At 46.6% G+C, this 72,089-nt stretch overlaps 1 long non-coding RNA gene across 2 annotated transcripts; it reads right to left on the minus strand.

Annotated features, from left to right (window-relative positions):
- Positions 1 to 43,505: 43,505 nt before the first annotated feature.
- Positions 43,506 to 48,286, minus strand: LOC119331389. 2 transcript variants are annotated; one of them, XR_005160494.1, is made up of 3 exons: positions 47,795 to 48,286; positions 44,061 to 47,691; positions 43,506 to 43,926 (listed from the first exon to the last, which is right to left on the minus strand). It is a non-coding gene; the product is annotated as an uncharacterized LOC119331389 (long non-coding RNA). The 2 variants fall into 2 exon arrangements; XR_005160493.1 differs by having other exon boundaries at positions 43,506 to 44,421; positions 45,536 to 47,691; positions 47,795 to 48,285.
- Positions 48,287 to 72,089: the final 23,803 nt, after the last annotated feature.

Genomic DNA, 72,089 nt, shown 5'->3' on the forward strand with positions numbered 1-72,089 from the left:
GAGAAAGCTTCTCCACCATCTCCATGCTAGCCAAGTTGTTGCAACTCCCTCCATCTATGATGACGCGCACAGAACGTTCCTTCACAACTCCCTTGGTATGGAACAAATTGTGCCTCTGATTTTGCTCAGCTTGTGTGACCTGCACACTCAAAACACGTTGAGCAACTAAACATTCATACCTGTCAGCGTCTTCAGGAGCCATGTATTGCGTCTCATGATCAGAATCATCTCCACCATGTTCTTCACGTGTAATAAGAGCCAATGTCTCCTCATCATAGTCACTAGCGGACTCATATCCACCATCCGCGGTAGCAATCATCACACGCGGAGATTTGCATTCCCTCGCATAATGACCTCCTCCCTTACAACGACGACAAATAATATCACTTGTGTGCCCTGTTGATGCCATGGAAGAAGAAGAACGCTGTGCAGGCCCCGCAGGTGCGCTCTTGGCAGATAATGGTGGTTGTGCCTGTTTTCTTGTATCACGGTTGGAGGTGGCACCGGATGGAGGTGCTGGTGCAGTTGAAGTAGAAGATGCACGTGGTGTCCATGATGAAGGTCGGCCTGCAGAAAAGTTAGTTCGCCCCAATGCTTGTCGATCCTACACTTCACGTTCAACTTTACAAGCAAGATGGAATAAACGAGTGATATTAGTATACTCCTTATAGTCTAGAATGGTCTGAATCTCTCTATTTAATCCACCCAGAAAATGTGCAAGCCTAGCTTCATTCTCCTCAACAATACCACATCTAATCATGCCAGTTTGTAATTCCTGATAATATTCTTCTACAGAATTTTTCCCTTGTCTTAAACGCTGCAATTTTTGAAGCAATTCACGTTGATAATATGGTGGAACCCAACGCGTACGCATAGCAGTTTTCAAAGCAGCCCAAGTAGTTGGAATAGGATATAATCTACAATGTTCAGACCACCATACACATGCAAAACTAGTGAAAGCACAAACAGCAGCAGCAACTCGTCTCTCCTCAGGATATTGTAAACATGTAAATCGTTGTTCAGTTTCTAACTCCCAAGTAAGATATATATCAGGAACATATCTACCCTCAAATGGTGGAATATTCAATTTCAGTTTAGGAATATGGACATCATCGCGTACCTGAGGTGGTGGTGCAGGCCTACCATTACGAATATATACCTGAGGTCGACCTGCTGGTGGTGGTGCTGGTGGATGCTCGTAGATCTGATTTTGATCAACCTCATCCTCATAATCGCCCGCATACTCATCATCCTCCTGGGTACCAGCAGCAGCAGTAGCAGGAGCCAAAGAAGCACCAACAGCAGTAGCAGCGGCACCAGAATTTTGTCCTGGCTCAATAGGAACACGCTGTGCTCGTCCATACTGATTCGGAAGGGGGCGTAGTTGTTGTTGTTGCAGAGGTGCGACAGGTGCAGCCGATGGTGGAAGACGCGCAAGCAGTTCATTAAATCTGTTATCGAGCTTTGTTTCGAACGTCTTCTCAAGGCCAGTGATCTTCTCCATGGCCTCTTCAAAATTGTTCAGCACATCTTGTACCTGTTCAGTCATCATTTGCTGAAACTTATCATGAAGCTCCTTGTTCGATAAGTTCTCCCAGTCAATCTCGTCGGCTTGTGATCCTGGCATGGTTAGCAGCAATAGAAACACACAAGAATATGATCCTACAGACTACTAAGAAGTGGTGGTGGTGTATCACAAATCCGTCAAGCAAATCTCAAATTCTTACCAGTTCTTACCCAGCAGCAGGCGGTGATCGGCAACCGTTGTAGTCAAAAACTCTCAAAGCTTGGATAGAGCGATTACCAGGGAGAGTCAAACACACGACGTAGATGTATGTGGAGCTGGGAAGGCTTATAGTATGGTAGCAAAAAAGGTCAGCAATAATCAATTCAGAGATGCAAAGTTGAATAAACGCTCAACGACGGTACTGTGCTGGTCCTAGGCTAGACTGTGCTAGAGACGCGAGCCGAGAACACCAACAAAATCACGGCGCGGCACGTAAACAAGGGAAAAGCACACTCTGATTTTTTTTTGCGCTCTTTTTTTTTTGCGCTCTTTTTTTTTGCGCTCTTTTTTTTTGCGAAAAATCACTATAATGGCGAGTGTCTCAAAACTCTTCCTAGCTCAAACTGACAGGATGGGCACGAAATTTTTTCGACCAATTTTTTTGTTTTTCGACTGCCCGGACCCAAAAACTGGAAACGGGTCAAAAAAACTTCCTATAATGGCACCTGTCTCAAAACACTCAGAAACACCTAAAAATAGGATAGCCAGAAATTTTTTCGAAAAATGCGTTTTCGATTTTTTTTTTTCCGAAACCTACTCCGGCAAGGAAACACGAATCGGAAACTAGATGGATCTCGAAAACAAACCTAATAAGCAAGGAAATCGGATTGGTGGTGGATATATGGTGGTGGTATATGGCAGCGGTGGTGGTAGCGGTGGTAGTATATGGATATGGATCGGTGGTGGTATATGGACACGGATTGTTGGTGGTATATGGATACGGATTCGGAGCAGTGGTGGTAGATGGCAGGGGCGATGATGATGGTGCGGCGGCGGCGTGACAACTTATGACCAGAACTCGAAACTCTAAAAGACTAGACTCTAAGACCAGCAACTAGAAACGACGATGCAACCGCAAATTCAACAAAGCAAAACCCTAAAAAGATTATGCAAAGGCTCAGATTGGTTCGGATATGATGAACCAACCCTAATTTTTTTTGTGGCTTTTTCGTGGACTATAGGTATGAAGACAGACTCGATCTAAACTACAAAAAACTGTAAAATATCACCGAGCAACCTGGAAATCTGATACCACTTGATAGAGGCAAAGGTGTCCCGTCTTTCGATGAGATGATGGATATCGCTTTGGTGGAAGTCGACTTTGACGATCCGACTACGAACGTGCGAGGACGTCGCGCCTTAGCAATCGCTAAACCAACTCCGAGAGGTTATTGACCACGCCGGAGCACGATCAACCTGACCACGAGGGTCTGTTTCCTGCGAGCAAACGAAGAACAAGCAAGAAACTAAGATTGCAATCTGGATATTGCGAATATAAGATGAAAGCTTTATTGATCAAGGTGGGGTCCTGTGACGCCTTTGTCTGGTCGTTGAACACAAACGAAGTACGCGAAGTTGCAGCTATGGCGAACTTTTAATCTAAACAAAACCCAAAGTCTAAACGATGCCCTAAGGGCTGTATATATGGAGGAAGAGGGGGGAATTTCGTGGCCCTTGGTGGAGGGGTCCGAAATCAACCCTATCTCTTGTTTCCCCACACATACGGACTCTAAAAATAGCCTATACTTATGTATTTCGAAATTACATGGGCCTGGCCCAATAATAAGGTGACGCAGCACCTAAAATAGCCTCGGGACGAAATTTATGAAGTGGCATCTTGTATATTTCGTCCAGGCTTCATGCACCCATTATGGTGGCTTCAAAGTCCTGAAATCATCACTTGTAACTCCGTTCTTGTTTCCCTTGCGCATGCCATCATCTCCATGCTTGTTCTTGCTCCAATGTTCATCCTTCTCCAAGCTAGGCCCTTCATTTGTAAGCAAAACAAATGTATCCAATTTAGGCAGCATCATATTCTCATGAACATTAGAATCATTACCAAGAAACGAAAGTACCTGGTAATTTAGTTGGCGTGCACGAGCTCTAGTAATTGGTCCAGTATGTATAGCAGCAGGGGCTGTGGGTGTAACAATTGTATTGATGTCCTCATCATTTTGGCTCAAGGTCACTAAGGGACTTTTGTTACGATCTTTGAGTAGCTCCATGACATGCTTTACTTTTCTATGTTCAGGTCTTGTAGCATGTAGTTTTGTTGCTCCAAAGAGTGCTACCTAATCTGAAATTCCACACAAGTGTTAATTTCACTAAGTCTGAGGTCTGTTTGCCATATGCATTTTTGCCATGCTTTTTTGAACCTGTTAATGGATGAATTGGCCGTAGCTCAGTGCTAGACTTTTGTTAAGCATCTTGAATGCATCCCTGCCATGTATTTTGTTGTCATGTTTGAGTGCTGTAGCATGTTAATCGCATTGCATTTAGAAGGCTACTTGCTGTAAATCGCAGACCAGTGTCATTTTTGAATCGCTTGCCATTTTCAAACCGTAACTCCGATTCCGGCGTTCTTTATATCGTTTTCAAGCGTTTTCATCTCATATTTCCAGTGGCACTCTTGGATTTCCAAGTTGAGGCCAGGTTCATGCATCCCTTGTCAAATCTTGCATATGCATCCCACATCGCATCCCGCATAGCATATCATCATTGCATCATATTGTTTGAGTCTTGCACGTGGTTGATTGTGTCCTTGTTGCTTGTTTGTCTTGTTTGGGTAGAGCCGGGAGACGAGTTCCCTAACGAGGAGCCCGTTGAGTTTGCTTTCGAGGATCCAGTCAACTCTGACAACTGTGCAGGCAAGATGATCATACCCTCGAAATCACTACTATATTTGCTATGCTAGTTTGCTCGCTCTTTTGCTATGCCAATGCTACAATGCCTACCATTTGCTTTCAAGCCTCCCAAATTGCAATGTCAAACCTCTAACCCACCATGTCCTAGCAAATCGTTGATTGGCTATGTAACCGCTTTGCTCAGCCCCTCTTATAGTGTTGCTAGTTGCAGGTGAAGATTGGAGGCCGTTCCTTGTTGGAACATTTATTTTACTTGTTGGGATATCATTATATTGCCATGTTATCTTTATGCATCTATACACTTGGTAAAGGGTGGAAGGCTCGGCCTCTCCCCTAGTGTTTTGTTCCACTCTTGTCGCTCTAGTTTCCGTCATATCGGTGTTATGTTCCCGGATTTTGCGTTCCTTACGCGGTTGGGTTATAATGGGAACCCCTTGACAGTCCGTTTTGAATAAAACTCCTCCAGCAATGCCCAACCTTGGTTTTACCATTTGCCACCTAGCCTTTTCTCTTGGGTTTCGCGGACTCAAGGGTCATCTTATTTTAAACCCCCCATGGGCCAGTGCTCCTCTGAGTGTTGGTCCAACCTAGAGCACCGTGCGGGGCCGTCCCTTGGCAACTTGGGTTACGTTGGTTCCCGTACACTTAGCTTATCCGGTGTGCCCTGAGAACGAGATATGTGCAGCTCCTATCGGGATTTGTCGGCACAGCGGGTGGTGTTGCTGGACTTGTTTTACCATTGTCGGAGTTGTCTTGAAGTACCGAGATATCGAGTCTGATCGGAACTTCTTGGGAGGAGGTCTATTCCTTCGTTGACCGTGAGAGCTTGTCATGGGCTAAGTTGGGACTCCCCTGCAGGGTTTTGAACTTTCGAAAGTCGTGCCCGCGGTTATGGGCAGATGGGAATTTGTTAATGTCCGGTTGTAGATAACTTGAACCTTAATTTAATTAAAATGAATCAACTGAGTGTGTTACCGTGATGGCCTCTTCTCGGCGGAGTCCGGGAAGTGGACACGGTGTTGGAGTAATGTTTGCGCAGGTTGTCCTCTAGTTTCTTGCTCGCGCTTTGCCTCCTCTTCTCGCTCTCTTTTGCATTCAGAATAGCCACCATATTTGCTAGTCGCTTGCTGCAGCTCCCCATATACTTTTACCTTGCCTTACCTATAAGCTTAAATAGTCTTGATCGCGAGGGTGCGAGATTGCTGAGTCCCTGTGGCTCATAGATTACTATTACACCAGATGCAGGGCCTGATGATTCCGCTCCAGGTGACGCGCTTGAGCTCAAGTGGGAGTTCGACGAAGACTCTCAACGTTACTATGTCTCCTTTCCTGATGATCAGTAGTGGTGCCCAGTTCCTGATGATCAGTAGTGGTGCCCAGTTGGGGGTGATCGGGACCGTGTCGCATGTTGGGTTCTCTTTTATTTTGGCGCCGTAGTCGGGCCATGAGTGTTTGGATGATGTTATGTTAATTATGTACTTGATTGACATGGCGAGTGTAAGCCAACTATGTTATCTCCCCTTTTATTACATCTATATTACATGGGATGTTGTGAAGATTGTCTAACTTGCGACATATGCCTTCAATGCGATTATGCCTCTAAGTCATGCCTCGACACGTGGGAGATATAGTCGCATCGAGGGTGTTACAAGTTGGTATCAGAGCCTTCCCCGACCTTAGGAGCCCCATTGTTTGATCGTTTTTAACAGCCGAGTTGTGTCTAGAAAAATGTTTTGAGTCATTTAGGAATTATATATCGGAGAGTTTAGGAATTCTTTTTACTTCCCAGTCTCCTCATCGCTCTGGTAAGGCATCCTGACGTAGAGTTTTGACTCTTCTCTTCTCAAATTTCACTAAATTTTTTTTAGGATCACGCGGGTATCTTGGAATCGTTCCGATGGTTTTATAATGAGAACATTGTCTTGGTGCCTCCTGTCAGGGGTTTTGTGGAAGTGTCCCGGGGAGTTGAGCTCTGAGGTGTTGTCATCATAATTTTATCGATGCAGTTCTGGAATACCTGAGTTTAGTACGCCGGCATCAAAAATCTCTTTTATGCAGTTCGTTGGTGAGATAACCTCGACGCCACCCAGTACTGGGGCGGGAGTTCGGGAGTATCACCATAACTTGTATAACAGATGCTTTTCGAAGGTTGAGGTAGATGGTTTCTGAAGGTTTCTTGGTTATGTGTTGAAGGATGGATACAGCTGGATGTAGGATTCGCTAGATTTGGGTGAGATATTATGCTTCCCCTGTATCCCCAACACCTGATTGCATAACCGGAAAGGTTCGGGAGTTTCATAGGTGGGAATGCTAGTAGCTCTAGTTCTTCTTCCACGGATATTGGTTTGAGATTGGGATTTCTTACCGATTATTCGTTCTTGATCCGTACCTTGTTGATTTATTTCTTTACCTTAATTCTAAGTGGCTTCTCAATTTATGGATATGTGACCATTTCAAGAGGAATGCATTCGTTCATTTTGTTCGGATGTGAAGACTATATGTCGCAATTTTCATTTCGTTCGTCTATCAATGTGCTAATGGATGTCAACCTCTTCAGGATGGCTCCTCCAATACGCACGACTCCGAATCCTGATCCGCCACCACCTCCACCTCCTCCGGAGGCATGGCAAGCTGTGATGGCCGCAACCAATGCAAACACACAGTTGATCATGCAAATTCTTCAAGAGCGCAATCAAGGCACCCAAGGGAACCAAGGCAACAATCATAATCACTTTACTACACTCAACCAGTTCCTTGCTAACGGGCCGAAGACTTTCAGCAATTGTGTTGAGGCAACCGATGCTGACGATTGGCTTGTGGATCTGTGCAAGCATTTCGAGTGCAGTAACGTCAGGCCTGAGGACTTTGTCAAGTTCGCTTCCTTCCAACTCAAAGATCAAGTTGCAGAATGGTTCCAGCAGTACAAGGACTCCAGAGGTCGACGTGTTATCACTTGGGATGAATTCCGTCAAGATTTCCAAGCTCATCATAACCCTCAAAGCGTGGTTGAAAGCAAGCGTGAGGAATTCTGCAACCTGAAGCAAGGCTCTTTGTATGTCTATGACTACAACAAGTTTTTCCAGAAGCTCGCCCGCTTTGCTAAGCAGGACGTACCTGATGAGAAGAGCATGATATATCAGTTCAGGGGTGGTCTCAGAGAAGAAATTCAGCTCGCTCTTGTTCTCTTCGAGCCCTTGAGGTACGATGAGTTCTACAACATGGCATTGAAGCAAGAAGCTGCTCAATTGAGGTGTGATGCTTCCAAGAAGCGAGTCAGAGATGTTACTCCTTCTTCCTCTACTCAAGTGGCCAAGTAGCAGAAGTATTGGCTTCCTCCTCCTCCGTTCCGTCAGCCGTATCAGCAGAAGAGCAAAGGTGGCAGTGGATCTTCCCACCCACCCAACCCTGGCTTTCAGAACAAGACTTCATCTCAACCTCCAAGATCAAGTGCTCTGTACCACCATCCGCTTTCAGAGGTCACGTGCAACAAGTGCCAACAGAAGGGTCACTATGCCAACAAGTGTTTCAACCAGAGGCGTCTTCCTCCTCCTCCTCCTCCTGTTAGATCGGCAAGTACAGTTGTGGTCAAGCATAACCCCAAGCATGCCAAGGTCAACTTGATGAATGCTGCTCAGGCAGAGGATTCATCAGATGTCATCATGGGTAACTTTCCAGTTAACTCTATTCCCGCAAGAGTTCTTTTTGACACTGGTGCATCGCATTGTTTCATGTCAAGATCATTTGTTTCCAAGCATGACTTCGTTTCACAAATGTTGGGTAAACCTATGGGAGTGGTTTCTCCGGCTAAGTCTTTGAGGGCTACTTCAATAGTTCCGGATATTTCTATCATGATGGGTGATTTCAAGTTTTTGGCTTCTCCAATGGTTCTTGGTAACTCGGATATTGATCTTATTCTCGGGATGGATTGGCTTTCTAAGCACAAGGCTCAGCTCGATTGTGCAGCCAGGCAGATTCAATTGACTCATTCGTCTGAGGATGTAATTGTCTTTGCTGCGAATGACGATACCATCCGTCTGTTTTCTCTCAATGAGAAGGGTGAACTCGATGCCATCTTGCAAATTCCAATCATTTGCGAATATCAAGACGTCTTTCTAGAAGAGCTTCCAGGAATGCCTCCGCACCGGCCAGTTGAATTCGTTATTGATCTTGAGCCTGACACGGAACCTGTGTGCAAGCGTCCTTACAAGCTCGGACCTGAGTTGAAGGAGCTGAAGAAGCAACTCGATATTCAAGAGAAAATGGGTCTCATCCAGCATAGTTCTTCTCCGTGGGGTTGTGGTGTTCTTTTTGTGAAGAAGAAGGATGGAACGGACCGACTTTGTGTTGATTACCGTCCATTGAACAAGAAGACCATCAAGAACAAATACCCACTTCCCAACATCAACGAGCTGTTCGAACAACTCAAAGGTGCCCAAGTATTCTCCAAGCTTGATCTCCGTATGGGTTATCATCAGATTCGTATTCGTGAGCAAGATATTCCCAAGATGGCTTTCAGGACAAGCTATGGTTCATATGAATACACTGTCATGTCTTTTGGCCTCGTCAACGCTCCTCCGACTTTCTCTCGCATGATGAACTTCATCTTCAACGCCTACACCAATGACTTCGTTTTGGTCTATCTCGACGACATTCTGGTTTTTTCGAAGAACAAGGAACATCATGCCAAGCACTTGCGTTTGGTTCTTGATAAGCTCAGGGAACACCAGTTCTACGCCAAGTTCTCCAAGTGTGAATTTTGGCTCGATGAGGTTCTTTATCTTGGTCATATCATCTCTGCCAAGGGCATTGCGGTGAATCCTGAGAAGGTGTCTGCAATTGTAAATTTGGAACCTCCTCAGAACGTGAAGCAACTCCGCAGCTTCCTCGGTCTCGCAAGCTATTGCCGAAGATTCATTAAAAACTTTTCTAAGATCGCGAAGCCTCTCTCAAATCTTCTCCAGAAGCACGTCAAGTACGTTTGGTCTCCGGAGTGTGACATTGCTTTCAACACTTTGAAAGAGAAATTGATCACTGCTCCAGTTCTGACTCCGCCTGATGAATCCAAGCCGTACGAGGTCTTTTGTGATGCCTCTCTCCAAGGTCTTGGCACAGTATTGATGCAAGAGAATCAAGTTGTTGCTTATACCTCTCGCCAGTTGAAGCCCAATGAGAAGAACTACCCCACTCATGATCTCGAGTTGGCGGCAGTTGTGCATGCTCTTTTGACTTGGAGACATCTTCTATTGGGAAGAAAAGTGGACATTTTCACTGATCACAAGAGTCTCAAGTACATCTTCACTCAGCCTAATCTCAACCTCAGGCAAACTCGATGGGTCGAAATGATTCAAGAGTATAATCCGAGTATTGAGTATACTCCAGGCAAGGCCAATGTGATTGCTGACGCATTGAGCAGAAAGGCTTACTGCAACAGTCTTATTCTCAAGCCTTATCAACCCGAGCTTTGTGAAGCTTTCCGCAAACTTAATCTGCAAGTTGTTCCTCAAGGTTTCCTCGCCAACCTTCAAGTCTCTCCTACCTTGGAAGACCAAATTCGCCAAGCCCAGCTTCTTGATGCTATGGTGAAAAAGGTGAAGATTGGGATTGCCAAGAGTCAACCCAAGTACAAGTGCTACCGCCTTGATGACAAGGACACTCTCTTCTTCGAGGATCGTATTGTTGTACCCAAAGGTGACCTCCGTAAAGTGATCATGAACGACGCTCACAATTCTCTCCTCTCCATCCACCCTGGGAGCACGAAGATGTATCAGGACCTCATGCAGGCTTATTGGTGGACTCGAATGAAGCGCGAGATTGCTCAATTCGTGAATGAATGTGATGTCTGCAGAAGAGTGAAGGCAGAACACCAAAGGCCAGCTGGTCTCCGCCAACCTCTTCCCATTCCATAATGGAAGTTTGACCACATTGAAATGCACTCCGTGACTGGGTTTCCAAAGTCCAAGCGTGGCAATGATGCTATATTCGTTGTCATCGACAAACTCACCAAAGTGGCTCATTTTCTGCCTATCAAAGAGTCGATCACTGCAGCTCAATTGGCTGAACTCTATACCTCTCGGATTGTCTCTCTGCACGGTATTCCACAAGTGATCTCTTCAGACCGTGGCAGCATCTTTACATCCAAGTTTTGGGATTCTTTTCAGAAGTCCATGGGCACCAACATCCACTTCAGCACAGCTTTCCATCCCCAAACTAGCGGTCAAGTCGAGCGTGTCAACCAGATTCTTGAAGATATTCTCAGGGCTTGTGTGATCTCCTTCGGCATGAAGTGGGAGGATTGTCTTCCTTATGCTGAATTCTCCTACAACAACAGTTTTCAAGCAAGTTCGGGCAAGGCCCCATTTGAAATTCTGTATGGCAGGAAGTGTCGTACCCCTCTCAACTGGTCTGAAACCAGTGAACGTCAGCTTTTGGGAAATGACTTAACCACAGAGGCAGAGGAGATGTGCAAAGTCATTCGAGATAATCTCAAAGCAGCCCAATCCCGCCAGAAGAGCTACTATGACAGTAAGCACCGTGATTTGGCTTTCGAGATCAGAGATCATGTTTATCTCCGCATCTCTCCTATGAAAGGTACTCGTCGCTTCGGTATCAAAGGGAAGCTTGCCCCCAGATATGTGGGACCTTTCAAGATTGTCAGCAAGAGAGGCGACCTCGCCTATCAACTCGAGCTTCCTTCAAACTTTGCAAATGTTCATGACCGCACCGTCAACTTCGAGGACATTGAACTCCAAGAAGATCTCTCTTATCGTGAGCACCCAGTTGCTATTCTTGAAGAGACTGAATGCAAGACTCGCAACAAGTCAATCAAATTTCTCAAAGTCAAGTGGTCACACCATTCCGACCGTGAAGCTACCTGGGAACGCGAGGATCACCTCCGTTCTGAGTACCCGGCGTTCTTTCAGTCCTAGATCTCAGGACGAGATCCTTTCGTAGTGGTGGAGTGTTGTAACACCCCGGATGTAACTTTCCCAATTTGTACTCCAACTCTTGTCCGTTTCTGGCGTTAAGTTATTTTATTTCCTCGGGTTCGGGTTTTTGCCTCCGTGTGTTGTTATCGTTGTCATGCATCTCATATCCTGTCATCATGTGCATTGCATTTGCATACGTGTTCATATCATGCATTCGAGCATTTTCCCCGTTGTCCGTTTTGCATTCCGGCGCTTCGTTCTCCTCCGGTGGTCATTTCTACCTTTTCTTTCGTGTGTGGGGATTAAACATTTCCGGATTGGACCGAGACTTGCCAAGCGGCCTTGGTTTACTACCGGTAGACCGCCTATCAAGTTTTGTACCATTTGGACTTCGTTTGATACTCCAACGGTTAACCGAGGGACCGAAAAGGCCTCGTGTGTGTTGCATCCCAACACCCCTCCAATTTGGCCCAAAACCCACCTAAACCCTCTCCATCATCTAGAGCGTTCGATCACAATCGCGTGGCCTAAAACCACACCTCATTTGGACTCTCCTAGCTCCCTCTACCTATAAATATAGCCTCCTCCCCAAAAATTTTGGATCAAGTCGACCCTAACCCTAGCTCCCCGCTCCTCTCCGCGCGCCAGACGTGTCTGACGGCGCCGAACAACGTCCGCCGCCGCCCGCGCCCTCTCAGCGATCGCCACGTGGCAGCTCCACCGCCTCCCACCGCGCCGGCCCGCGGGGCCCGACCGCGGCCCTCCCGGCCTGAGTCTTCGCCGCCGCTTCGCCCGCCTCCCCGCCGCCACCGCGCGCCCTCGCAGCCACCACCACGTGCCCTCGCCAGCGCCGCCGCATCCGCGCGTTGCCCGAGCTCGTCGCCGGCCGCCGTGGCTCCACCGCCCCGCCGACGCCGCCCTCCGCCGCCGCCTCGCCGTCCCCTCCCTCCTCCGGCTAGATCCGGTCGAGGAGCGACCGGATCCGGTGACCTCGACCTCGCCGGCCGCCGTCTTTGAACTCTGGCGAGCAGCCCCGCCGCCTCGTTTTGCGTGCCCGGGTCAAACCCTAGATCCGGAGGTGTTTTTTTTCTTCTAAGTCCCTGTTTCCACAGATCCATATGCTCCTGTTCATGGCCTCGTAACTTTGCATCTGTAGCTCCGTTTTGGGCATATATATCAAAATGTTCATCTCAGAGAGTACATCATTTCATTCCATTGCATCATTTTCATTTGAGTTAATCTTGATGCCCGAAATGCTGTTAGAAGAGGGCTACTTGAGATAATTGTCAGATCTGTTACTTCATTTAGCTTTCTGTCATTTCTGCCATGATTATTGTGTGCATGCTATGCCCATGAGTTCTACATATGTTTTGTTAAGGGTCTTGTCATCTTTCCAGAGGTGCAATCCATGTATTTTTGTGATGTGTGTGGTGTCTAGTACAAGCTTGCAAAGTGGTGCACTTGTTAATTCTGATTTCAGGGACTTAGCATTTCCACTAAGTCCTTGAGCTGTTTATCTCATGATGCCATATATTCATGTTGATTCCTAGTGATCCGTGCCTATTTTGAGGATGATCAGTAAGGATGTTTTGTTAATCTTGTAGTGATCTATCCATCCATGTCTTTGGTTGCAATTATGGAGCACCCTAGCTTGAGTCAATCGAGCTCTACTTTTGCTACTTTGTGAATCTGGGCAGATTGTCAACTTGTTTGCAATTTTGCCGATGATGTTGTTGTTGATCCGTGCATGCTATGTTATTGTTCTTGCCATGTCTAGCTTGAATTTTGTGTGTTCTTGATGTGTGTATTCTTAGTTGGTCATGACTTGCTCCGTGTTGAGTGCATCGAGCTCGTAAACATGCCTACTTGAGTTATGTTTCAGCATGTGCCAGTTTTCAGTAAGTCTGAAAACTGATTATGTTTTTGCCATGTTCACATGCTTTCAATTGTATTTTATGGTCCTTTCTGGCTCAAGGTCACTAAGGGACTTTCGTTAAGATCTTTGAGTAGCTCCATGCCAGGCTTTACTTTGCCATATTCAGGTCCTGTAGCATGTAGTTTTGTTGCTCCAAAGAGTGCTACCTGATCTGAAATTCCAGACAAGTGTTAATTTCACTAAGTCTGAGATCTGTTTGCCATTTGCATTTTTTCCATGCTTGTTTGAACCTGTTAAAGGATGAATTGGCCGTAGCTCAGTGCTAGACTTTTGTTAAGAATCTGGAATGCATCCCTGCCATGTATTTTGTTGTCATGTTTGAGTGCTGTAGCATGGTAATCTCATTGCATTTAGAAGGCTACTTGCTGTAAATCGCAGACCGGTGTCATTTTTGAATCGCTTGCCATTTTCAAACCGTAACTCCGATTCCGGCGTTCTTTATATCATTTTCAAGCGTTTTCATCTCATCTTTCCAGTGGAACCCTTGGATTTCCAAGTTGAGGCAAGGTTCATGCATCCCTTGTCAAATCTTGCATATGCATCCTGCATCGCATCCCGCATAGCATACCATCATTGCATCATATTGTTTGAGTCTTGCACGTGGTTGATTGTGTCCTTTGTTGCTTGTTTGTCTTGTTTGGGTAGAGCCGGGAGACGAGTTCGCTAACGAGGAGCCCGTTGAGTTTTCTTTCGAGGATCCAGTCAACTCTGACAACTGTGCAGGCAAGATGATCATACCCTCGAAATCACTACTATCTTTGCTATGCTAGTTTGCTCGCTCTTTTGCTATGCCAATGCTACGATGCCTACCATTTGCTTTCAAGCCTCCCAAATTGCCATGTCAAACCTCTAACCCACCATGTACTAGCAAACCATTGATTGGCTATGTTACCGCTTTGCTCAGCCCCTCTTATAGCGTTGCTAGTTGCAGGTGAAGATTGGAGGCCGTTCCTTGTTGGAACATTTATTTTACTTGTTGGGATATCATTATATTGCCATGTTATCTTTATGCATCTATACACTTGGTAAAGGGTGGAAGGCTCGGCCTCTCGCCTAGTGTTTTGTTCCACTCTTGCCGCCCTAGTTTCCGTCATATCGGTGTTATGTTCCCGGATTTTGCGTTCCTTATGCGGTTGGGTTATAATGGGAACCCCTTGACAGTCCGTTTTGAATAAAACTCCTCCAGCAATGCCCAACCTTGGTTTTACCATTTGCCACCTAGCCTTTTCCCTTGGGTTTCGCAGACTCAAGGGTCATCTTATTTTAAACCCCCCATGGTCCAGTGCTCCTCTGAGTGTTGGTCCAACCTAGAGCACCGTGCAGGGCCGTCCCTTGGCAACTTGGATTACGTTGGTTCCCGTACGCTTAGCTTATCCGGTGTGCCCTGAGAACGAGATATGTGCAGCTCCTATCGGGATTTGTCGGCACAGCGGGTGGTGTTGCTGGACTTGTTTTACCATTGTCGGAGTTGTCTTGAAGTACCGAGATACCGAGTCTGATCGGAACGTCTTGGGAGGAGGTCTATTCCTTCGTTGACCGTGAGAGCCTGTCATGGGCTAAGTTGGGACTCCCCTACAGGGTTTTGAACTTTTGAAAGCCGTGCCCGCAGTTATGGGCAGATGGGAATTTGTTAATGTCCGGTTGTAGATAACTTGAACCTTAATTTAATTAAAATGAATCAACTGAGTGTGTTACCGTGATGGCCTCTTCTCGGCGGAGTCCGGGAAGTGGACACCGTGTTTGAGTAATGTTTGCGCAGGTTGTCCTCTAGTTTCTTGCTCGCGCTTTGCCTCCTCTTCTCGCTCTCTTTTGCGTTCAGAATAGCCACCATATTTGCTAGTCGCTTGCTGTAGCTCCCCATATACTTTTACCTTGCCTTACCTATAAGCTTAAATAGTCTTGATCGCGAGGGTGCGAGATTGCTGAGTCCTTGTGGCTCACAGATTACTATTACACCAGATGCAGGGCCTGATGATTCCACTCCAGGTGACGCGCTTGAGCTCTAGTGGGAGTTCGGTGAAGACTCTCAATGTTACTATGTCTCCTTTCCTGATGATCAGTAGTGGTGCCCAGTTGGGGGTGATCGGGACCGTGTCGCATGTTGGGTTCTCTTTTATTTTGGCACCATAGTCGGGCCATGAGTGTTTGGATGATGTAATGTTAATTATGTACTTGATTGACGTGGCGAGTGTAAGCCAACTATGTTATCTCCCCTTTTATTACATCTATATTACATGGGATGTTGTGAAGATTGTCTAACTTGCGACATATGCCTTCAATGCGATTATGCCTCTAAGTCGTGCCTCGACACGTGGGAGATATAGTCGCATCGAGGGTGTTACGGCCCCACACGCTGCAGGCCCGGCTGAACACGCCTCCTCGCCAAGTGCAACCGGCTTTAGACTGCCCCGCCTGCCTTCATTGAATCCATGCGTGTGCTGGCAACACGTCCTTCCGCGAGCCTGCCGGCATTTTAGAACACCAAAAATGACCAAAATATAATTAATTATGCATGGTATTGACTTGTTGCGCTCGCGCTGATAGAAGGAACTAGAGCTTTTTCTTTATTCACTACTCTCCTCAATTTTTTTGTCTTTGAAGTGAATCATGGTTGTGGACATTATGTATGAATGTGCAGATATCTCTGAACATGAGTTTGATGTGGAAGTTGAACTTGGAATGTCGGGATTGCGTATGAACTATACCATGTCCAATGCTTCGTCTGTTATTGTTTGGAAAGTAATTGCTGTTATTACATGACCCGGAATAAAAAATGTGCCACATTAGTAGATGCACGGACATCACAACAGGCATACTGACTGGATAAACATTTGAACCTAGCTACTATGAAGGAAATTTTGTATTGACAAGAGTTTTGGATAGCAGGAGACACCTAGCCTGCTCTGCCTCTTCTAGCTTATTTCTGGCTTCTTCCATCTCTTCTTTGGCTTGGGTGAAGAGAGCATCTGATTGCTCTTTTCACTTCTTCAGGAACTCACATACATTCTCAAGGGATGTTGCATGATTTCTTTCAGCCTTTACTAGAGCCACGAGGACACGAACAGCTGACGACTCCACCTGGCTTGTGTGTAATCCAGCATCATCTGGGAATTTGCACCTTGTGTCTAATCCAGCATTATTAGGGAACTAGCACCTTGTGCATAATCCAGCCTCATTTTGGAAACATGATCTCAAGGTTGACCATACTTACCTCCTCGCAGGAACTGCATCCTAACATGAAGTTACTTCTTTTTTAGATCAATACTAGCAACCCAGATCCATTTAGTAGAAGCCAGATAAACAGAACTGGGAGAAGTGAATTCAAAAGGAAAAAAATATTAAAACAGACTACAAGGTGAGAACACCCACTTCCTACATCAAGCTAAAAACGAAAGCATTAGGACGATTAAGACTCTTCTTATTACACATCGAAGAACACGAGGCTTAAGAGAAACAAAAACTACAACATATACACATCGAAGAACACGAGGCTAAACGAAAGTAATTGAAAGGGTGTTACTTACCAAAGCTCGTTTTACAGGTTCGGTGCAACTCCTCTTTAACTTGCCACGCTCCTTGAAGATGTCCCCAATATCCTGTGTTTGGTCTTCACTGCTCCTCGGCATGTTCGCACTCGTGGTTTTAAAATCTCAACATGGCAAGAAAAATATACTACTAGTAAAACTCGCGCATCTTGTGGGCAACATTGAAGCACTCGTTTGCCATGTTAGAGCATCTCCAACATAATCGCAACACGTGATGCTTTAAAAAGCGTTTACAGTGCTGAGGTAGAGAAGTAGAGATAGAGAGTAGAGACTAGAGAGTAGAGGATAGTTCTTAGCATAGATAGATAAAAAAATAGATTATTCAACTACTCCTCGTCGTCCGACTCCTCCTCGGTGATGTCCTCCTCTGACGTCTGACTGTAGGCGTGCAGATACCGATCGTCATCGGATTCCCAGGGCGACGCTGCTCCTAGCCTCATGTTGAATTGCGCGTCCGCTTTTCGCCTACACTTGTCCTCGCGATAGGCGGATCGCTTCGCCCTCCTCTTATCCCTCTCCGCCCTCCTTTGCGCGTAGAACTTGCGCTCGTTGATGATGTCCTACGGGAAGCATTGGCGCCATAGCGCCATGGCTTCCTCATCCATCTCGGCAATGCCGAGACGGTGCTCCTGCCTACGGTTATTGCGACGATCCTTGTCGGTGATAAGCCACAGCAGAGGCGCGAGCTCCTGTGCCCGCTCCCGTGTCGGCACGTTGGGGAAGTTCAATGTTCCATGAGGCCACCAGAGGCGCCACACCGCCGTGTCGTACGCACGGGCGGTGTCGTTGGTGGTGTCAAAATTGCCGAGGCTGAGGCGCATCCCGCAGAACTGGATCTCGGCAGAGAAGCTGCCCGAGGGGCGTGCGCGGACACCGCGGTATCCCCAAGTTTCCTGGCAACACGGCAGCATGGTGGCGCGATGGCGGTGAGGCGAGAAAGAGCAGGGAGAGAGCGGCGGCGAGGCATTAAGCAGGGAGAGAGCGGTGGCAAGGCACAGAGCGGTGGGAGGGCTTTGTATTTTACAAAGCGCGTCGGACGCCGCGCGCCAAGACTAGCGCACGCCCGGCCGCTTTTTCCCACGCACGCGCAATCCTTTCCGGACGTCTCTACTATCTCTACTCTCTTCTCTACTGTTATATTTATTTTATATTTAATATTTATCTCTACTTCTCTACTCTCTTCTTTTTTTCTTATAAAAAACAGAGTTGGTGATGATGGTGTGCCTGCCATCCTGCAATATAGGACGTCCGATTTATATCTGACAGATAGGAAGGAAACAATGGCAATTTTGCAAAAAGATACCCACACCCCTCTCCAAATTTGCAAATAAGGCCTTCCCTCGTTCATCCTTTTCTCCCACAAGATAAACTACTCATACAAATTCATCTTGATGCGTGCAACGCATGGGCATCTTGCTAGTTCTAAAAAACTTTCCATCATTTGCCACACTACTGGTTGCAGATGAAAAACCTACCCAAGCACAGCGCGATACAGGAGCGCCGCACAATTACAAGCTGATATTCTATTGGACAATGGAGGCTATAACCAATAACTTTTACGGGAACAATAGCACCCAGGAAATTTGAAGGGTAGGTATGAACAAAATATGAACTGCACATGTACATCTAAGTGATTCAATACACACATTACCAATCAAGGAGGAGAACGATGGTCGCGGCGGGCTCTGTGAGTCACGGTAGGCAACGGGAGTCAGTTCATTGTCCACGATGGTGGTGCTTCTGCGCTTGGCGTCGGCTTCCGGGAAGCAGATCCGAGACCGTGGAAGACGATGCCGGGGAAGAGGCTCCGTGTACGACGACGACGGTGGACCAGCTCCAGTGCGGCGTACGAGGTCGTCGACGAGGCAGATGCGCTATGGTGGATGAGTGCGCCGATGTAGAAGGGGAGGACCACAAAGGCTGCGGTGCCGTGGAGAAGTCTATTTTGCGGTGGGGATAGAAAATGGGGAGTATTCAGGTGTACTACTCTGGGTGCCGGGGTGGGGTTGGCTGGGTAGGGTGAACCTGAAGTTACAAAAATAGCCCCCTACCAATCGTCATCCTTAGGCCTGTTCCGAAGGCTATGATGGTAACTTCCCACTGCTCGAATTAGGGTCGCGGGAGATTTTCCCGCCGACCTCAAAATTTTGTGACACTAAACTCCCCGTGTGGCGTGTTGGGTGATTCGGCTAAGCAACTACCGAGTAGTACTAGTAAACTCTCCATATTAGGTTTGACCAAAGTCAAACTTCCTAAAGTTTGACCAAGTTTATAGAAAAAAATAAAAATTTACCATAACATATATGTATGATGTGAAAGTACATTCAATAATGAATCTGATGGTATTTATTTGTTATTGTAGATGTTAATATTTTTTGTTATAAACTTTCTGAGGGTTTACAAAACTTAACTTTGACCAATGGTAATACGCGGACTTAAACAAAAACGGAGGGTGTACAGATTTGTTTTCTTAGTATGTAATGAATTAATCATTTGTTGAAATTGTGAAATAAATATATTAGGCTACTGAATTCGAATGTAATGGTCTATACAATTCAATAGTTACAATCATTTTTGAATTCCAAGATGTATACGAGGTCTATAGTACTTCACAACATGCTCAAACTCACATAATCCCAGTCAAATGACAACCAAAATGCATTTCATAGTTATTACTTTGTAGGATGCAACAAAACCAACAATAACTCTACACCATCCATTATAAAAGCAACATTGTGAACATATCCCAATGTGTGAATGAAACGTGCAGAGAGAGCTTGCGAAGATGGAGCAGATAGGGCGGGAAAGATTGTAAGTATGTGGACGAGAGAGTCGGAGACAAATCTAACGAAACAGAGAGAGAGAGAGAGAGAGAGAGAGAGAGAGAGAGAGAGAGAAAGGGAGAGGAAGAAGTTAGGTCTGTGAGAAAGATGGAGACATGTAATATACGTGAGATGCATGTGCATCCGGATTCTGTACACGTGGAAGGAGAAGAGACAACAGGTTTGATGAGAGAGCTGGAAAAACATGGATGAGAGGGGAAGGATCTCGTGGGTTGAGCGATTGATAAATTTGTGCGGGGGGGAGGGATTGGTAATTTTGTGCGAGAGAGAGAGGGTGGGGGAGGAGTCAGTCAGCCGTCGTCACATCATCCTGCTTCCAAATGGCCCCGCATTCTCTAGTGTAGTGTGGTCGCCGTCTTCGATCTCCTCGATACCCTCTTTGAAGATTGAGGTGTTGTGCCTGCTGGGGTGCAGAGAAGCACAAGCGAGAGTGATTGCCATATAACCTTGGATGGGGATGAATTGTATGCTCGGGGGAGGGGGTGTGTGTGTGTTGTGTGCGATGTGTGTGTGTCAGATATTGAGAGAAAACAAACCTAAGGAGAGAAATGTGTGTGTATGTGACGGAAAGCTACATGCTAAACATGGTATTCACGAAGAGATTATGCGTGCGAGATAGAGAGCGATGTGCGGGCCTTGAGGTGGGCAGGGGCCGGGTGAGGGTGTCAAAATGTGCGCGTTGAGGCATGTGTTACATGCGATCGTGCAAGGGACGGACGAATCGAGAGAGATGGTTGTTGTGTTACGGATTCTCCTCTATCTCTCTCTCTCACACACACAAGTAAAACAGAAGACCGTTCTCTCATGTATACACAACGTATCAGGATCTGTCTATATCTCACTCATGCATGATTGTTTGCACATTCACACCTCTCTATGTCTCTATCACATGCACACCATCTCCACATTGCCCTTCCGCCACAACACACATATGGACACATACACACATTCTCTCTCAGTCACACACACAAAATCAGTATTAAAAAAACTAGGGTGCACCTAAAACGTCCAAATCCAAATAAACACGAACTGGAGCTAAATTCAAATATATGGAAATATTGTAGCGTCAAGAACTTTTCCAGGGAAAAAAGTTGAGTAATATTCGGGGATTGTTTTCACACACACACACAAAAAGGTTCGGTGGATGTCCTTCGAGCGCGACACGGTAACGCACCGTACGATCGACCGCGCGGCCGCGGTTCACGCGCTTGCACATGATTCTGTATCATAGCTGTGGTAACTAATAAAAGTGCTGTCTAAGTCTAATGTTTACGTGTACTAGTACGGTTTTCTTTTAAGTTTGACCAACCCTATATAAAACTAAACTAAGCTCCCATACGCGCACTCATCAATATGCCATCGCCGTTGCGCATGTCGGCACCCGCCTGCTCCGGACAACAATTTCTCGCACATCACCACCGTGTCGCTGCCATCCCTATGCCATGAAGCCGAAGGCTCGCCCTCTCGCGTCATCTACAGTCCCTCCTCGCGATGCCGCCGCGCTGCCAAGCACGCGAGCAGCTGGTGGAGCCGCGTCTATGCACGCATCGTATGAAGAGGAGGATGAGTGCATGCTCCAGCGCGCCGACGAGGAGGAACTAGCGTGTCATTGTTGTCTCCGCCTGCGCGGAGGAGGCGCGCATGGTGGCTGTCGCAGCGGAAGCCGGTCGCGCGCGCGTCGAGCCCACAAACCGGGTGCGGACGCGTAATCTACCTTCGAGACCTTGAATGCCATGTTGATCCTGCAATATGAAGGAGCAATTTGGGTCAGTCGACTCTTGTGAGCCGTTTGATGCAACATGGATGGCTAGAAGGGCTTCTTCAACCTCCGAAGTTGATGCACGGGTCATCTTCTTAGCCCGCCACACGCCTAACCGCCTGCCGCCGCCACCGCGTCCTCCCCTGAACCGCCTGTCACCGCCATGCTCCCCCCACCCCTGCCATCTGTTTAACCCCGGGCATGATCCATTTTTTTCTAGCGAACTGCATTCCACACCCAACACTCATAAGATAGATCATGGGCACCCTGCCACCCTAACGTAAACATAGTTCTGCTGGGGCCTCAACACAACATACCGTTGAAAATAAACTAAGCATCTAGTCCGCTTGACACTGCAGTAGAACCAGCATGAGCGACGACACTGCCACCTACTCAGAGTCCGAGTCCACGTCCTCGAATTCGTCCTCGTCCCTCTTCATCTTCCTCTTCGCCGACGCTTCTTTGCTTGAACTGGACATTGGGCTCTGCTTCTTCATCCAACCCTTGTAGATATTTAAACAAAGGTAGGCATCCATTGCTGCGTACAGGATGTGATCTTCATCTAATGTCTTCGACACCCATGCATGATGAAACTCGTGGTGAGGTTTCTTCAGTTTAGCGTACGAAGGATCAATCATGGCTGCTGCCAGGGTCAGCATTGAAGGCTGAGAGGAGGACACCAGGCTTGCCTTCTGGAGATCGAAGGGCTGGCCTACAATGAGGCCTATCTGACCCAGGACATCCCTATCGTTCCTAAAGTCTATAGTAATGAATTTCACTCTTTCGTCCTTGTGGAAGTTCTTAAAATCTTGGCACTCAACGTCGGCATGGCATATGTGGTAGACCAAGCACACATTATGTACGCAAACCTGGATCATGGCGGGCTTCTTCTTCTCTGCCTCCTTTAGAATCTTCTCTCTTTGCGGGACTGTGGTGTACTCAACATCTAGCCCAGCGACCCACTCATCCGTTGAACTGTTGAACATGCGTAGGAAGCGAGCAAGGCATGCTTTCACCATCGTGGATCCACGTGTGTAGATGACGATGAACTCATCGCCGGTGATGGCTCTAACCTGGTACTCAGCGGCGACCACGGAGATTTGGGAGGCCATGGATTTTGGAGGAGGGTTAGGAGAAGTTGAACTGGTGTAATGTGAAAGGACGGGACGACTGGGAGCGAACTGTTGTAAGGTACTATACTAGTAGAAGACAGGGATGAGTAGGGCATGCGAACAGCGTGGGGTTGCTGGCTTGCCTGGTGGATAAACGGCTGCAAGCCCCCAAAGAGTTCTCGAGAACTATGCAGGACCCACTAGATGTCATGTCTACTAGACCCATATCGTAGGCTTGACGGTATAGCTTCTGCCTGTTCGCACGCCATGCCGGCGCGTGGGTAACTTCACTGAATTTCGTCAACCGTCGCGCCTCCCACGACCTTCGCCTCCCTCACGCGGTCGCATCCTTTGAGACTTCGACCGGCTATAAATGAGCAATATTTTTTCCTACTCCGCATGCATGATACTCCCTCTGGTCCTTTTTACTTCCGTCAACCGTTTGCAAAGTGTTTAACAAAATTTATACTGAAAATATCAATATCGACAATACTGATTATAATGAGTATAAGAACTACATTTTATAATGAGTATAAAAATATTGATTTGACATTGGGAATGTTGATACATTTTTCTATAAGTTTGGTCAAAGTAGAGGTACATTGACTTCGGACAAAACTTAAATGCACAATGCAGACTAGTTCCTCCGTCCAGGTGCGTGCCATGTCCTATCTTGTCATCACAACAAGAGCTATTACAGTACTACTACCTCCCTTCTAGTTTAAAGGGCTCGATTCAAAATTTTCACCTACTCTTAGCAAGATAGAGGCGGTGGAATAGTTTTTGTAGTCTGCAAAAGTACTCAACTAATGTTGTCATTCTTCACAAAAATGTGTTTACCAATCCATGCATGAACACTAGTTACTCGAACCCCCCTCTCTTCTTTATTTCATTGCCACATCAGCATGTTTGCTATTCCCATGTGCATGGTACCAGCTAAGATACCACCATTATGGCCAGCCTTAATCATCGCATGCAATAATTTAGTGCACCTTGAAATATGAACACGTGTGGGGCGTGTATGTTTTTAATGACTTGAGACTATACCTATCCCGGCATGCAAGATGAGACTTATTATGCACAGTTCCCCACACCTGCAGGAAGCCCGCTCGTCTCCAAATCTTTTCCTCTCCATGTGTGGAAACAATATGCCTGCCAGACTCTCCTTCTCCCTCCGGCGGTCCCACCACTCCACCCCATGTGGAAAAAATCTGCATGCATGACTCTCCTCCCCCCGCGCTCGTCCAATCCGTTGTGACCAGCAATATTTCCACCCCTTCCCTCCCCCGTAATTTACTCCAACAAATATGCCCACGTAGCTATTACGTTAATCGCGCAACATATCTTCCGGGATGCTGCTTCAGTTACTTAACTGTAGGTGCATTGGGTCACTGACATATGGGCCCAACAGGGGTCTGGCCCACATGTTAGTGATGCAACTAGACCTGCAGTTAAGTTAGTGCAGCTCAGTCCCTATCTTACGTAGGTGTGCCATTGCTCGCCGTAAATACTGCGCCTCCCACGGCATTCGGAAGAATGCTCACATTCATCGCTATCTTCTCCCCCTCCCTCTCACGTCGACCACCATGGCATCGCCCCTCCCAAGCCCTAGGCGCCCCTCGCTGCACCGCCTAGATGGTCACGTGTCGCCGTTCCGTTCCTCGCCACCACTAGTCGAGGAGGACGCGTCGGTGTTCCACTCCTCGCCGCAACGCGTCGAGGTGGACGCGTCGGCGTTCCCAATCTCGCCAGCATGCGCGTCGGAGTTTGCGTCGGCTCCCTGCTACGAGGAGAATGCCGCGCCGCCTGCCGAGCCCCCAGCCTTGAGGATCTTTGGAAAGAAATGGATGTCGCCATGTGGGAGGATTTGTTGCTGACAGAGAAAGCCAAAATAGAGGCGGAGAGGAAGGTCGAGGAAGAGAAGTGCGCCGCGGGGCAAGCTGCCTGGCAGGTCTATGTCGTGTCCGAGAGAGTCAGGCAATTGGCTCTTTGGCAGAAGGCTCGTGCAAGGGCCGTGAGGGTGGCGGAGGACGCCCATGCCAAAGACCTGAGTGCAGTCAGGCCCAAGAGCCTCATCTACTCTTGGCGGTACATGGACCGGGTGCACGCTTCCAGCAAGGAGGAGTATCTATTGGCGTCGGATCACCACACCACTGAGATCGCGCTCCCCGCCGCTAAGCCGCCAATCAGCACCTCGCGAGTTGCGAGGTTGAGGAAGAGGCGTTGTGTCGGCGCACTAGGAAACAGCCGTGCACCAGGGCACTCATAGCGCACCGCAAGCACTCCTACGAGCGTCGTGGCTTTTAGTAGGAGTATAATTTAGTTTCGTAAGGTGGTCTCATTAGTTTTGGGATGCAAATGATAAATCCCGAACATTCAGGAATTATTAGCATCCTTAATTAAGTATGTAAGAGGGAAAGTTTGGAAACCTTGTGTATCCGTACACATTTTGTAAGTAGGTGCATATAGCACAAACTTTACTATATACTATCGCACTACACGTCTCTCTATATATGCTTGCAGACTGTGCTACTCCTCCGTCCAGGTGAATAAGTCATCCTTGGTTGTGCACTGTGACCAAGAATTTATACACCTAGACGGAGGGAGTACTACTATTACTTATGTATGTGCAAATGCACATTTTAACATTACGATGCTGTCGGGACCCCGATCCTAAGTCACACCGATCTAGCATGTAACACATCATATCACTTTGCGGCCTCACGCACGGTATTCCCACGGGTGCCACCTTACCTGGCCCGGGACCGTTTGCGCCTTTTGGCTCACGTATATGATAGTGTCGCTAGCATTCATATGACAAAGAACCCGGGCCGACATGGCTAGTCGTGAACCCAAAGCGGTGCTAACCTATGGGGACAGGCATACATGAATCACATCGAGCATGTTGGTCAACAGCATATGAATCCGGGTTGTAGCACTGGGCTAACAGGACTCCGGGGAACCCGGGCTGTAGCAGGCTAGGCAGGACTCCGGAAGTCACCGCGTGACATTTCCCCGGAGGGACAGACACAGGAACAAAGTGAAACACATGCCGACCAGTCAAGTGTCCTGAGCAGTAGTGCTAGGCTAGCAGGACTCCGGTGAACCGGGCTGTAGCGGACTACTATGGCTCAAGGAAGCACTAGACTACATTTCCCCATAAGAGAGGCTGCCAAGGATAAACAACCAGATTGTCGGATCCCACACATAGCAATACACATTACACGTACGCATAACATGCAAGTATGTGCTGTACAACATGGCATCACAACATAACGCAAACTCATATAGATAAAGGCCCAAAAGAGCCACATAGCATTAAATACAAACAGGGGTCACATGACCCATCATTCAGAGCATACAAGCAACAAGCGGAAGCATTACATGTCTGAGTACAGACAACTACAAATGAAAAAGGCTGAAGAGCCTGACTATCTACAACATCCGATCAAGATCGTAGCTGAGGTACAAGCTAATTGTCGAAGTCCACGTAAACTAGTAAGACCGAAGTCTCCGCTGCAAAAACATAAATAAAGCAACATGAGTACAAAGGTACTCAGCAAGACTTACATCAGATCCTATCATACATGCACTTGTATCAAGAAGGTAATGTGGAGTTTAGTTGCAGCAAGCCAGCTTTGACTCAGTGGCTATCCTGTACTACGACTGCTGGTAACTCTTTTGAGGTGGCGCACACGAGTCCACTAATCACCACGTCAATACACTACTATGGATTCATTCCCGTCTTCCTACGAGAAGGCCATCCATAGCACTCACACTTGTCTTGAGCATTTTAGAGTATCCACTTCAAGTTGTCTATGTACCACGTAAGCATCCAAGAAGTCTGTAACCGAGGACACGACTATTCAAATAGATCATGATAACGCTGCAGGGGTGTACTTCTTCACACACGCTCTCACCACTTATCACCATGTACACGTCATGTACCTCGGCAACCTTCAAGCGGAAGCCTGGCGAGGGTGTCGGCCACGACCTGACTAACCACACAGGACTCTAGTCCAGGTTTATCGCCTATTCGGGTTCCATCCGCAAGGAGATCCGGCCGGGGTGTCGCTCATGGCCCCAAACGATGTGTGCAGGGTTCCCAAGCCCACCTCGCCGGATGGATCTACGCTTGGTACACCGTGCCACTTGTGCCTAGTCTGTCCCAAGCCCACCTGGCCGGGTGCCACTTGGTAGACTACTAACACTACCTACAAACACCAGAAACTAATTGCAACTCCTGGACAGAGATCAAGTTGGTTAATAAGTCGAGAGAGCTTGGAGTGCCCGGAGCCCAATGTGTGGTAGTAGCTAGTCATTGGACAACATACACAGAACTCAGTGCTTAAGGACGGTTCCAGTGAGACAACCCACCATGTACTCCTACATGGCCTCTCACCGCTACCTTTACCAAATCGTGTTCACACGCTTAACTCTCAGCACCAGAACATATCGTACCACTCCAATTCATTCCCGATGAATCAGACCTAACACAACTCTAAGCAATAGCAGGCATGGCATGGCAAGAACACAACATGGCTCAATCAACTCCTACACATGCTAGTGGGTTTTAACTATTTACTGTGGCAATGACAGGCCATGCAGAGGAATGGGTTCGACTACCGCAGCATAAAGTAGCAGTTGAATCGTTGTTGTCCTAATGCAATAATGAGAGCAGGAGCGAGAGAGTAGGATTGTATCGGAATGAACAAGGGGTTTGCTTGCCTGGTAGATCAACAAGGGGGCACTGCTCCTCAGACAGGTACTCTGGATCGGTCTCCGGAGCAGGACCTATCGAGAAGGAACGGTCTTGACAATCAAACACAAGCATATGCAACATTATGATGCATGAACATGGCATGAGTATGTGATGTTGTTGAGCTAATGCAACTAGCATTCATTTGGTTAAAGTCCATTTGAACTAAAGATTCAAATGCACCTTTAACATAAGCTCTTAGATATGCCATAAGTGTGTTTTCATATATATAGCATGTATAGATGGTTTGTCATGCATGAAAATGGTACAGATTGATAGATTGAATTTTTTTGATAATTTTTCATATATAAATTATTTCAATCTGAGCTACGGTTGAATTTCTATGAATTTTTGAAGTTTATATCATTTTCTGGAATTTCCTGATTTATTTTAATACCAGAAAATGATATATTGCGTCAGCATGACGGCAGCATTGCGTCAGCAGGTCAAAGGAGCTGTCCGAGTCAAACCTGACGACCGGGTCCCACATGTCATTGGCTCATTGTTAACTGGGAGTTAATCCCGTGTTGACTGGGATATGACCTATTGCGGGGCCTGCCTGTCAGTGTCTGTTAGAGAGGGGTTAGTGGTGATTAGCGCCTAACAAAATGTCCATGTCAGCCCACCGGAGTTCGGCCGGCGACGACCTCAACCGTGGCAGAAACTCACTGGAAAACAGCTACGGGGCTCGGTTTTGCGCGTGGTTTGCGTCTACGGTTAGCTGAAGGTCTCGCGCATCTAAAGGAGGCAACGGCTCGCGCCGGAGTGGACTAAATCAACGGCGGCGGCGGCTTTTGCAGCGGTCGGAGTTCGGCCTCGACCGGAATCGCGGCTGCAGCGTGCAAAAGACAAGGGGGAGAGGGGGATTCGAGGTGGGAGCTCACGGCGGAGTTGCTGAGCAGGCCAGTGGGCTCGGGGAGGCGCTGAAGACGACGAATCAGAGTCGGCGGTCGGCGGCGTCCGAGGAGGAAGACGATGGCGACGGCGGCTCCACAGGGCGTCCGGCGTCTTGTGGCTTGACAGAGAGGAAGAGGAAGATGCGGCGAAGCTCTCGGGCTTGTCGGAGAGGCGCGGGGGAGGCGGTGGCTGCGGCTATGGCGAACGGCGGTGACGGAAGCGCTCGGGTGTGGTGAGAGAGAGCGAGGGAGAGTAGAGGAATGGGCACAGGAGAGTGAGAGGGGAACGTGGCGGCGCGTGGCGTCGTCCAGGGAGGCCAGAGCGACGAGGAGGGGAAGCAGGAGGTGGCCGGCACGTGCTCGCGCGCGTCGGGCACACGCGCGCCGTCGTCCTGGCAAGAGGTAGGCGACGACTGGCGTCGCTAGTCGGCTGGGCCGGCTAGAGGAGCTGGGCCGCCAGCTGGGCTGCCAGGCAGGTAAGTCCAGGTGAGCTTTCTCCATTTTGTTTTCTTTTTTATTTTCTGACCTTTGTTTTGTTTTAATAAAAATACTAAATCAAGTTATTTTCTTCTGAAAATTTTTGCAGGGGCCTAAAGGATTATTCCAAAGCCCCTCACCAAAATTCAGAATTATTGGACAATATTTTATATATAAAAAAATATTTATCCAACGCAAATAATTACTGGATTAATTCCAAATGGCCAAAATAAATATTTATGAGCTCCTAAAAATATTGGTTTGAAATTTTACCTCTGCCCAATATTTTCAGAGAGAGACATGAACAGAGACATGAACATTTTCTTGGACCCTTTTGGAGCAATTTTATCTGGGTCATTTCCAGAAATGATTTCTGAGGGTTTTACAAATCCCCATTTCAAATTTAAATGAAATTTAAACGTGATGCACACATGACTAGCTAGCCTAGGTCATACCAGAACTAGGGATGTGACAGATGCGGTTTTTGTAAAAGTACAAAAACAGCACTAGTCAAGCTTGTGAAACGATTCAATGCAAAAATGCTCGTTTGATTGTTTACCTTTAGCTTCCTTCTCTGTTGTTATTTCTCGGTCGTACTTTGTATGGAGCATCTCACTGGTCGGAAAGGCATGCAAATTCCCAAACCGCTTCCTACACCCTGTATCGAATTTTTTCCTAACAAGTTGTGCCGTGCAATTGGAATTCCAACTTGAGTACTAGTACTACTAGTAGGAGTACTAGGGGCCAATTTGTTTAGGCTTCTAGATTAGTAGTAATCCCATTACTACTAGCTCTGTCCTGGTTTACTGGTCCCCATTGTAATCTGTGTCAAATTTTGATCATAAATTTAACTAATGAAATGTTTGTGCATGTCACATGCACTAACATTTTATCAGTTAAATCTTTGGTCAAAATTTACCACAAATTACAATGGTGACAAATAAACCAGGACGGAGGTACTAGTAGTAGTTTAGAAGCCCAAATAAATGAGTGAGGCACCTTAATGTTACTCTCCACTATGACTAGTATTATGGGAAAAGCTGGGGAAGAGACGGCTTATTTTTTAAGCCGTCAAAAGAACCGGCCCTAGGAGTAGTAGCTAGGGATACTAGGAGTAGTAGCTAGGGCTCGAGTGTGCGAGATGAACCGGAGAAAGTAAATGTAGAGAGATGAAATGCAAAAAAGACGGAGGGATGTGATGGTTGCTTGTCTGTTTATTTTACCAGACCACTTATTACTGACAGTGGTTGGGTTTTGTGATATGACGGCTTTACTGTTGCGCCACGAGCGGGATGAGAGTGAGACTCCCGTGCAGCACCGCCCTCTACACTTGTACTACATCGGTCGTGGTTTATTAGTCCCCCATTGAATTTGACTGAAGATTTAACTGACAAAATGTTAGTGCATGTCAACAAAAACTATATCGTTGGATTCGTATTTGAACATAGTTTTCAATGATATAATTTTAGGTGACATGCATCAGCATTTATCGTACTATATATAATGTTAGTTCAATTTTTGGTCGTACTAATCTATAGTAGTAAGGTGCCCGTGCGTTGCACAGAAGAATGAAATGCATTGATCGGGGAGTTGTTTATTTTGGCAAAGGATGTGGGGGTCATCTCTAGAGCTCACAAACATCTAGGTGAAATAGATAAAAAGGTATCTTTTGCAAACAAAAGCGTTCAACTGTTCAACCATGCCTTTATACACCTAGACGGAGGGATTAACACTTATTGTGCTTTGCAAGAAATGATCTTTAAGAATTAGTTTTTGAGTATCAATTGTTATACATCTTGGCTATACATGACATGTCACTTTCTTATAGTCAACAGTTGGCTATACTATTAAGTATTAACCATGCCTTTATACACCTAGACGGAGGGATTAAATCAGGATGACTTGGAAGGGGCAGAGGAGATGTAAGAAATGGTCCATAGTAAGTCTTTCACCAGTACTGTAGTAAAAATTCATACAAGGAAGATTCTAGACTAAACTATAAATGGATACACTTTTATTCATGCGTGATACTCCAATAGAGCAAGATCATGCATGGAAGTCTCCACATGCTTAGATAGCGGATTACACTGAGCTAAGACTAATGATCAACATTTAACTTGATAATGCGTATGTCCAGGTGAACCTCCTTGGAGTCCCCGTGCACCACGTTGGGGGGTGAATCATACCATGCGTCTTCCATGTCCACATCGGCGGGAAGGTCCCAGCTCTGCACAGTCCTAGTCAGCATGATGGAGCCGGTTTCGCCGCCCGCGTACCTCGGAGGGGTAGTAACAGTGAGCACGTACCCATACATCGGCCTCGTGTCAGTGTCAGCGTTAGCGGCGTCGCCCCTGACGCACACTACAGAGATGGGGCGGCGGCCTGCGCTGGCCTCGCCGGTGCCCACGATCAAGAGAGGAAGACACTGTCGTCCTTGAGTGACTCTGGCATGGTGAACGGGTAGCACGTCTCGTACTTGATGTTCTACGCCAAGGGCCAGTAGTGACCGTTGCACACATCCGTGAGGTGATGCACGATGTCCGCTGGCGAGCCCCAAAACAACATCGGGCACTCATCGCAGTAGACGAAGGGCTCCTTGTAGGCATCGACCAGGCCGTCCATGAAACGGGAGTGGCTGTAGGGGACGTTGCGCCAGTTGAATATATGAGCAAGTTACTATGAGATTTAATCCGAATAAGCACAAAATAAATCATGACAGCTATAACAGAGATTAAACTAATCATGTGGACTAGCATAGTAGATGAACAGATAGAATCTAGTAGGATACAGTGTAGAAACATGAATTCTACCATGATTTCGAATAGGAAGGACAGAAACACATACGATGCAACGGGAGCAGCACCGTTGGCGCTGAGGTTGTCGCCTATGTCGTTGAGGAAGAGGTTGCCGAGGTCAGGGAAGAAGTCATCGTCGGTGAAGTTGTGGCTGCCAGCAGTCGCGAGAGTCTGCTCCCCAAATTTCAACAGTGCCCGCCGAATGGAGCGCGGGAGGGAGTGGTTGTAGGGGACGTTGTGGCTGCCGAATGGAGCACAGGAGTAACAAACGAAGCAGTAGATGGTGCTCCGGTGCCCAAATTTTTTTGTTTGGAATCACTTGGGCAATGTCGGGCATCGGTGCCAAATACCCACAAAGAAAATTTAGCACCACTTTTGGCCTACATAGTGGAAGGCCGAAGTCTCTATCTCTACTCTTATCTCTATCTCTACTACTCTTCTTTGTTTTTTATAACAAATCGAATAGTACTGCGCCGTCCGCTGCACACCCGGCTGAACATGCCTCCTCGCCTCCATCATCACCAACTGAGTCTTTTATAGGAGTAGGAGTAGAGAAAAAACCGAGTTGGTGATGATGGTGTGCCGTGCAATGCACGGGCATCTTGCTAAATTTTTTGCATATAATTCCAAACACCACGTAGACACGGTCTTTGACCATTTTACAAGTATGTTAGTATCATTGTTAGTGGTCAGCCGGTGCAAGTTATAGCCCTGGGTGTTTTAACTTTTTTAGTAATGATATCTGGCGATTGTTCGGCACGAGCTAAATCCTGGCAAATCCCATGTAACCGTCAGATTTCCATCCGATGGTGGCCTGTTTTTAAGCCATAGTATTTGACAAAACCGCCACCCTTACACACATACTGTAACTGCATCGCGGGCGTTTGCAACTGCCATGTCTCTCAGCAAACGTTTGCTGGGGATTTGAGTTAGCACCGATGGAGGTTCGTAGTCATTCCGCGCTCGGGCATTCAAGTTTGTAACTATTTTAGATTAGAATATACTACTCCTCCGGTGCTAGTAGTAGAGCAGAGTCCTACTCCACTACTACTCTACTCAAGCAAGTTAGGGCATAGTAGTAGGTATTGTAGGGAGTACCAGTACTGTGATCACTCAAGCAAGTTGTCTGACTTCGATATGACCCTACGCTGCTGGTATGTGCCTCGTAAGTCAAGCGGCGTGCTGTAGTCATCATCACCTGTCCACTTTTCGCAGCACATATTCGCTTCTCCATCTTTGTCCGCTCTTCCATCCCCGCTAAGGCGCCTCCCCCCTCATCTGAAACCCAAGCACTAACAATGGCAGAACCGAGCAGCGTCTGACGAAAGAGTGGCTGGAATTCGCTTCCCACAGAGGTAATCAAGCTCATTGTTTCGCGCGTGGACAATCTCAGTACCATGCCGCTCGCCGCGTGATCGTCGGGGCTGTACCATTTACCCAAAGCCCTCAGGCCGAAGCTTTTTAAGCCAGCTCCTTGCTTGCTGATGCCGCCTGATATTCAGAAACAGCGTGTCATGCAGCATAATGATCGTAGGGTGGCGAGCATCAACCCCCTTGAGTGTGATCCGATCCCCATCACGCTCAACTACATTAACGGTATGTACTGGGTCGGCATGAACACGTCTTGGATGGTGCTCGTCGACGGTCGCGGCAGCTGGATGCTCATGGAGGTCTAAACCCGGCGATTGATCCCCCTTCCTTCGATTAACACTGCACTGCTTTGGCACCGTGGCCCAGAATACTCGGAATCTTACAGTAGCCAACATGATACCAAGTTTGATTTGCTCATGGTTGTAATCTGCCAAGTGCCCACAAGATCTGCAAATTATAAAGACTTCAGGCTAATTGCATTCTTCAACCGTGGTCTCGCATATCTGACAGGTCACTGCGGTAAGTGGATAAATCTACACGTCCATCGCAGGATCATGCATCTTCCATGGTTCTCTGATGCCATTGGATACAAAGGCTTCATTTACGTTGTCGACTCCTTCTATGGCTGGACGTATTGCTGGCCTACTCCAGTCATTGCTACAAACAGCTGTTACAGCAGTATGTTACTTTCCTATGATATCATGATGGCTTTCTTATATTACTGTCAACATTTACTGAAAAATATTCATGCTCATAACATGTTGTTCTTAAGATTGACTACATCAAGGGCCCTTTTTTATTTGACTCCAACTTTTTTTGAGTGTTATTTGACTCCAACTTGATATGATGTTGTGGGCCGCCTGGTGTCCCTACCCTTCCTAATCCCAGAACCTTTCAAACAAAAGTGACATGGTAGTTGCAGGTGCTTCCTGGCTCTATCAGACGACGACGAACGATTGATGATCGTTCGCACGTACCGGACGTGTTGTTTGGCGGAATACAATCACAGTCACTCCAAGGTCTTTAAGCAGGATCTCAGCTTCTCTGGGCCTTCAGGAATTTTTGACTGGAGGTTGGTAAGTAGCCTTAGTACACGCTCTCTGTTTGTCAGACTGAATTATCCGATTAACTAGGAGATAACCGACGACAAGGATCATGATGGCAGCGCGGTTTCGTTCATCAGGCAAAACTGTGTGTACACAACGTACCATGCGTCTCTGTATGCACCGTACCCTGATATGTGCTGCCATGCTCTACAGCCCAAAGTAGGAGAGAGGGTCGCAAGTATCAGACTTCGACCTGCTGGATGGAGTTTCCCCCGTTAGGCACCTATCTGGTTCAAACCGTCAGCCAATCTCCACAGCTTAATAAATAGTAATGTCGAACTGAGCCAGTTAGTTAGATGCGTACACTTGGTGTAGTAGGATTTTTATTTAGTTTGATGCATACACTTGTTCTTTTTTGGTAGCCCTTTTGTAATGATGGCTGATGTTTGGTTTGGAAGAGAGAGCTGCGTCTTCACTCTTCTGGCATGCTTACTGCTTCTGTTGCACCCCCAGCCCTGGTTGCTGCTGCTGCTACTGTTTTCAATGTACAATTAGTAGTATATTTCGTCTGTTGGTTGAATAAATGTGTTGTTAGAACGACAGACACAATGTTTTGGAAGTCGTTGCACGGTTCGATCCTTTAGTGCCCCGTACCATACGTAGCGCATACAATTTTTCATACGGAACACATTTTCCACTTGTTGATAACATGCAGCCCACTGATGAGGGCCCAATAGAGAAGCCCATAATTAACTGGAAGGGAGGCTCTCACATGAGTCCGGCCCAGGTACATGCTCATGGTCCGCTAAACATAAATAAGTAAATAAATAAAGAAAGCTAAATGCTCATGCACCAATTCTTTAAATTCACGATTTAACAGGAGGATATTATTTCCTATGATAGTGTCGTTACATTCAGTCGATATTATTCTTAGGCGAAGATAGCGACCGGTCTTCTTTCTCCCAGCATTTTCTTCCTGCAACCAGCGGACCCATGCAAATCATATTCAATGTCATAAATAGTTCCGGTCCATTTTCATTTTTCAATAAGAATGTCCAACTCAACCCAGCACATTGGCAACATCACCTTATCCTCCGCCTTGGTGCACTCGCTGCGCCGCCGCCGTCTGGCCCTGTCAACATAGTTTTTTTTCAAAACGGTCCCTGTCAACATAGTGAATTGGGAGACACTTTAGTTGTGAGTATGACAGTACAGACCCACCAGGTCCACTCCCGAACACAAGAAAGCGCCTCTTTTACTACTCAGATGAACCCCTCGTTTTTTTACTCTAATCCACCCTGCTCATATCTGGGACCCACATCATTTTCAACGTATAGTCAATTAACGACAGAATTGCATAACTTTTTTTAGTAGTAATTCAGAGGAGTAGGCTATAAACTGGGTTGTGCGGTCTCTGTGGCCCGTCTAACAACATGGCCAGCCCAACAGTTTTTTCTTTGGGAAAATAGGTAGCCCAGTATTTCTTTTTGAAGGATACCCAAGCTAGGCATATTTGTTTTCTCCGACGTACGGAGATGCAAATCTTTCATGACGAGGAGGGATGCATTCCGGCCTGGCCAAAGAGTATGGTCAGTGTTTGTTAAAAGTAATATCAAATGGGGTTGAAAATTCCAAAAACAAATTATAGAAAATGGGATATTGGTTTCCTTTTTTGTTTTTGTTCTTCACGGATATCTTATACTCCCTCCGTCCTAAAATTCTTGTCTTAGATTAGTCTAGATACAGATGTATCTAATACCAAAACGTGACTTGATACATCCGTATTTAGACAAATCTAAGACAAGAATTTTGGGACGGAGGGAGTATTTCATTGGATTTAACATGACATAGTACTAATTTATTTTTAAATTTGTTTTAGTATGGCTACTAATTTTTGGATTAAGAATATTTTGTTCCCCAGCAAAAATTTGATAATTTCCAAAATTTTCCACATATTTTGTTAATTTTTTAACCCTGGTACTGACCATAAAATGGGCAGCAATTCAACAAATGGAAAACGGGCTGAAATAAATTCCATATGAATTAGAAAATGAGTAAAAATTATAAAAATAATAGCAAATGGGTTGTACACGCCACAGATTTCGAGGCTGACTTGTTTACGCAAGACTTTGTCAGTCAACACATGATTCTAGCAGCAGTGACTGTTGGATGTCCATCCAACGGCCGGCATGCTTCTTCAATCTCTGATCTTCCTGCTCCAGCCGCCTAAACTAGCGCCGGCAGGACTGCCTGCTCCCTCCTCTTGTGGCCCGCTGTGATGCCGTGCAGGCTTCCCCGGCCCACCCTACTCCCTCCGCTGGCCTGGCCGCACGCAATCAACTGCCTCCTTATTACGTGAAAAAAATGATTCCTCCCACTGACATCTGGGGCGCACCAGTTGGGAGGCTGACCTGTGGGCCTACTACGTTGACGCGTACGCAGGGCTTGTCAACTTAGTCAACAAATGATTCTAGCAGCAGTAACCATTGGATTTGAATCGAACGGTGCTGCTGCTTCTTCAATCGCTGCTCTTCTTGCACCAGCCACCTAAACCAGTGCCGGCGAGACGGCCTGCTCCTGCCTCCAGTGACCGGCTGTGCTGCTGTTGAGGCCTCACCGCCCCCTACTACTCCCACCGCTAGCCAGGCCCTGCGGCGATGGCAGCCTCACACCACAGCCGAACCAGTGAACCCTCGTACTCCTCTCCGCATGGGCATCCACTGTCGCGTCTTGCCTAGCTCTGCGTCTTCCCCGGCTCCGCGTCTTCCCTGGCTCCGCGTCGTCCCATTCCTAGGCCTCGCCATCGTCCACCACCTTGGATGCGCTCGGCGTGGAGTGGTCAACGAACGACACCATCGGAAGTAGACTGTGCGTGGAGAGGCTGACAGCTGGGTACACGGACGCACATAAGGAAATGCCTCCTTATTGCGCGCAAAATAATGATTCCTCCACCTGACAGCTGGGAACCACCGGAAGGGCCTTTGTATTTCATGAAAAAAACATTCCCACCGCTGACAGGTCAGACCCACCAGCTATATCTTCGCACGCAAGGAAGTGCCTCCTTATTACGCATAAAAAGATGAACACCCCCTTGCTAGCTGGGACCCAAAATAGTGGGAGGCTGACTTGTGGGCCAACTAAGTTGACGGGGATGGAGGGCTTTGTCAACTTAGTCAATATGAATGATTCTAGCTCCAGTGACCGTACGATGTCCATCCAACGGCCGTAGTGCTTCTTCAACCTCTGGTCTTCTTCTCCAGCCTCCCAAACCAGCACCGGTCGTGCCTCATGCTCCTGCCTCCCGTGGCCGACTGTGATGCCGCGGAGGCCTCACCGCCCCCTACTACTCCCACCGCTGGCCAGGCCATCCCTCTACTCACCCACACCCCCTGTTATTCTGCGGCGACGGCAGCCTCACACCGCAGCCGAACCAGTGAACCCTCGTACTTCTCTCCACGTGGGCATCCACTGTCGCGTCTTCCCCGGCTTCACGTCGTCCCCTTCCTAGGCCTCACCGTCATCCACCGCCTTGGTGCTCTCGGCGCGGCGTGGTTAATGTGGTCAATGACCGACTTCCATCGGAAGAGTACTGTACGTGGAGAGGCTGACAGCTGGGTCCACTGCCATAGCCCAGTTTTTTTGTGATTTGCCAAGTAAGTCGCTTTGTCAGGCCTGTTGGGCTGCAAATCTTTCAAGATGAGGAGAGCTTCATTCGGCTGGCTGAGAAAATGGCCTATCAGTAATGAAAAATGGGATGTACATTTTTAAAACACATCAAATCGGCAATTAGTTCCAAATTTCTTTTTTTTCATTTCGAGATTTTAAATTGCATTGATTTTTATGCGTGGACAATTTGTTGGATTTTATATTGATATACATTTATTTTTAAAATTAGTATGAATGTGACTCGAAATTTCGGGATTAAAAACAGTTCGGACCGGACCGAAAAATGCAAAATTTTGTATAATTTTTTAACCATGGCCACAATATGGGATGTAATGCTAACAAAAAGAATATGGGCTCCAAAAAAACCTTAAGAATTAGCAAATGGGCTGTAAATTATTAGAAATAATGGTAGATGGGTTGTATGCTGTTTTCCACAGATTTGAGGCTTTCCTAAAAAAAGGTTGACACACAAGCAGTGACTGTTGGATGTCCATCCAACGGCCTCGTGCTTCTTCAATCTCTGCTCTTCCCGCTCCAGCCGCTCAAACAAGCGCTGGCGGGACTGCCTGCTCCCTCCTCCCCGCGGCCAACTGTGCTGCCACGCAGGCCTCACCGCCCCACCGTACTCCCATCACTGGCCTAGCCATCCCTCTACTCACCCACACCTGCTATTATTCTCCGGCGACGGTAGACGAACTAGTAAACTGTCATACAGTCGTACTCCCCTCCGCGCGGGAGACAACTGCCGAGTATTCCATGGCTCCGTGTCGTTCCCTTCCTAGGCCTCACTGTCGTCCACTGCCCTGGTGCTCTCGGTGCGGCCTGGTCAACATGGTCAATGACCGACATGCATCTGTAGTGGAATGTTCGTGGAGAGGCTGACAGCTGGGTCCATGGCCGCACGCAAGGAAATGCCTCCTTATTACGCGCAAAATAATGATTCCTCCACCTGACATTTAGGACCCACCGAATGGGCCTCTGTATTTCACGAAAAAACGTTACCGCCGCTGACAGCTCGGACCCACCAACTATATTTTCGCACACAAGGAAGTGCCTCATTATTACGCATGAAAAAAATGAATACTCCCCCTGCTAGCTGGGACCCAGTATAGTGGGAGGCTGACTTGTGGGCCTACTAAGTTGACGGGGACGGAGGGCTTTGTCAACTTAGTCAATATGCATGATTCTAGCTCCAGTGACCGCACGATGTCCCCCCAACGGCTGTAGTGCTTCTTCAACCTCTGGTCTTCTTGCTCCAGCCGCTCAAACCAGCGCCGGTTGTGTCTCGTGCTCCTGCCTCCCGTGGTCGGCTGCGATGCCGCGGAGGCCTCACTGCCCCCTACTACTCCCACCGCTGGGCAGGCCATCCCTCTACTCACCCACACCCCATGTTATTCTGCGGCAACGGCAGCCTCACACCACAGCCGAACCAGTGAACCCTCGTACTCCTCTCCGCGTGGGCATCCACTATCGCGTCTTCCCTGGCTCTACGTCGTCCCCTTCCTAGGCCTCGCCGTCGTCCACCGCCTTGGTGCTCTCAGCGCGGCGTGGTCAGTGTGGTCAACGACCGACTTCCATCGAAAGAGTACTATACGTAGAGAGGCTGACAGCTAGTTCCACGATAGCCACAAGGAAGTGCCTCCTTATTATGCGCAAAATAATTATTCTTGCACCTGACACTGGGGACCCACCGGACGGGCCACCGTATTTCACGAAAAAACATTTCCCCCTGACTGCTAGGACCCACCAGCTACATCTTCGCATGCAAGGAAGTGCGTCCGGGCAAAAAAATGATTCGCCCCCTGACTGCAGGGACCCACCAGCTATATCTTCGCACGCAAGGAAGTGCCTGACTATTGGGACCCACCTGGTCGAAGCGTACGTAGCGTTGTCATTCTGGTCGTGAACGTGTACGTACATACTGGTCCATGTACAGCGTGCATGTGTCGTAGTAGAGGCGCATGTAGCATGTACACGTACGTATAGCGGCCAGTGTGCAAGAAAGAAAATACAGCCACGTACGTACATACGGGCGGGGTCTCGAATGCCTACTCGCGCATACGTATGGCCAGGGCTCGTGTACATGGCTGGGTTGGAACGGAGAAACTTCGTCGTCGTCGTGTTCATGGGGAGGCAACGAAACGCGTGGGAGCCAACCGGCTTGGACGGAATAGCCGATGGAAACGAGGCCTGGCGTACCGCAGAACAGAGGAAACGGCCTTGCGTTCGACCGGCCACGGCCGAAACGGGATCCTGTTCGTTGGGAGGGGTCTGGCGTACCGCAAAACGGAGGAAACAGACTTGTGTTGGACCTCCTACGGTCGAAATGGGGTCCTGTTGATCGGGAGGGGTGTGGCGTACCGCAAAACGGAGGAAACAGACTTGTGTTGGAGCGCTATGGTCGAAATGGGGGTCCTGTTCATCAGGAGGGGTGTGACGTGCCGCAAAATGAGACTCCACGGGATACTGTTCATCTCCACCGTCGACCCCCTCCAGCCTCCACGGGCTACTGTTCATCCACCATCGACCTCCTCCAGCCTTCACCTGCGATTGTTCATCCACGGGCTCCTGTTCATCCAGCCTCCACCGCGCACTACTCCACCGGCTACTGTTCAACCAGCCCTCTCCACGGGCTCCTGTTCAACCACCCCTCCACGAGCTACTATTCATTCAGCCCTCCACCATCTACTGTTCATCCAGCCCTCCACGGGATCGTCCTGTTCATCCAGCACTCCACGGGGTCCTATTCATCCAGCCCCAACCGGCTTGATCGATCGGGGTCCTGTTCATCCAGAGGCAACACCACGGGGTCCTGTTCATCCACCCCCACCGGGAACTGTTCATCCAAACCCCCCCAGCAACGCTCATTGTTTATCCAGAGGCAGCATCGATCGGCTTCAGTTAGTAGCATTAGCGAAGGAATCACTTGGATTCAGTAACGTAGCTAGTGCAATGGCTCGGGTTCAGTTAGAGCCCAATGCCTCGCTCGGGTTCAGTTACAGCCCAACGCCTTGCACACACGCGTGTACGTGTACGAGCGAAACGCGCATCGCTCGGCCCCCGACCACCCACCGTAACCGGGAACTCCCCAAAATTTTCCTCGCCCTCGCTTCTACCACGGTTTTTCCTGTCATGGATGGCCCAAAGAATGTCATGCAGCTGCGTCTCCGACCCGCCCAGGACGAAAAGCCCATTTTCTGTCATGATTTTTTGTTATAGAAGTAGGAGCCCACCACATCTATGATGATACCGGGTTTTGTCACAATTATCGTCATAGAAGTGTCATAAGTATGACAGAAAAAAAATTCGTTCGGCCCAAAATGTCACGGATGTGTCTTTTTTTGTAGTGACTACGCCAGCAAGGGTAACGTCCTTCACTATCATGCTCTTCATGCGCTTCTACAGCCGCAACACCTCAGGTACCGACCCCCAGTTCGGACTCTTGTCGGTCCAGGATGTAAGCCTCAGCGGGGGTCTGGATCTAAAGGCTGGTGTGGCCGCCCACTTGGAGCCTCGGGTTCTGTAATATAGAACCATTCATGTTGCCATATTTTGGCAGTGTCCACAAAGACTCCCTTTGGCCAATTGACTTTTGGAAGCTTGCTCACCATGGCGCCACCACAGTCTGCGTGTTGCCCATTGACCACCTTTGGTTTCACATTAAAAATCTTGAGCCATAAGCCGAAATGTGGAGGGACACGGAGGAAAGCTTCACACACGACGATAAACGCAGAGATGTGAAGGAACGAATTTGGGCCCAGATCGTGAAAATCCAGCCCATAGTTGAACATGAGACCCCTTACAAAGGGGTGAATGGCGAATCCGAGTCCACGGAGGAAGTGGGGGATAAACACCACCCTCTCATCGGGCCCCGAAGTGGGGTTGACCTGCACCGGATCGAGAAGCCTGTGCTTGATTTCTGCGGTCAAATACCGCGCTTCCCGCATCTCCTTGATGTTCTCCTCCGTGATAGAGGAGGGCACCCACTTGCCTTGAGAACCGGCCATGGTCGAAGGAGTTGTCGGGAAGGGAAGAGCTTGGAGTTTGGGCGCTGGATCTCGGGGATGGAGAGGGAAATAGAATGAGGCGTGGGGTGGAACAGATGGGTTCTATCCACTTATATGGAGTGCGAATATCAAGCGTTCCCTCCCTCGAGCCTTAAAACTCGCCTGTTCCCAAGGGTCACGCGAACCGCATAGTTAGGTTACCAAAACTCGTATTGATGAGAATCCCATAATAAGGGGGCATGATCTTTGCTTTGACAAGACGTGTCACCGAAGGTTGCGTATCGAAGCGCAAAACGGGAGGCCGAAAAACGGTTCGAAGTAATAAAGCGGCTGGATGTAACATCTCATCCATGAAATCATCAGAAGATGGAATTTATCTGTATTTTACCTTTATGTTTAAGGATGGTGACTATTGTACAGAGCTGGATATAGTACTGATGGTCAACTGCTTTGAAGTGTTCGGAGGAGGAACCCGCCTTGCAATGCCAAAGACAATCTGCGCGCCGGACACATCGTCATTGAAGACTGGTTCAGGGGCTACTGAGGGAGTCCGGGATTATGGGGTCCTCGGGTGTCCGGGCTATGTTATATGGGCCGGACTAATGGGCCATGGAGATATAAGACAGAAGACTTTCCTCCGTGTCCAGATGGGACTCTCCATTGCGTGGAAGGCAAACTTGGCGTGTGGATATGAATATTCCTTTCTCTGTAAACCGACTCTGTACAACCCTAAACCTCTCCGGTGTCTATATAAATTGAAGGGTTTAGTCCGTAGAGGCAATCATAATCATACAGGCTAGACATCTATGGTTTAGCCATTACGATCTCGTGGTAGATAAACTCTTGTAACCCCTATATTCATCAAAGTCAATCAAGCAGGACGTAGGGTATTACCTCCATCAAGAGGGCCCGAATCTAGGTAAACATCGTGTCCCCTGTCTCATGTTACCTTCAATCCTTAGACGCACAGTTCAGGACCCCCTACCCGAGATCTACCGGTTTTGACACCGAGAGTCGGTATTTCCCCAAAGAGGAAGGGATGATGCAGCACATCTACGATAGGTATTTTCCTCAGTTATGAAACCAAGGTATCAATCTAGTAGGAGAACCAAGCAACACTATGTAAGTGGTACCTGCACACAAAGAACAAATACTTGCAACCCGACGCGTATAAGGGGTTGTCAATCGCTTCTTCGGGTAACGGCACCAAAAATTGTCAGGTTGACGGGATAAAATTGTGACAGGTTGGATAAATAGACCTCGATAAAACACGAAATAAAAGATGCAAATAAAAATTGCAGCAGTATTTTTTGGTTTTTTGAATTATAGATCTAAAAATAAAAGCGAATAAAAATAGATCTCAAAGCAAATATGATAAAGTATAGACCCAAGTGTCGTAGATTTCACTAGTGGCTTCTCTCAAGAAATAGCACATGGTGAGTAAACAAATTACTATTGGAAAATTAATAGAACTAGTCGTCAACCCGTGCACTTGCACGGGCTAGTACTTTTTATTTACACATTTACGCAAACAATCATAAAGAAAGTATTGTATGTTGCGAGTCAAATATATAGGAATAATACAGGAGAAACTTGCATGTTCATTATTTCGAACCACGTGATTTTTGCTCAACCATAGGACTAAAAGGAAGTAGATTCCTTCAAATAGTTCCTCATTCATAGTTTCCTTAAATTAGTGCTCTCCTCCGTTGAATGGTACTAAGTGAACTGCGTCATTGATGAGCTTTAAGAGATGGGAGAGAATTGGCCAAAGTTCTATGCCCAGCCCATGTTTACACATGATGTACTATTGTACTATAACATATTTCAAAACTTACTTTTTCCCATTGATACATCAATATGTTCTCTCCCTAGTGAAAAACAAAACCAATATATTTTTAGGCATTAAAAAGCCATTTAGTTATATAAATGTCTAAAATAGAGAATAATAATGTTTGAACCAAGGGGGTGTAAACCAATAAAAAATTAAATCACTAATAGAGAAAAAACCTGTATTAAACCATAATTACTCAAGGTAAATATGCTGAAGTTAAGAGGTGATAGGTAGGTAGGTAGGTAGGTAGGTAGGTAGATAGATAGATACAATGGACTATATGGCAATAGTCATAAATCTATATGTATCGACGTACGACTGCATCATGAGTCCTCAAGATACAACGGTTCCTAAATCTCAACCACCTTGCCATCTTGAGTGCTACTCGATCATCCAGTCTCCTGCAACATATATATTTGACGAAAAACTTGGTATATGTATGCAAATTGCAAATACAATGCATCAAAATAGGTAGATGCTAACAATAATACACACGTCACATGCTATTCCATGATCCTTTTTCCTACAATATAAATTTGATGAAGTCAAGAATTTAGAATAGAAATATACCGTTCATCAATAATACAAAGATGCTGGCAAAATATATACTGTGATAACTAATGAAGTATATATGTGGAAAGGTCCCGCCCATGTCACCTGATAAAGCCCGCTTTACCATTGGATACAGAGTTCACATTCATGCATGTAGATAAGAGCCTGCAACATATTTGTCCTCTAATATGTGAACGCATGCATGTAAAATATATAGGAAAACGAATTCAATGTAAAAATAATCATGCATATGCACATCATGGAGATCTTATCATGATGCAACAAATCAAATCGTAAGTTAGGCACTGGGGAAATTACTCTTGGTAAGGAACAATAGCAGGCAATTTATTTTCCCTTTTTCATAAGCTGATGGTTGCCCCTCTAGATCCACCAAGTGATGTGCTGGAGAGGATCATATCTACTGAGGAGCTTTTTGGGTATCAGCTACAACCTTTTGGAACAGCATCTATAGAAGAGTTAAATAAGATATAAGAAACTTCATACGTGTATGGTGTATAAAATTACAAATAGCAGGAACTTCCTTCTAACTTCGATAGAAATTGATGTATAGTTAACTGTTTCGTAGTGGGCTATTGCATTTAGAAACATGGTGTGCATAAAAGGGTAGCATAATAGAAGTGAACATTAATTACGTTAAGAATACTACAAAATAATATTTTACAGCAAAAGGAGATTAGACAGAGGCTTCAACTTTGATTGATATTAGGACTGTTGCCTCATAAAGCACCATTCAGCCATGAAAAAACGACATCCCTCCTTTCATGAGAGACTTGCACTAAGAATATTCCAAACAGACCTCTGACTTCACTAAATACACTTATTGGTTTAATTCTTTAAATTTTAGTCTTCGTAGTATTTATAAAAAGTCAATTAATAAAGCAGAGAATTTGAAGATTGACACTTAAAACCTAAGATATTCGTAGGGATAACATAACTAACTCAGTTCTGAAAAAAGCTTGGATTCACTCTTATTTGTGTGCTGGCTCGCTTGGGGGAAGGAATGTTTTTTTGCAATAGAAAAATAGTTGTACATGCTTCACATTTATGAGAAAAAGAATAGTCCGTGCAATTTATTTCTGTTAATTCGCATGCATAAACTGTAAGACCGTACTAAACATATAATGAAATCCTAAAACTTTCCGCATCAAATGACTAATAATCATACATAGACTGGAAATTAGATCCATTTTACTCCATGGTCCTCAGATAACGAAGCATCAGGCAAGGCCAGTAGATCACGATGTGTTGTTTCTACTATCTCAAATCTCACAAATTTAGAGGAATATGCAGCATACCATGAAGTAACTATTACCAAACATCAGCTATTTGTCGTCTCCATGATAGCGAATAATGTACGCACATCAGGGACAACTTTCAACATGATGGGAAAACACAAAATTAGTCCAGCCCAATAACATCAACATCCAGTGCACATGCAACAAATCTAGCTTGATGAAGTTTTGCTTGTAAAATCTATGTTGTGTCCAGGATATCAGAGATAATATTAATATGATTAAATGCTAACTGCAGCATGGAACTTAAGATACACACTTCCTTACCTTCAGAGTGGTCGCATGAGTAGTAGGCAATGAATGTCCATGGTGTGAATAGATGCGCCATCGGCCCATCGCAACTCTTTCCCTCGGGATCCTTAATACTCTCATGGATGGTGCCATGGCGGCACCTATGAGAAGGATTTTAATCAGAATAATGATGTCTTTCATAGTTTAGGAAAAGTTTTTTGTTTCTCTTTCAAATTAGTCATATATCAGAAGGATATTATGTAGCTGATCAACAGGGTGCAAAAAGGAACATTTAATAAGATAGCCTGAATCTCTATTGTTGGAAATAATTAGGCTGTTATAAATAGGGTAAAAATATATTGCCTTGGTGTTGTTTCCTGAGATGAAATAACTATGGAAGTACTACAATATGCAAAAGTGGAATATCAGTTGAACTGACAAATACTCATGGGGTGCCTTGGTGTTGTTTCCTTGGAGGAAAAAACTATAGTAAGCAGCACAATATAAAAATGTAATTTGGAATATCGGTTGAACTAACATATATTCGATAGGCATACAAAAATGTTTTAATTTAACATCAACAAAATGATGAAGAAACCATTTTTCCACCATAAATAGAATAGAAACAAAAACAAAAAAGATTAATGTATCATGTAGAGTAAATTGATAATTTACTCTGTAACATCTGATATACCATAAGATTCAGAAACATTTGTCTATAGTAAGCCTATCACAAATTTAACATTTACGATGTGAATCAGTAGATGCTTGATTAGAGATATGCTCAGAGAAGGCAGCTCCAGGAGGATCTTACTGGGTGTCAACGTCAACTTCCAGCAATAGTATCTAGACCAATGCAGTTCATAAATTGAACCACAAACTTTAGATATCTATGGTGAACATTATTATAATCAACAGGAAACTTCCAGTGAAATGCATTTGTAAAAATAGCTAGGAATTACTATGACTCATGATATTTAGTGTGCTTGTTCGCCTTGTCGTACAGTCTCCGTTCATTCAGCTAGCTGATGAATAATAGGAAATTTATTGTAAAATGCTTCACGCATGTAAAAATTAATGCTTGATGCAGTTCTTTATTCTGTGAATCATGTGCACAGTCCATCACCATAACTAAAACTAAAAGCCTAAAAAAATTATAGGTAGCTCATAATAAGACTAATCTATACAGGCTAGAAACTAAATCATGTTGAATGCTAAGTCATCTATACGAAATTATCTGTAGGTAAGAAAAGAATATCTTGGACTGAATTCGCAAAAAGGGCAACCTGGTGCATGTAGCTCCCGCTTGCGCAGGGTCCAGGGAAGGGTCCGACCACTTTGGGTCTATAGTACGCAAAATTTTCTCTACCAGATTAGATGTCACAAATTTTGTTGAGTATCTAAAATATAGCAGAATGGATACCCTGAAGTAATTGTTATCAACCATCGTATATATAAGTTGCCAGTGCATACTATATATGTGATAAGGACCATTTTTCTGTTGTAATAAACATTGATGGAAGATCTCAGAAATAGCAATGGACCTATTAGAGATATATTATGCAATGCACTTGGCACAAATCTGGCTTACAAAATTGCAGAAATAGCACTAACAGATAGATACTACCTGCTGAGTTGATACAGAGGTGACCATCACCAAAAAACAAAACGAAGGTAGCAGCAATATTACCTCGAACTTCACAGCCTCATTCAACAAATTTGGCTCGGCAGCCTCGTTCTCTGTACACATTACCTCAAGCATGGACGGATCAAAGATTGGAGCTGGGCAGGGGAAATAAAGGGCCACTTTGCATAGGTTAGTGTTGTACTGGAAGGAGTGCCACTGGATCACCACCTCCTGCTGAAGCTCCTCAGACGTCTCAGCCGCCACCCATGTGTGCTGCTCGAGGCAGGGCGCGCCGTAGGACTATAGCCGCTACGCAAGGCGGTGGCTCAGCACGCACCACATGGGTGCCAACACATGCACGGCTCCGTCATTCCAACCTCCCTCGACGGTGAGAGGAGCAAAGGCGCTGTATCTTTCAGCAGGCGGCCAAGCTAGGATCTGGCAACGACGGCTGCCGGCATGATCGATTCGAGATGAGGACGGACGGCGGGAGAGCATGCGATGGAGCAGGGCCTCGATCCAGCTGGGGCGTCGTCGTTCCGCGTGCCAGCGGCGTCTCGGGTCCCTGTGGATGCGAGGCAGAGAGAGGTGAGAGAAGTGCAGGGAAGGATGGGAAAAAGGCAAAGTAGGAGGGCAGCGCGGTGGCTACTGCTCGATGGAGAGCTCACCGGCATGCGAGGGATGCGCCGGTGTCGCACCGGATGCGGAAGAGTCGAGGTGGCGACGGGGTGAGGACGGATGGTAGGAGAGCAGGCGATGGAGCAAGGCATCGATCCAGTTGGGGCGGCGTCTTTCCGCGCGCCGGCGGCGTCCCGGGGTCCCTGTGGATGCGAGGCAGAGAGAGGTGAGAGAAGTGCAGGGAAGGATGGGAAAAAGGCAAAGTAGGAGGGCGGCGCGTCAGCTAGTTCTCGATGGGGAGCTCGCCGGCATGCGACGGATGCGCCGGCGTCGCACCGGACGCGGAAGAGTCGAGGTGGCGGCGGGGTTCGCAAGTTCCGGCAGCGCGGCAACTACTGCTCGATGGGGAGCTCGCCGGCATGCGATGGATGTGCCGGCGTCGCACCGGACACGGAAGAGTCGAGGTGGCGGCGGGGTTCGCAAGTTCCGGCGGCGCGGCTGCTCGGGGCCAAAGGAAAGACGCATGGATTTTTTTCTTTTATTTCTATGGAAGGATGCGGCTGTAGCATATGAGCTGGTACAATTTTTTTGTCGTGAAAGAGATAAAGATTTGCTTTAGTTTTTTGAAATTTAAAGATTTGCTTTAGTTAGGGCAGAATAATCGATGATTAGTAATAGTACAATCCTGTTTTAGATGGATTCATTTTCACACCCGATGTAAAAAAATTGTGTGCTTCGGAGTGTTTTTTTTACCACAGAGCAAAATGTTAACTGAATCTACACCGTAATAATCTGGTCCCACCAAATTAACGGCTCATAAATTCTGATTAACGTGATAATTTATTGGAAGTCTGTAATTAGTATAGGTATAGACTTCAAATAATCATGACGATATCCAGGCAATGATCAATATATAGGCATCATGTCCTAGACCGACTCCTGCCTGCATCTACTACTATTACTCCACACATCGACCGCTATCCAGCATGCATCTAGTGTATTAAGTTCATGGAGAAACGCAGTAATGCAATAAGAACGATGACATGATGTAGACAAGATCTATTCATGTAGGAATAGACCCCATCTTGTTATCCTTAATAGCAATGATCAATATGTGTCTTCCTACCCCTTCTATCACTGGAAAAAAACAAAACACGATCGATCCCATCACAAAGCCCCTCTTCCCGTGGCAAGAAAAGTCGATCTAGTCGGCCTAACTAAACCAAAGATTCGAAGAAGAAATACGAGGCTATAAATAATCATGTATATAAGAGATCAAAGAAGACTCAAATAACATTCATGGATAAAATAGATCTGGTCATAAACTCAAAGTTCATCAGATCCAAACAAACACACCGCAAAAAGAGTTGCATCAAATAGATCTCCAAGAGACCATTGTATTAAGAATCAAGAGAGAGAGAGAGAGGAAGCCATCTAGCTACTGCCTACGGACCAGTAGCTCTACAATGAACTACTCACGCATCATCGGAGAGGCACCAATGAGGATGATGAACCCCTCCGTGATGGTGTTTAGATTGGATCTCGTGGTTCTGGAACTTGCGGCAGCTGGAATTGTGTTTCGTCGAATCCCCTAGGGTTTTGGGAATATTTTGGTATTTATAGGGCGAAGAGGCAGTGCGGGAAGCCACCGAGGTAGGCACAACCCACCTGGGCACGCCTGGGCCTCCAGGCATGCCCATGTGGGTTGTGCCCCCCTCGGGGCAGCCCTCTAGTAATTATTTGGCCCGTGTTGTTCCTTCTAGTCCAGAAAAATTCTGCAAAAAGTTTTGCTGCTTTTGGACTTCGTTTGGTATTGATTTTCTACAAAGTGAAAAATAAGCAAAAAAACATCAACTGGCACTAGGCACTATGTGTAACGCCCTCGATGCGGCTATATCTCCCACGTGTCGAAGCACGACTTAGAGGCATAACCGCATTGAAAGTAACGTCGCAAGTGAGGTAATCTTCACACAACCCATGTAATACATAAGGGAAAAAGATACATAGTTGGCTTACACTCGTCACTTCACACAATACATGAATAAAGCATTACATCATCCAGATACACTCAAGGTCCGACTACGGAACCAAAATAAAAGAAGACTACCCCAAATGCTACACAGATCCCCGATCGTCCCAACTGGGCTCCACTACTGATCAACTAAAACGAAACAACAAAACGAACACGATCTTCATCGAGCTCCTCCTTGAGCTTGGTTGCGTCACCTGCACGGTCTCATCGGCACCTGCAAGCTGGTTTTGGAAGTATCTGTGAGTCACGGGGACTCAGCAATCTCACACCCTCGTGATCAAGACTATTTAAGCTTATAGGTAAGGCAAAGGTATGAGGTGGAGCTGCAGCAAGCGACTAGCATATATGGTGGCTAACATACGCAAATGAGAGCGAGAAGAGAAGGCAAAGCATGTTCGAGAAAATATGATCAAGAAGTGATCCTAAACAACCTACGTCAAGCATAACTCCAACACCGTGTTCACTTCCCGGACCCCGCCGAGAAGAGGCCATCACGGTAAAACACGCAGTTGATGTATTTTAATTAAGGTCAACTTCAGATTTTCTACAACCAGACATTAACAAATTCCCATCTGCCCATAACCGCGGGCACGGCTTTCGAAAGTTCATATCCCTACAGGGGTGTCCGAACTTAGCCCATCACAAGCTCTCACGGTCAAGAAGGATATTCCTTCTAGCGGGAAGACCCGATCAGGCTCGGAATCCCGGTTACAAGACATTTCGACAATGGTAAAACAAGACCAGCAAAGCCACCCAGATGTGCTGACAAATCCTGATAGGAGCTGCACATATCTCGTTCTCAGGGCACACCGGATGAGCAAGACGCCGGGTAAGCCAGCCCAGAGTTGCCCCTGGTAGCCTCGGACATCGCTCAGTTGGACCAACACTTAGAGAAGCACTGGCCCCGGGGGGTTAAATAAAGATGACCCTTGAGCCGGCCGACTCAAGGGAAAGAAAAAGGCTAGGTGGCAAATGGTAAAACCAATGTTGGGCCTTGCTGGAGGAGTTTTATTCAAGGCGAACTGTCAAGGGGTTCCCATTATAACCCAACCGCGTAAGGAACGCAAAATCCGGGAACATAACACCGATATGACGGAAACTAGGGCGGAAAGAGTGGAACAAAACACCAGGCATAAGGCCGAGCCTTCCACCCTTTACCAAGTATATAGATGCATTAATTAAATAAGAGATATTGTGACATCCCAACAAAAATATCCATGTTCCAACATGGAACAAGCTCCAATCTTCGCCTGCAACTAACAACGCTATAAGAGGGGCTGAGCAAAGCGGTAACATAGCCAAACAACGGTTTGCTAGGACGAGGTGGGTTAGAGGCTTGGCCTAACAATATGGGAGGCATGATAAGCAAGTGGTAGGTATCGTAGCATAGGCATAGCAAAAGAGCGAGCAACTAGCAAGCAAAGATAGAAGTGATCTCGAGGGTATGGTCATCTTGCCTGAGATCCCGTAAGGAAGAAGAACGAGTCCATGAAGAAGATAAACGGACGAAGTCGAACGAATCCTCACAACACGACGTTATCGGAACCAGCCCGAAGAAGCAACACCGGAAAGAAGCAAACAACATAGTAAACAACCATCACATAAACATGGCATGATGCACAATCAAGTATGATGCATGTCCGGTTTAATGAAACATGGCATGGCAAAGTGCAACAAACAACACTACAAATTAAGTGGAGCTCAATATGCCACGGAGTTGCATATTGAAGAAAACACCACATGACTTATTTAGTTCTCTCTCGTTTATGTACCCAACAAGATTAAATGTTGTTAGCATAGCAAGAGGTGACACATGATGAAACTATCTAATCTAGGCAAGTTTAAATGAGGCCGGAACAACAAAACAACAAGTCCGGTAAATCCCCATATGCATATATTAGTTTTGGTACTGTTCTGCCCTAAACACAATTTTAGGGTTGTTAAACATGCAAAGTGAGGCCACCATGTTAAACTAGGCAAAATTCTACCCCATTTACATATAAAGTTTATTAAATTCGGAGTTACGGTTATTTAGTTATGAATTAAAGCATTTTAGCAAGTTATTTATGCAATGTTAAACAAACAACTTTTTAGACATTTTAAACATAGATGAAAGTTGCATATTATTAAACTAGATGAAAAACTAAGCAAGTTTCATATACAAAGTTTTTACATGTGATGCTTAATTTATGAGTTAAAATATGCATGAAGTTTTAGGGGCTGATCTGCAAAAGTGCAAAACCCTGGAAATTGACAAATTCACATATCTGAAAAAAAATGCTACACTGGGCCGAATCTGGCCGGCCCAACAGAGAAGGAGAAAAAAAGGAGGGCGCTCGGGGGGCGGCCTCACCCATGGGCCAGGCCCAGTTCGAAGGGGAAGCAGGCTGGAAGGGGCGGCGAGAAACTTGGGCTGGCGGGGCAGATGCGGCAGCGCTGGGCCTTGTGCGTGCTTGCGGCCCACGAGACTGGAGAGATGGCCGACTCACACGCAACAGATGACGCGGAGGCGACCTTCTTCACACGTCTGGCCACGACAGGAAGCAGGACGACGGTGGATGGCTCTCCAGCGACGACAAGGGCCGAAGACAGCGGGAAGGCTGGGGAACGGACGGATCTGGACGGAAACTTGCCGGATCCGGTGAATCCGAGCGACGTCGGAAGCTGAGCGGCGACGAGGAGCTCTGGGCAGCAGCGCTATCCATGGCCAGAGAGAGAGAGAGATCTGTAAGAGAAAGAGGAAGGGAAACGGAGGAAGGAAGGAGGGGGCGACCGGGACGCGACCTGGGCGACATCGCGGAGCAGGGGTCGCCGGCGATAAGGTGTGCTCTGATGGGCGGCGGGTCCTGCAGGAGCATTGAGCGGCGGCTCCCTCCCGATCCGGATCAGATCGAGGAGGTGCAGCGGGAGCGAGCAGGCGACGACACGTCTCGGGCGCAGATGGGCTTCCAGGGCCCCGATCTGGGTTCCACGGGCCCTGTGTGAGGTGGGAGGCAGGCAGGGCGCATGGCACGAGGGGAGTGGAGGAGGCTGGCTGGCGGTGACGGCGTAGCCAATGACTGCGCGCCAAGTGGTGAGGTGGAGGTGGAGTTCACCGGAAAACGAGGAGGAGGTGGATGGATCTGTCTGGTGCTGCGGTTTTCGAGGGGGATGCGGTGGCTGAGGATAGGGGAAGGCTAGGGGCACCCGAAAATGGCAAGGGGGGCTTCTTAAATAGGCAGGGGTTTAGGGTTAGGGGTTTTCATCCGTTTTCGGACCCTCGGATCACGATCGGACGGCTCCAGGCACGAGGAGGAGTGGGCTGGGCCTAGGTGGGCTGTGTAGATGGGCTAGAGAGGAAAGAGAGGGAAAGCCCGGCAACAGTTTTCGGAGACCCAAAACGTCCGACGTTAGACCGGCTATACTGCCGCTATATTTATCTGTTGGGGCGTCAAACGGACTCCGAACGCGATGAAACTTGGCAGGCGGCCTACCTACAACATAAAAACACCGCATGCCAACTTTCATCCCATTCCGAGAACATTTTCCGGCCACTTATAAAATAATATTCCGGACATGCCGCGGGCGCGTGCAAGTGTGTCCAGGCTCAGAACGGACAACGGAAGGAACTGGGAAACCCGGATGGATGCAAGTTTTTAAAACATGATGATGCAATGCACATGATGACATGACAAGATGCAACACGCAAGCGAATGACAAGGCAACAACAGCGAATAACTGGCGGACACCTGGCACATCGGTCTCGGGGCGTCACACTATGTCAATAGGTTAGTCCCCAAAAATTATATAAAGTTGCTATAAATGATTGTAAAACATACAAGAATGATAATATAACAGCATGGAACAATAAAAAATTATAGATACGTTGGACAAGTATCAATCCTCCTCGCGAGGAAATCCACCACAAAGCAGGAGTAGCGTTTTACACTGCAAGGTGGCCCGAACCTGGGTAAACTACCGTGTCCTCTCTTTTGTCGCTCGCACGAACTCGACGAGGCTAGGCCATGGGGTGATGAGCTTGAGGCTGAGGCTGAAGCTGGTATAGATATTTCCACACGCCCCAGAGTTCGAACCCCGTTGGGTCCGTGGGGCCCTGATTCCGACATTTGATGCACCAGGTAGGGGCGTGTTGAAGCTCTCCCGCTCACTTCATTTCGTCTCCGCTTCATTGCTCCCATGGCCAACGCCTGCCGAGCTCGCGCCGAGCGCCGGGCTGCACGCGTCGCCCAAACGGTGCCCATGGGCCGTGGTGTTCCACGCTGCTCCGCTTCTCCCAAAGCTAATGCTGACACCGACCCTGCTGCTCGCGAGCAGTAGGGCTCATCACTGCCGCCCTCCGTGAAGCGGGAGGTACGCACCGCTACTCCTTCCCTCACTCCTGCCACAATGTCGTCCTCTCACGTTCGCCGCGGGCAGACGAATGCGCATGCCGCGCTCCTCATGGCGTGGGAACCGCTGCGTTATCTCCCCACCAACGAGGGATATGACGCATGGCTGGGCTGCATCACCGAGCTCATCAACGCCGTCAGCGAGGCCCCAACACCATCCCATTCGCTCCGTCCCCTGCCTCCTGTGCGTGCGATGTAGCTCATGGCGCACCTCCTCCTAGCTGCCAGGTGGTGCAGCCGCAACACGATGCGCGTGCGCTCCCCGCACCGCCACGCCAGCATCAGGAATGTACGCCACTCGAGGTTGTGGTGCATGGACGTCAGGACCAAGCTCCCCTTGCGTGACCCATTCCCTTAAGTAAGGCGGGCTGCCGTGCCTTCACCTGAGAGCTGCACTGCATCGTTTGTGTAAGTGCATCTAGTGCCACCCCTAGTTGGTTTTGGAGTATTGACGACAAACCTAGTTGAGGGACTAATGTGTTTGTGAGAATTGCAGGATAACACGGGTAGAAGTCCCTCATTGATTCGATTTTCCTACCAGAGATGACCCCTAAAAATGTATGAAGACATTGAAGTCAAAGGTGGTATATGAAGACATTCACATTGAAGACTATGACAAGAGAAGACATCGCATGAAGCCTATGGAGCTCAAAGACTTAGATCTTTCGTAGTTCTTTTTCTTCTTTGTTGAGTCATAGGAACCACCGTACTGTTAAGTGGGGTCCAAGAGAACCATTCAGAATGACTGAAGTGATGCCTAACCAAAACCTATGTCTTCGAGTGAAGACTATGAGAGCGAATCTTGTCCAGAGTTGGACAAGTCAGCTTTGCTTGCAGCCCAAGTAAAGTTTCCGTGTGAGTTTGAAATCTGACCGTTGGAACACGTGTCAGTTCCTTAGTGACCCAGGGTCATTTTGGACAAATCAGGTCGGGTTGCCTTGTGGCTATAAATAGCCCACCCCCTACAACCATAAATGGTTGGCTGCTCAGAGTTAGTGTACGGCTTTTGTCGTTTGAGAGCAACCCACCTCGAAGCATTTGAGAGAGAATTCCTTGCGAGGATAAAGCCCTAACCACCAAGAGCCAAAGAGAATTAGGCATCACTTAAGTCTTCTTGTCTGTGTGATCTGAAGACTTGTTACACTTGAGGACTGTGCATCCTCCAGCCGGTTAGGCGTCGCGTTCTGAGCATCCAAGAGACATTGTGGATCGCCGGTGAACGAAGTCTGTGAAGGTTTGGGAGTCTACCTTGAAGACTTACCAGAGTGATTGGGCGAGGTCTGTGTGACCTTAGCTCAAGGGGAATACGGTGAGGACTGGGTGTCCTGAGCTGCGTGTTCAGGACTGGGTGTCCGGGACTGTGTGTCCTCAGGTTTAAATACCTAGCCGCCCTAACCAGACGTACAGTTGTCACATCAACTGGAACTGGTCCAACACATCATTGTCTTCAACAAGTCACTGGTTTCATCCTTCCCTTCTCTTTACGTACTGTTACTCCTTGTGAAGACATTGTATGATTGCACTATCTTTTATCTTCACTGAGTGACTGCATGTTCTGTTTGGCTTCATAATTTCTTCCTACTTGATCCTTACTACATTACTGCTCTTAGTCATTGTACTCTCACTCTATTGAATACTTGACTATGGCTTGCCTAGTGTAGTCTACCTTCCGCTGCAGGGTAATAGGTTTATTTCGGTCGTTTGTCTTCATAACTTCCACGTTTTGAAGACTTCCATAAAAATCGCCTATTCACCCCCCTCTAGTTGATATAACGCACTTTCAATTGGTATCAGAGCAAGGTACTCCCTTGTTCTGTGTGATTCGGTTTAACCACCTGGAGTTTTAGCTATGTCGACTGCAGGGATAATTAAAGTCTCCGCTGCGTGCCCCGTCTTCGATGGAACTGAATATCCCTACTAGAAGAATAAGATGCGCATGCATCTTGAAGCCATTGACGTCGACCTATGGTATGTCGTCAAGAACGGCGTTCCCAAGGCTGGAGAAGGTGTCACTGCTGCTGACGTCAAGAAGTTCGTTCAACTGGACTCTACTGCCAAGAATATCATCTGTGGTCATCTGACCAAAGGACAGTATGGCCGCGTGAGTGCTTTGAAAACATCTAAGCTAGTCTGGGACTGGCTCTCCAAGGTCAACGAAGGTGTCTCAACCCAGAGAGATCAGAGAATCAGTGTCCTTCGCAACCTCTTCAACTGCTTCAAGAGAAATGACAATGAGAATGTCCAGCTCACATTTGATCGACTCACTGACATCACGAATGAGCTTCAAGCCCTTGGCGCTACTGAGATCACCAAGCATGAAGTCGTCAAGACACTACTGAGATCACTTGACAGTTCGTTTGACACCCTAGCCCTGATGATTCAAGAACGTCCTGATTTCAAGACACTCGAGCCGTCTGACATACTTGAGAGGCTCAACACACATGAGTTTCAGCTTTCTGAGAAAAGAGATATCTACGGTCCAAACTATGGGCGAACTCGTGCCTTGAAGGCAAAAGCTGTCTCCTCATCTGAAGAAGAATCTGACAGTAGTTCTGATGATCCTGAAGACATTGGAAGGGAACTTGCTATGCTTGTCAAGAAGTTCCAAAAATTCACCAAGAAGAAAGGCTTCAGAAAGTCTTCCCGATCAAGCTCAAGGAATGATGAAGCTTCTGCTCATGACTACAAGAAGAAAACATGTCACAAGTGCAAGAAACCTGGCCACTTCATCTCTGAGTGTCCGCAGTGGGACAATGAGAACAAAAAGAAGAAGAAGAGCAAGGAATATGACTCTGACGACAAGAAGAAGAAGAAATACTCAAAGTCCTCTTCCAAGTCTTCTTAAAAGTCTTCATCACACAAGAAGAGCTCATCTGGCAAGGCACGTGCGTTTGTTGGCAAGGAAATGGATTCAGAGGAGGAGTCCACTTCTGAGGAGGCGGAGGTGGAGTCTGAGGAGGAGTCCAATTCTGGCGTCGCAAGTCTGGCTACAGCATACGTTGCCAAGTCCATCTTCAACACTGAAGACAATGACCTCATCACCGACACCGATGCAAATGACAAGGACTACTCCGCTCCTACCTACTGCTTCATGGCACGCGGTGCCAAGGTAAACACACGCACTACTCACTATCAAACATCCAGTGACAATGACTCTGATTGTGGTTCAAAACCCAGCTACAAAACACTTGCTAAAATTGCAACTAAACAACAGAAAGCCATGGAACATATTCAAAAACTGTTAGACAAAAGCGATGATCTGTTAGGCGCTGAAATGACTCGTTCTGAGTCCTTAATTGAAGATATAAAAAATCTTCACGTTAAGTATGAGGAACTTGAAAGTCGTCATGAAACGCTCTCAACAACTCATGAAAAGCTTTCCTATGATTATCTTCAAAGGAAGCAAGATCTTGAGAAATTGAGAGCGGCTCATGAAGATCTTCAAAAGGAAAATGAGTCACTTCGCTCCAAACAGATCAGTTCCGCTCAGGAAGGATTTGAACCACCATGTCTTAAGTGCATTGAGCGTGATAATGCTACTACTGTTGCTGAATGTTCTACTGCTGCTACTGTTGCAATATCTTCAACTGTTGATGTGGGAACTAACCCCTCTGCTGAGGATTCCACTGCTATTGCTGATGAGAATGCTAGGTTGAAGACATTGCTTGAAACAGGGATGTACAAAAGTCTTAAAGGGCATCAGACACTATGTGATGTCCTCAAAAAGCAGATCTTGAACCGAAACCCTAGGAAAGAGGATGTTGGGTTCGTAAGGAAAATGAATGCTGATGGCTCTTACTGGAAACCTGAGCAGTACCCCAAAACCACATGGGTTGCTGCAAAGGAATCTTCAGCAGATCTATCCAATCTATCTGGCTTCTCTTGTGCAAATCCCATTGTCATTGATGAATCCTTTGATGCAAACTATAAACTGTTTAAGAATCAAAATGGCGAAGTGTTTGCCAGGTACATTGGTACTAACTGCAGGAATGGACCGCCTATGAAGAAGATCTGGGTTCCGAAAAAGTGTCTGGAGAATCTTCCTGTAAATGTCATCATGACACCACACGTGAAGAAGACAAACCTCAGACCATAGACTTCATACGGTCCAAAGGCTTCATACAGACAGAGGACTCACCTGAGTCGCACTAACGCAAATGTTTTGCAGGGAAACCGTACTCAGGCCTATGAATATGAGCGCGGTTCATCAAACCACCATGTTCATAAGACCAAGAACTATTCTGCTTATTCTTATGAGTACTATTGTCCGCCTGCAAGACTTTTTGCTAGGGCTCCAGAGCCAAAATTCTCAGACGCTGCACTTAGACTTATTGCTTCTAAGCCACCCTTGAAGATGTGGGTGGCTAAGAAAGCTTAACTCTATTTTGCAGGGAAAGGTCTCCAGTAGAAAACCAAAATCGTCTGACGCTATTGCTGGGGACCTTAAATATCTTGTAGGGCGCAAGATCAAATGCCCGAATGGTCTTACTATGTACTTCGTTCCTGAATCACTTTCTACTCTCCCTATCAATCCTAATCTGGATCTAAGCTTTTATAACCCACTGGTTCGTCAAATGTTTTTGCTTCACAATTCTCTTCGTGAAGCCTATCCCCCTAACTGCACTGTAGGGTACGACACCAGTGTCTTCAGAATGGATTATTGATTGTGGGTGTACCAACCACATGACTGGCAAAAGAAGCCTTCTTATGGACTCAACCTTACGTACATCCGACAAGAGTCACATCACATTTGCTGACACTGGTAAAAGTAAGGTATTGGGTCTAGGTAGAGTTGCAATCTCAAAGGATCAACACATGGATAAAGTCATGCTTGTTGAATCCCTTGGCTTCAACTTAATGTCTGTCTCAATGATTTGCGATTTGAACATGATCGTAATATTTGGAAAATATCGTTTCCTTGTACTAATGGAATCTGACAAGTCTCTAGTGTTTGAAGGGTATCGGAAAGATGATTTGTACGTGGTAGATTTTTCGGCAGGACCACAGCTTGCCGTATGTCTTCTAGCAAAGGCTTCAGAATGTTGGCTCTGGCATCGGAGGCTAGGGCATGCTGGCATGAGGAACCTCCACACCCTTGCAAAGAAGAAGCATGTCATAGGCATCGAGGGCGTCAAGTTCAAGAAAGATCACTTATGCGGTGCCTGTGAAGCAGGGAAGATGACGAGGGCCAAACATCCCTCGAAGACAATCATGACAACCACTCGACCCTTCGAACTGCTCCACATGGATCTTTTTGGTCCCACTCATTACTCAACTCTTACTACTACTGCTTGCCTCTTTGGCTTTGTTATTGTTGATGATTATTCTAGATATACTTGGGTGCACATAATCCTTTACAAGACTGAAGTGCAGGATGTCTTCAGACGCTTCGCCAATCGAGCTATGAACAATTATGGCGCCAAGATAAAGCACATCAGAAGTGACAATGGCACTGAATTCAAGAACACTGGCCTTGATACATATCTTGACACCTTGGGCATCACACATGAATTCTCGGCCCCGTACACGCCACAGCAGAATGGCATCGTCGAACGCAAGAACAGAACACTCATTGAGATGGCCAGAACGATGCTAGATGAATACAAGACCCCAAGAAAATTCTGGCTTGAAGCCATTGATACTGCATGCCATACAATCAATCGTGTTTATCTTCATAAGCTTCTGAACAAGACATCTTATGAGCTCCTTACTGGCAAGAAGCCAAATGTCAGTTACTTCAGAGTATTTGGTGCCAGGTTCTGGATCAAGGATCCACATCACACTTCAAAATTTGCACCAAAAGCACATGAGGGTTTTATGCTTGGATATGGAAAGGATTCGCACTCCTACAGAGTCTTCAATCTCTTTCTCTATAAAGTGGTTGAAACAGTGGATGTGCGATTTGATGAGACTAACGATTCACAAAGAGAGCACCTGCCAAATGTGCTAGATAAAGTTCCATCCAGCGAATCAATCAAGCTAATGGGAACTGGAGAAATCATACCCTCTGAAGCTCAACCTGAAGAGGAACTTATCATCTCCGCACCTGATCAACCTGAAGACAATGCTCAGTCTGAAGACAATCCCACTAACAATGACAATGATCAGCAAGAGCAAAATCTTCGCCCTGTACATCCTTGTGTTGCCAATGAAGTGCAGATTGAGAGAATAATTGATAGCATCAATGCACCTGGTCCGCTTACTCGCTCAAGGGCGACTCAGCTAGCAAATTTCTGTGGGCACTTCGCATTCGTCTCAATAACAGAACCCAAGAAAGTTGAAGAAGCCTTCATGGAACCTGAATGGATTCAAGCTATGCAAGAAGAGCTTCAACAATTTGAGCTGAATAATGTATGGGAACTGGTTAAGCGTCCTGATCCTCGGAAGCACAACATAATTGGCACCAAATGGATATACCGCAACAAGCAAGATGAGCATGGTCAAGTTGTCAGAAACAAAGCTCGCCTCGTTGCTCAAGGATATACTCAAGTAGAAGGCATTGACTTCGATGAAACATTTGCTCATGTGGCTCGACTTGAAGCCATACGCATACTGTTGGCCTATGCAAATCATCATAACATACTTCTATATCAAATGGATATGAAGAGTGCTTTTCTCAATGGCAAGATTGAAGAAGAAGTGTATGTTGCACAACTGCCTGGTTTTGAAGATCCAAAACATCCTAACATGGTATACAAGCTCAACAAGGCACGGTATGGCCTCAAACAAGCCCCTCGGGCTTGGTATGACACACTCAAATACTTCCTGAAGAGCAAAGGCTTCATACCTGGTTCCCTCGACCCCACTCTCTTCACGAAGACATATGATGGTGAACTGTTTGTGTGCCAAATATATGTGGATGACATTATCTTCGGCTGCACCAATCAGAAGTACAGTGAAGAGTTTGGATATATGATGCAAGAGCAATATCAGATGTCCATGATGGGAGAGCTGAAGTTCTTCCTCGGTCTCCAAATACGACAGCAATGCAACGACATCTTCATATCTCAAGAGAAGTATCTCAAAGATTGCCTGAAGAAGTTTGGTATGCAAGACTACAAAGGCTTCACGACGCCAATGCCAGCCAAACATCATCTGGGTCCCGACGACAATGGTAAAGAGTTCCATCAAAAGGTATACCGCTCCATGATTGGTTCTTTACTTTATCTATGTGCATCTAGGCCAGATATTATGCTTAGTGTTTGCATGTGTGCTCGATTCCAAGTGGCACCAAAGGAGTCGCATCACTTAGCTGTGAAGCGAATTCTTCGATATTTGGCTCACACCCCAACTCTAGGATTATGGTATCCAAAGGGCTCAGAGTTTGATCTGGTTGGATTCTCGGATGCTGATTATGCTGGTGACAAGGTGGATCGCAAGTCTACATCAGGCACAAGTCATTTTCTGGGACGATCACTTGTATGTTGGTCTTCAAAGAAGCAGAACTGTGTATCTCTCTCCACTGCTGAATCTGAATACATTGCTGCTGGATCTTGCTGCGCTCAGCTTCTGTGGATGAAGCAAACACTCAAGGACTATGGCATTCATATGAAGCTAGTGCCACTCTACTGTGACAACGAAAGCGCCATCAAGATTGCCAACAACCCAGTTCAGCACTCGAAGACAAAGCACATTGAAATTCGTCATCACTTTCTCAGAGATCATGTTGTGAAGGAAGATATTGATATCATACACGTCAACACTGAAGATCAATTGGCAGATATCTTCACCAAGCCCTTGGATGAGAAGAGATTTTGCAAGTTACGGTGTGAGCTAAATATCTTGGAATCCTCAAATGTCTCGTGATTAGGCACACATCCTAACACTTATGCATATTGATGACTTAGATGTGCAACACACGAAGAAAAGTATATCTTCAATCAATGAAGACATACATTCTAAGTGTGAATACATTAATGTGGAATTTGACTTCGGAGCGCCACGATAATTGTGCGCCGTGTCTGGGTCTAATACTTCCTATACGGTGGGTAAAGCCACCACCAAACTTTCTGTTTGAAGTGCTTCACTCATGGTGTTACATTAGCTATGTATTCACATTTGGTTTGGCTTCAATCTCAACATGTCTTCATGATTATCTTCACTATGTTGATTATATATATACATATACTAGTGTTATGTCCTCTACAGCATTCACTTATAGCTATGTCTTCTTGTTGAATCTTTTGAACTAAGTGAATGTGATCGGACCCTAACCTCTCTATGCTTTCTATCTCAAACTCTATCTCTCCAAATCATATGCATTCTATTGAAACCGTCGAATGTCTTCTCTGCGTCCTTGTCAGCAGAAGATATAGAGATAACCATTAAGTCCATTTTCAATGCTCATTCCTTCACCTGAAACCCGGAGAAGTGGGAACGACCACCCGACAATCCAGGTGTGCATGGGACGTGGAACAACCCCCGATATGCTGCATGACGGCCACGTGCCCATCAGATGTGAATCGCCAGGGGCACCTGTGTAATAACGCAGTGCCGCCCCTGTACCTATAAATACATGCTTCACCACAGTCATTATCTCTTCTTCCACTCTCGCACGAACCCTAGCGCCACCGCTAGCACTCGATGACGCCGGCGACGAAGCGCTTCGCTGCCGCAACCTCTCCGACGCCGTCTTCGCGCCGACCGTGGACATCGTCCTCTCCGCCGTCGTCGTAGGTGTCCTCCGTCGCCAAGTTAGGGCACGGAAGATCGAACTTCTCGGCCTCCTCTTCAACTCCGTCTAGCAATTCTTCGTGTGGTAAATAAAACCTCCTTTTACGGCCCCCCTTTGATCCTATAGCTTTATCACTTTCTACCACAAGCAGTTTCTATTCACACAAGTTGGATCCCTTTCATACTGCATCTCATAACATCCCTAGTATATTCACTTATGTTTCAAAAAGTAGTTAGATTCCTCACTTGTACTAATCTGTGGATTCGTACAAATCTGGAACCAACTCCTTATCTATGAGTGAATGTCTTCGCACGATGAGGTCAATGTCTTCTAAACTGATTTATCTTCAAAATCTTCTGAGAATGCATATGACCTCTTCCCCTTCTCTCGCACCTTAATGCTGTCACAGGTACATGTCCGTGGAAGAATCCCTTGGTTCTCATAGTCTGCATTCATTTGCAGAATTCTTACAGCATCACATAAATTCTCCCGAAGCCAGTTCCTGTTTGTCCAGCAAGCGAAAACCTTTGAAGCCTCTGAACGTATTGAAGCCTTTCAGATTAAGGTTCATGGATTCAGAAAAATCAGCAAGGAAGGGTGGCAGAAAGCGTCGAGGAGAAACATCAAGAGATCTGCTCGATGACCTCTCAGAGCTGTACAAGACAGATCCTGAAGAGGATTACAATCAGCGCAAGACACAAATCCAATGGATTCGACGCTATTAGGCAGAACAGTGGTTCAAGTACAGATTTGTGACCAAGGAATATGCTGAAAAGAATGCCATCAAGCGACCATGGGGAGACATCCTCTACAAAAATCTTCAACCCAGAACCAGAGATGAAGCCATTGAACAAGGCTTCTATCCCTGCATGGTCCGTGGACCACAACCTGCGGATGTTGACCCATCATCCCTGCTATGGTGTCGTGACGACATTCTGTTCAAGCGCAACTTCCAGTTTGCCCAGAACTCAGCAAAGCAGAACAAGAAGACATTGGGACTAGACTTCAACCCTGGTCCTTCTGCTCCAAGGGCTGACGACACACGTGATGCAGAACCCAATGTCGTCGGTCCTTTCTACAACCTTGAAGGTCTCATCACCCATATCTTGGTTCAAGGGACTGCCGTGAACGAGCCTGCAGATGACGCCGAATCAGATGAAGCGCTTGCAGCACCGAAGCCAAAGAAGCAGCCAAAAGCTTCAAAGCCTGCCTCTGCTCCAAAACTCTCACGGGCGAAGCCACTGGCAACTGCACCTCCTGAAGACAGTGTGCAGTCTGAAGATTTGTCACGCATCTCCAAGCCCCAGAAGGTCAATATGCCTCTGCCACACACCGGCCAAGAGCTAACAGCTGCTGCCATTCTGCGCAATGATGCCATTGATCTGTCAAGTGATGAAGATCTTGCAGATGACGCTCTTGAGCAACTCATCAAGAGCAAAGAAGAAACAGAAATCTTCAATGATCTGCCTCTCTTTGATGTAACAATCATCCACAACTTCATTGATGAATGGTTTGACACGCCAAACATCAGCTTCGACGATCTGCAACTACCCATTGGCCTGAGTGTCGCCTTCCATGGCGCCATTGCTTCAGAGTTAGCTATCGCCCAACGCATTGTTGAACTGAAGCAAAAGATTGACTATGAAAAGGCTCAGTTCAAGAAGCATATGGCCAAGCTCAGCGTGCAAGAGGTGAAGAACTTCAAGATTATGCTGCACGAGCTCAAGGAAGCCTTTATCAAGAAACGTGTAGAAGCTCAGGGTTCTCGTGAGCGCATGAAGGTTCTGGCTGACAAATGTGTGCAGGCCTATAATGAGGCTGAGAAGTGCAAGGCCCTTGGGCGTCCTGGCATCGACCCCAGGATGGTAGCAAAGAAGATGAAGAAGCCCGCTACGGCTGAACCTGATGCACCAAGGCAGGAAGCAGATCCCATTGTCTTCCCAACTAGAATGACTGGCTCGAAGCCAAAAAGCCGGTCAACCGCTTCAGAGCTCAAGAAGACGAGGACTGCTGAGGCTGAAGCCAGGAAGAGGAAACATCCTGAAGCCTCTCCTACTGCCCCCTCCAAGAAGAAGAGGAAGACCAAGAAAGAACGGGCTGCTCCCACAGAGCCTTTGATAGTTGAACCCATTTCCATGGTTCGTCCTGACGCTGAATGCCAACTGACAATCCATGAGTCTGCTTTCACAGAGGCTCATGAAGCTGAAGACTTTCCAACAGCTGATCGCATCGCTGCTGAAGACATTGGTCAACATGACCATGTAGAAGATGGTGCAGTCCTTCCTCAGCTCGAGCACAGCGAACTCATCAGTATTGGTCGTCCTCTGACGCCAATCGCTCAGGATGCTTCATGGGCTGATCGCCCACAAGAGGAAGAAGACTTTGAGGCCCAGCCAACTCCAACTACACAGGCGTCGCCTGCGTTGCGCAGGCTTTGCAAAGGACCTAGGCCTCCAGTCTCTGCGTCTGAAGCTGAAACTGTTGAAGACATTCCGGCTGCATCAGCCGATGAAGAAGAAGTCCCACAAGCTGCTACTCCCCTGTCCCACCAAGAAGCGATTCTCGAGGAGAACGTGATTGTGACCGACCCTCCAGCTCATCAAGTGGAGGTTGAAAATCTTGAGGCTGCCACCACCACCACCAATGAAGCCACTGACACTGTCATGGCTGAAGCTAATGTGGAGCCCTCCCCAACAAAAGCATCAGAAGTCAGCGAAGCCACTGATCCCACTGCTTCTGTTCCTGCACCTGCTGCCGGTCCCCAGTTCGACTATCATGTTGAGCACAGGCCTCAGGTACAGAAGCCAATCCCAAGATTGCTGAGGTTCCCAGGTCTTGCATCAGCACCTGGATCCTTCAATATCAATGGCTTCAGAGCAGACAACAGATTCTTCAATAGCTCCAGGAACCCCTACTCAAGGGAAAGGATATCATCTGATCGGTTCTGGAGCTATCCGCGGCGAAGCTATTACTCCTGCATTCTATACAATCAAGGTCGCATCTTCCCCCACAAGCGTCTTGACATTGAAGCTATCGCTGGTCTGCCCTGTCTGGAAGAAGCTCTGGATTGCTTCAAAGAAGTTGGATTGCTGCCATTCGTCACTGATCAAGAGCATTGGAATGAAGAGTTGCTGCTCTAATTCTATGCCACACTTCACATCCGCGGGTATAACAAAGATCCGAAGACTTGGGTCCTGGAGTGGATGACAGGAAACGTTCATCACGAAGCCAAAACCTTTGACATCATTGAGCTCACTGGTCTGCCCACTCCCGGAGATCTCTACGAATCTGGCTGTCAACTTCACAGTGAAGCTGTGGAGAGCATCTTTCAGAAGCCTGAACCTAACATGAGTCAGATGCTCAGTATGATGAAGCCATTACCCCAAGATGCTGCATATCCCAAAGAGTTCTTTGTTGAAGACCTAGAGTATCTGCCAAGGACTATTTATCACATCATAAGGCGAACTCTTTGGCCCATCAAAGGGCACTCTCCACATGCCAAGCTTGAAGGTGCAATGAAGAATTTGGTCTTCTATATTCTTCATGGAAAATGCTTCAATGCACAAGACTTCTTCATTCGCCAACTTGCTGCATCAGGCTCTGATCTTTTTGGCTTGATGTTCTACGCCCCATGGATAATGCGGCTGATCAAACTTCACTCTGCTATCTCATATCAGCCATCTGCTCACAATCATCGGATTTTTCTGCCTGATGTGGATATGTCTATTGAAGCTATCTATCCTGAGCCTGCCAAGGAACCTCTAAGTCTTCAGAATGTGGAGCATCAAAGTTTTTCTCAGAACATTGAAGGAGTTGAAGCAGTCACTCGTGTGTATCCTTTGGCTGGCACTACACGTGCACCGCATCCTGCTCTCACTGAAGCCACTGACAGTACAACTGCTCCACGACCCAAGAAGCGCACTCGTGTTCTGAATGATCGAGAGCTTCTTGTGGCTCTTCATCAGAAACAGGATAGGCATCATGACTGGCTGAAGCGTCAAATGCAAAGCCTCTTGGTGGATGTTAATCGCATTCGCAATCTTGCCACCAAGAATGCTTTTGTTGCCCATGAAACTTCTCGCTGCACATAGAAAGGGCTGCCATTGATGTGTTCTGAAGATGATCTTCAAGAGGATGGCTTCACTGAGCGCTTCAAGTTTGACTCCACACCTCCTCGAAGGGCAGTGCTGCGAAGAACTCCATCTCTTGAAGACTCTGAGTTCTCTTCCTCTGCTGCAACTATAAATGCCAGAGTGATCGAGGATGACGATGATGCTACTTCACCGCCGCCTCCTTCAGCACGCTTAGACACTGCTCCAAGCTCTTTTGCACCGCCAAACACCACCGACGACCCTGCTGCATCACCTACTCTTCATGGGGACGAGTAGTTGCTCTATGTCTTCGAACCTTTTTGGTCCTTACTAACAAAAGGGGGAGAAGCATACGAGTTTGATAGTCTTCAAGCGGGTCCATATGGGCAGGTGCTTTATATTTTGCTTCGTGTTTACAACTCTCGTTTTGATACATTTGGTTCTTTGAGTTGTAACACTTAAAACTCGATGGTCGTCTGCTACTTATTTGCCACCTTATGATGCGATGATAAATTCCGCATGTGCGACGATAAATTCCGCACTTAGATCATTTTGCAGACGTCCATTTTCCATTATGCATGTCATTATCTTCACATATCCTTTTCATGCATAGTGGATTGTCATCATAAGTTGAAGAGGATCTCCACAAGCACAACCTGCCATGTGCATTTGCATTCCAAAAGCAAATTACTTATATGCACATCTTCAGGGGGAGCCCTTGCAACTTATGAAGACAATTCCTTATCCTTTACAATTTCACATATTATATTCCCCGTTGAAAACTTCAACTAGTTTGTCACCAATCACCAAAAAGGGGGAGATTGTAAGTGCATCTAGTGCCACCCCTAGTTGGTTTTGGAGTATTGACGACAAACCTAGTTGAGGGACTAATGTGTTGTGAGAATTGCAGGATAACATAGGTAGAAGTCCCTCATTGATTCGGTTTTCCTACCAGAGATGACCCCTAAAAATGTATGAAGACATTGAAGTCAAAGGTGGTATATGAAGACATTCACATTGAAGACTATGACAAGAGAAGACATCGCATGAAGCCTATGGAGCTCGAAGACTTAGATCTTTCGTAGTTCTTTTTCTTATTTGTTGAGTCATAGGAACCACCGTACTGTTAAGTGGGGTCCAAGAGAACCATTTAGAATGACTGAAGTGATGCCTAACCAAAACCTATGTCTTCGAGTGAAGACTATGAGAGCGAATCTTGTCCAGAGTCGGACAAGTCAGCTTTGCTTGCAGCCCAAGTAAAGTTGCCGTGTGAGTTTGAAATCTGACCGTTGGAACACGTGTCAGTTCCTTAGTGACCCGGGGTCATTTCGGACAAATCAGGTCGGGTTGCCTTGTGGCTATAAATAGCCCACCCCCTACAACCATAAATGGTTGGCTTCTCAGAGTTAGTGTACGGCTTTTGTCGTTTGAGAGCAACCCACCTCGAAGCATTTGAGAGAGAATTCCTTGCGAGGATAAAGCCCTAACCACCCAGAGCCAAAGAGAATTAGGCATCACTTAAGTCTTCTTGTCTGTGTGATCTGAAGACTTATTACACTTGAGGACTGTGCATCCTCCAGCCGGTTAGGCATCGCGTTCTGAGCATCCAAGAGATATTGTGGATCGCCGGTGAACGAACTCTGTGAAGGTTTGGGAGTCTACCTTGAAGACTTACCAGAGTGATTGGGCGAGGTCTGTGTGACCTTAGCTCAAGGGGAATACGGTGAGGACTGGGTGTCCTGAGCTGCATGTTCAGGACTGGGTGTCCGGGACTGTGTGTCCTCAGGTTTAAATACCTAGCCGCCCTAACCAGACGTACAGTTGTCACAGCAACTGGAACTGGTCCAACATATCATTGTCTTCAACAAGTCACTAGTTTCATCCTTCCCTTCTCTTTATGTACTGTTACTCCTTGTGAAGACATTGTATGATTGCACTATCTTTTATCTTCACTGAGTGACTGCGTGTTCTGTTTGGCTTCATAATTTCTTCCTACTTGATCCTTACTACATTACTGCTCTTAGTCATTGTACTCTCACTCTATTGAATACTTGACTATGGCTTGCCTAGTGTAGTCTACCTTCCGCTGCAGGGTAATAGGTTTATTTCGGTCGTTTGTCTTCATAACTTCCACGTTTTGAAGACTTCCATAAAAATCGCCTATTCACCCCCCTCTAGTCGATATAACGCCTTTCAGTTTGGCCCGACAAGTTTAAGCCAGACCTGCCCCCATGCTACAACAGCACCCCCGACCCTACGGAGTTCCTCCAGATCTACTCGCAGAGCATCGAAGCGGCGAATGGTGATGACAAGGTCAGGGCGAACTGGTTCCCCATGGCCTTCAAGGACGGCGCGTGCTCCTGGCTCTTACACCTCTTGGAAGGCTCAATCTCCTCATGGGACGAACTCCGTGAACGGTTCATTGCCAACTTCCAAGGCACCCTGACCGCACCCTCGCTATTAACAATCTGCGGCATGTGAAGCAGCAGACGGGTGAGGGAGTCCTGGACTAAGGGGTCCTCGGGTGTCCGACCTATTGGATATGGGCCGGACTAATGGGCCGTGAAGATACAAAGGCCGAAGATTCTACCCGTATCCGGATGGGACTCTACTTGGCGTGGAAGGCAAGCTTGGCAACGAAATATAAAGATTCCTTTTTCTGTAACCGACCTTGCACAACCCTAGTCCCCTCCAGTGTCTATATAAACTGGAGGGCATAGTCCGAATCGGGGGATACAGATATATGATACGTCTCCAACGTATCTATAATTTTTGATTGTTCCATGCTATTATATTATCAACCTTGGATGTTTTATATGCATTTATATGCTATTTTATATGATTTTTGGGACTAACCTATTAACCTAGTGCCCAGTGCCAGTTTCTGTTTTTTCCTTGTTTTAGAGTATCGCGGAAAAGGAAAATCAAACGGAGTCCAATTGACTTGAAACTTCACGGAACTTATTTTTGGAACGGAAGAAATCCAGAAGACTTAGGGTGTACGTAAGGGAAGCAACAAGGAAGGCACGAGGCAGGGGGCGCGCCCACCCCCCTGGGCGCCCTCCACCCTCGTGGGCCCCTCATGGCTCCCCTGATGTATTTCTTCTACCTCTATATATATCCATATACTCTAAAACTATCGGGGAGCATAATAGATCGGGAGTTCCGCCGCCAGAAGTCTCCGTAGCCACCGAAAACCAATCTAGACCCATTCCGGCACCCTACCGGAGGGGGAATCCCTCTCCGATGGCTATCTTCATCATCCCGGCGCTCTCCATGACGAGGAGGGAGTAGTCCACCCTCGGGGCCGAGGGTATGTACCAGTAGCTATGTGTTTGATCTCTCTCTCTCTCTCTCTCTCGTGTTCTTGATTTGGCACGATCTTGATGTATCGCGAGCTTTGCTATTATAGTTGGATCCTATGTTGCTTCTCCCCCTCTACTCTCTTGTAATGGATTTAGTTTCCCCTTTGAAGTTACCTTATCGGGTTGAGTCTTTAAAGATTTGAGAACACTTGATGTATGTCTTGCCGTGCGTATCTGTGGTAACAATGGGATATCACGTGATTCACATGATGTATGTTTTGGTGATCAACTTGCGGGTTCCGCCCATGAACCTATGCATAGGGGTTGGCACACGTTTTCGTCGTGATTCTCCAGTAGAAACTTTGGGGCACTCTTTGAGGTTCTATGTGTTGGTTGAATAGATGAATCTGAGATTGTGTGATGCATATCGTATAATCATACCCACGGATACTTGAGGTGACATTGGAGTATCTAGGTGACATTAGTGTTTTGGTTGATTTGTGTCTTAAGGTGTTATTCTAGTACGAACTCTAGGGTTGTTTGTGACACTTATAGGAATAGCCCAACGGATTGATTGGATAGAATAACTTTGAGGTGGTTTTGTACCCTACCATAATCTCTTCGTTTGCTCTCCGCTATTAGTGACTTTGGAGTGACTCTTTGTTGCATGTTGAGGGATATTTATGTGATCCAATTATGTTATTATTGTTGAGAGAACTTGTACTAGTGAAACTATGAACCCTAGGCCTTGTTTCAACGCATTGCAATATCGTTTACGCTCACTTTTATCATTAGTTACCTTGCCGTTTTTATATTTTCAGATTACAAAAACCTTTATCTACCATCCATATACCACTTGTATCACCATCTCTTCGCCGAACTAGTGCACCTATACAATTTACCATTGTATTGGGTGTGTTGGGGACACAAGAGACTCTTTGTTATTTGGTGTCAGGGTTGCTTGAGAGAGACTATCTTCATCCTACGCTTCCCACGGATTGATAAACCTTAGGTCATCCACTTGAGGGAAATTTGCTACTGTCCTACAAACCTCTGCACTTGGAGGCCCAACAACGTCTACAAGAAGAAGGTTGTGTAGTAGACAGCAAGCTCTTTTCTGGCGCCGTTCCCGGGGAGGTGAGTGCTTGAAGGTATATCTTTAGATCTTGCAATCGAGTCTTTTAGTTTCTTGTTTTATCACTAGTTTAGTTTATAAAAGAAAATTACAAAAAATGGAATTGGGTTTGTCTCATACGCTTCATCTTTTTAATATCTCGTGAGTATGATGGAAAGGAAAATTGTGCCAAAGTTTTAGAAGAAGAATGCATTAAAATGGTTTGCACTAAATCTTTGAATGATGAGCATGATTGCAATGTTGTTAGTATGAACTCCTTGAATATCCATGGTACTAATGATGATTGCACTAGTTATGATGAAAATATCTCCTATAAACATGTCAATTTTTGTGGAGTGCATTGGGTTTGCAAGTACACACCAAATAGGGAAGATAGATATTGCAAGAGGCATAAGCACTTAGAAACTAAATTGTTGCAAGAAAGGCTAGATGTTTGTGCTGAAGATTTAAATTTTCTTGGCCATACTTGTGGACTTTGCAATGAACAGTCATTTAGCTATCCGATGCAAATTGTTTCATGATCTAATCATGTCCAAAAATTGTGATGACTTGATTTCCCTTGCACATTATAATGAACTTAGTTTGCTTATGGGCTACGAAGAAATGAAACGTATAACTAAGCATCTTCTAGAATTTGCCCGTTATAAACTTCTTGGTTTTGATCTAGAGGAAATTTATATGTATTGTGCGGTGAATTGTATTGAAAATCCTTATATTGCC

This window comes from Triticum dicoccoides, chromosome 7A, assembly GCF_002162155.2.
Source record: "Triticum dicoccoides isolate Atlit2015 ecotype Zavitan chromosome 7A, WEW_v2.0, whole genome shotgun sequence".
Lineage (NCBI taxonomy): Eukaryota > Viridiplantae > Streptophyta > Magnoliopsida > Poales > Poaceae > Triticum > Triticum dicoccoides.